This window comes from Myodes glareolus, chromosome 12, assembly GCF_982192425.1.
Source record: "Myodes glareolus chromosome 12, mMyoGla1.1, whole genome shotgun sequence".
NCBI lineage: Eukaryota > Metazoa > Chordata > Mammalia > Rodentia > Cricetidae > Myodes > Myodes glareolus.
The window spans coordinates 3259656-3324556 of NC_142037.1; the positions used below are offsets into that span (position 1 = coordinate 3259656).

Below are 64901 nucleotides of genomic sequence, written 5' to 3' on the forward strand. Positions count from 1 at the left end.
AGCCGTCTGTAACTCCGGTTGCAGGGGATCCTCTTCTGACCTCTGTTGGCAGCAGGGACTTACATGGCACACACACACAGGCAGGCAAGAGACTCACACATAAAAGAAAACAAATCATTCTAAGAAAAGAGACAATTATCCGAGAGAGAGAGAGAGAAAACAGTTCCAACTAAAAGACAAAATTTAACATAATTTATTATGCAAGTAGGCCACTCTGAAACAGCCTTTCTCTATTAAGAAATTATACCACACCATTGTCCTAGGAGACCCAAGACATAACCCTATTTAATGAAGGTGTACTGGTCTAGAGGAATCTGGCAAAGCCAGGGCCAGAGCAGCCAGAGGCTAGGGCTTTATTCGGGGAGTAAGAATGTCCTCTGGCAAGAGTGAGGGGCTCTGACAGTTTGCAGAGACCTCCTGAGACCATTTCATCCAACAGCTTAGTTAAAGGACTGAAGTTAGGAGACCACGGGCAGAAGAAGTTATGTGTTCCCCAGAAACAGAGACACATGGCCTTCCTAAGGGGAGCTGTCTTTCTCTGATGAAGTTTTTTGCTTTGGAGGTTTGAATTCTGTTGGTAAGAGATCCCAGAGTCTCTAGTGGATTACCTCTGTTTTTTAAATTTTTCAACTTGAAGTGGGTCAAAGACCTTAATTTAAGACTTACTGGGTATATAAACCACTCTTAAGGGGAGTCCCATGCCTAGAAATAGATGAGAAACATAAAACAAATGATGCTATTTTTGGAGATTTTCATAATGCTTTGTCAGAGTATTTTATATTTTATTTATTTGTTTTTGCCTTATATGCCCTTTGTGAATATGTTATGCTGTCTGTCTTTGTGTTTTATGTGTGTCCTGTGTATGTGAACGTGTGTGTTTCTACATCTGCATGCGTTTCTTGGGCTTTATCTTTGTCTACTTTTCTTCTGTTTGTTTTGTCCTATTATAGTTTGTTTTTGTTTTGTATTTTTATTTTATTATTGTTTTAGAGGCTGGTTTCTTTTCTAATGAGAATGAAGAAGAAAGGGTGTGGATTTGGGAGAGAGGAGAGATGGGGGAGGATATGGGAGAAACTGGAGGAGAGGAAATCATAGTCAAGATATACTGTGTGGGGGAAAAATCAGTTTTTCAGTAAGAGGAAAAAAAATGAAGTACTCGGGAGAGGTGGGATGTTGCAGGTCCAGAGGCTAATTATTTTATCTTGGGTAAGCTCTGGCCCTCCAGAACAGCTGTTCTTTGTCTCCCTCTGTTAGAACTAACACCTTGTGAAAATAGATAAAGCATTATCTGACTTAGCGAACTAGCTTCCACCAATCTAAAAGCTAAGAACACCAATCTAAAAGCTGGCATCTGGGGCGTATAGGAAACTCCCCCGCCCCCATCTCACTGCACTTCTTTCTGTGCTGGGTCTGAAACTGGCCCTGATTTATGACTTCTCCGTTCTGTAAAGCTAGAAAAACATTGTAAAACGTCTTCCACACTATAACATGAAATTTGGGGTGACCTAAATCTGGGCTCCCAGGCCATGGTCTCTTGAAATGACTCCAGAATAAACTATCTCCTATCCTCTTAAATTAAAAGCCTAAAATACTGAAACTTCTAGAGGAAAGAATAGGGAAAACTCTTCAGTGTTGGGGTTGGCACGAGTGTTCTCAACAGAACTTTGGTAGCACAGGGACCAGTCTCAAGGACCAAGAGATGAGACTGCATGGGGTTAGACAGCTGCACAGCAAAAGAAACCATCAGCAAAACAATCAGAGAGCCTATAGTCTGGAAGAAAATATTCACCAACTCTTCTTCAGACAGATGGCTAATATCCAGCATTTCAAAGAACTGCAGAAATGAAACACCAGAGAAATAAGATACTAATGAGCAAATGGGTGTATGAAACAGGCAGTTCTTCAAAGAAGAAACACAGAAGGCCAACAACTACTACTTTTTAAAGTGTTTAGCATCCCTGGTGGTCAGGAAAAGGCAAACTAAAATTACTTTGAAATAGTGCCTCACCCCAGTTAGAATGCTGTCACTGAGCTACCTGACCGTAAACACTGGAGAAGATGTGGGGAAAGAGGAATGCCTATCTACTGTTGATTGGGGAGCAAATTAATACAGTGGTTCTGGAAATCAGTCTGGATGCTCCTTAAAAAGTTCAAAGTATAATTACTCTATGGCTCAGCTATTCCATTCCGGGCATATACCCAGATAACTACAAAACTGACAACAAATATATTTGCATATCTTATATTATTTCTGCCTTACTTATGATATCAAGGAAATAGAACCAATTTAGTTGCCTTCAATAGATAAATAGATAATAAAGTACATATACAAAGTAGAATATTATTCATCTATAAAGAAATATGAAATCATGAAAATTTCAGGGAAATGTATAGACTTAGAAAGTATAAGATTAAATAAGGTGACTTTGTCTCACAAAGAATAATAACCTTATGTTTTCCCTTGTATGTGGATCCTAGCCTATAGTATATACTCTCTCTCTCTCTCTCTCTCTCTCTTCTATCTATCTATCTATCTATCTATCTATCTATCTATCTATCTCTCTATCTCTCTATCTCTCTATCTCTCTATCTCTCTATCTCTCTATCTCTCTATCTACTATCTATCTATCGATCTATCGATCTATCTATATCTATCTATCTATCTACCTATCTATCAATCATCTATCTATTATCTATCATCTATCTATCTATCTATCTATCTATCTATCTATCTATCTATCTATCAATCATCTATCTATCATCTATCTATCTATCTATCGATCTATCTATCTATCTATCTATCTATCTATCTATCATCTTCCTATATACCTACCTATCTGTAAGTGTGGGCAAAATATAACATTTAGAAGAAGAGTAAGAAAGGGTACTATTAGGTAATAAGGAAAAACACAAGAGCTGAGAAAGGATACGAAGCTAACTGTGTTTCTAGGTTCAATCTGCAATAGTTTTCCTTTCTTGTGGTGAATAATGTAATCGATAGTGAAAGTTGAAAGCCCTAGGTTTCATTGAAAACCCTAGTCCATGACTTCAAAATGGCCATTCCAAGTGTATAGAAGTTCGTTGTGCTGTACAGGATTTGCGGGTGAGTAAGAGTGCATTGGGGTGGCCACCTTAGTCTAGCCCTGTGATGTTTTCTTTTTGTTGGTCCATCACAATGAAGTGATTTTATTAAAAAAATTGTTCCATTAAGGATGATATGATAGTCATTTATTTATTTATACAGTATCCTGCCTGCAGGCCAGAAGAGGGCACCAGAGCTCATTATAGGTGGTTGTGAGTCACCGTGTGGTTGCTGGGAACTCAGGACCTCTGGAAGAGCAGTCAGGGCTCTTAACTGCTGAGCCATCTCTCCAGCCCCTGATATGATATTCTTTGTCCTTTGTGTGAACAAGAACTGAGTAAAGCAATGGTGTGACAGAGAGGCCAGGGAGGAACTGTGAAGAAGGAGGTCACACATTAGAGCCGAGCACTTGGAGAGAGGGAGAACCATGAGAGGTCTGGATCCTGTGGAGAGGGCCAGCCACACAACCCAGTTCCTAGCCTTAGAGGAGGCAGTAAGGACAGTTTGAGCCTGGGGCAACACGGACAACTTGAGACTCTCTAATTACCAGACTCCTTATCTTATGCTGGAAAAGGGAGTGGAAGAAATCTGCCTCTGATATGAGAGCTTACTGTTCTACCATGGACAGAAAAAGCTCTAAGCACTTGAATTCCATCTCAGCCCACCCAGGCCACCAAGAGAGTCTTGGCATGTATTTCCCTTCCCAGGGGAGAGTGCTCACAGAGAAGGGAGATCTTTACAGAAACTACTCGGGTGTGGGTCCTGCTGTAAGACCTTCGGGCATCCACCAAGAAGTAGTGCCAGCCAGGGTCTGTCAGTCTTGAGCATCCTTCCCAGTTGGAGATCAGTTAGATAGAGAACCATGTCTAGGAGGTTCGGAGATTGATCAGAGCCAGCCTCAAAGATCCATAAGATCAGTGTTAGGGTCAGCTGCCTCACTAGATGCTATTAAACACCCACGAGGCATTTGAGAGATTCATCACAGTCTACCAGGACAGAGGGGAAAGAACTGATTGACATCTCATACTCACAGTTTTTGGTGGTGTGTTTTGTGGAATTCTAAGTGAATAACCCAAATGGTTAGTATATTTCTTGAACTCAGGATTGTGTCCCACTAAGAAGAATGAAGCTTACAGACTCAAGAGAGAGAGCACTCATTCAACAAATCTATTAGAGAATAAAGGATGAGAACGATGTGCAGGTGAGAGAGGATGTGAGGTGAAAAAAACTGCTCAAGCTGCAGGGTCGTGGGGCTTTCACATCATCACAGATGAATGGTGCTGGAAAGGAGTAAGGTGCAAGATGACTCTCTTCTTCCAGCTTTCCAGGTTGGTTGCAGAGGATCGGTACATTTATCGAAGGTCACAGACTCAATAGAACCTGGGAACCATGCAGTAGGGTGATTTGGAGCTTTTGTGTCTCGATGGCCAGGATATTGTAACCTATATTCATCTTTGTAGTTTGTCTATTATTCCTATCTCAGAAGGACAGAGAAGGCAAAAAGGAAGAGGTTACATCAATGATATAGAACCACAATCAGTCCAAAGTCAGACAGGATTAGTTCCATCTGCTTTTAGAATAGTCAAGCCTTTCCTAATAGAACTTGTTTGACTCTCATAATGACCTTGCAAATATGTCAAAAGCAAGGAAATCAGGGTTAAACTCCTGTCTTTTTTCTTTATATATTTAGATTCCATGAACAGATCAGCAACACATGTTGTGACTGAGTTTGTTCTCCTGGGATTCCCGGGTTCCTGGAAGATACAAATTTTTCTCTTCGTGTTGTTTTTGGTGGTTTACGTCTTGACCTTGCTGGGAAATGGGGCCATCATCTGTGCAGTAAGATGTGACTCCCGTCTACACACCCCCATGTACTTCCTCCTGGGAAATTTTGCCTTTCTTGAAATCTGGTATGTTTCCTCCACTGTTCCTAACATACTAGCCAACGTTCTCTCTAAGACCAAGGCCATCTCATTTTCAGGATGCTTCCTCCAGTTCTATTTCTTCTTTTCACTGGGTACAACTGAATGTCTCTTCCTGGCAGTCATGGCTTATGATAGGTACCTGGCCATTTGCCGCCCATTACATTACCCTGCCATCATGACCAGAAGGCTGTGTGGCATACTAGTGTCTTCATGCTGGCTCATTGGATTCCTTGGGTACCCGATTCCTATCTTCTCCATCTCCCGACTCCCCTTCTGTGGTTCTAATATCATCGATCACTTCCTCTGTGACATGGACCCATTGATGGCATTGTCCTGTGCCCCAGCTCCTATTACTGAATTTATTTTTTATGCCCAAAGTTCCCTTGTCCTCTTTTCCACTGTTGCATACATCCTCCGATCCTATGTTTTATTGCTCAGGGCTGTTTTTCGGGTTCCTTCTGCAGCTGGTCGACTAAAGGCCTTCTCTACCTGTGGTTCTCATCTAGTTGTGGTATCACTCTTCTATGGGACAGTGATGGTAATGTATGTGAGTCCTACATATGGCATCTCAACTCTGATGCAGAAGATTCTTACACTTGTATATTCTGTAATGACTCCTCTCTTTAACCCTCTAATTTACAGTCTTCGTAACAAGGACATGAAACGTGCTCTGAAAAATGTTCTGTTAGGAATGAAAATTGTTAAAGCTGCGTGAGTCAATGATGTGACATGCTCACATGTTCTAATAAAGAGCAAACTGGAGCTGTATCAGTTCATTTGGTTGCCCCCCCCCCCCCCGCTCTTATGTAGCCCTGGTTGGCCTCCAACTCATTCTCTAGAGAAGTATGACCTTGAACATCTTACCCCTCCCCCCACATCCATATACTAAATGCCTGGGTTACAAATGTGTACCAATGTCCAGGTTTTGAACTTGCTTTTCAATCCTTGGTGTTGAAAAGCATATGTTTATTGAAAAAATAAAATGCGAGCCCTATGTGAGATAGTTTCCTACTCAGATACCCATGATTTTTCATTATACACCCCCTTCATCATTTTAACAAGACAATGAAGTCAACTTTGTTTGACTGTGGACATGTTAATACTAGTCTTCGCAAGATAAAAACTAAAATAGCGCTCTAGTTCCAACACAGTATTTATGCTTATTGGAAATGAAAGAGATTGGTTCAATTCCCAGAACCAGAAAAAGAGAAGTGATTTAGAACCTAGATGAAAAATAAGAAAGAAATAAAGCTTTTGTACAAGAACATGGACTTATCTTCACAGAAACTTTTCCTAGAACCAGTTCCTGGGCTTCTGAGGAGGCTCAGTGAGCAGAGAGCTGAAAAGTCCGATGACCTGACTTTAATCCACAGGACCCAAATGGAAAAGAGAAGAAATCTATTCTTACAAGTTGTCCTTTCTCCTCCACATGTGTTCAGTGGCATGTACTCCCCAACATAATAATTAATTAGTAAATATAATCTAGAAGTCCATTTCCAATATAGAAGACGTGCTTATTAACACAGTAAAAGAAAATTCTAAAATATCCAATGAGTCTGATATTAATAATGAGGCAAATGGCATGAAAATTTGCCCTTAACATGCTATTATGCAAACCAAAGCCCTCCCCATCCATTCTCACTCATTCTTTTGTGTCAACTGCTGATACCTAGAAACAACCTTCATCCAGTAACTGATGGAAGCAGATGCAGAGATCCATAGCTAAGCACTGGGCTGAACTTCTGGAGTCCAGTTGTAGAGAGGGAGGAGGGATATTATGAGCAAAGGGACCAAGACCATGATGGGGAAACCCACAGAAACTGCTGACCTGAGCAAGTAGTAGCTCATGGAATCCTAATTGACAGCTGGGGAATCTTCATAAGACTGAACGAGGCCCTCTGAATGCCGGTGACAGTTATGTGACCTGGGCAGTTTGTGGGGCCGCTGTCCGTGGAACCAGTATTTATCCATAGTGCATGAATTGGCTCTTTGGAGCCCGTTCCCCATGAAGGGATACCTTGTTCAGCCTAGATACTGGGCCCGGGGTAGAGGAGAGTCTTGGTCTTGCCTCAAATGATATGACAGACTTTGTTGACTCCCCACAGGAGGCCTTACTCTTTCTGAGGAATAAATGGGGTAAGGTGGGGCAAAGGTGGAGGAAGTGGGAGAGTGGAAGGGTAAGGGAACTGGGGCTGGTATGTAAAATAAGATTTTTTTTTAAAGAAGTGTCATACCAGGCAGTGGTGGTACACACCTTTAATCTCAGCAGGAGGCAGAGGCAGGCAAATCTTGGTGAATTTGAGGCCAGCCTGGTCTACAACAGCTAGCAAAGCTACAGAGAAACCCTGTCTTGAAAAACAAAACAACAACAAACAAACAAACAAACATATGTCATGCAGAAACAAAAACAAAAACAAAAACCACTTTCTGCCAGAGACCTCCTGCCTTGCCTGCCGCTCTTAGCAGCTTGCTTCCAGATGCCCCTCCTCCCAACCCAACTCAATTCACTGCAGAGTCCACCTCTGTGTACAGATCCAGGCCCCTGTCATTCCTGTCCTTCCAGACAGAGTCTTGGTCTTACTGCAGCCAGCTTTCAGGAGCCGCTCCTCCTACACATCTCTACTCTCCACGACCTGATCTACTGGGAGGCACTGGATACCCCAGGCTTTCCCCTCAACCGTGCTCAGCCTATTTCCCTAGCCTATTTGTATTTCTTTCTGTCACTGTGGACCTCTGTCTCCCAGAGATCTCATAGTTACCACACTCACTTAACATTTTGAGATGGTAATGGCAACCAAAGAATGAAACATCCCCCATAAATCAAGACCAGATATTAACACTTAGAAACACCTCATCACCCTACTCCAGAAATCTTGTCTCGAGATTGAGACAAGCAGAGAGAGAAATCAGAGAAACATCACCTTTCAAATATGTTTATCATCTTCAACTCAAATGATGCAACATTCCACAAGACACTCACAGATGCTTTCTCAGTCATGTTTACTGCTGCTCTATTTGTAATACTTAGGAAATGGAAACAGCCTAAATATCCTACCACTGTTGAATAGGTAATGAAAATGTGGTGCATCTACATTATGGAATGCTAGTCAGTTACAAAGAAAAATTAAATGATATACCTAACATGGATGGAATTAGAAAATACTATACTCAGATCCAGAAAGACAAAACATTAAATGTTTTCTCTTATTGGTGGTTTCTAGCTACCAGTGTTCAGATGTGCGTACATAACTTGTAGCAATTACAAAACACAGGAAAGTAAAGTGGGACCCAGGCCAGGAGTGAGGTTGGGGAGTAATAAAGAGGGGACTAGCAGGCGACAAATATTCTGATGCAGGAAAATGGGGAGGGGTGCCTCTTTTGGGTAGGAAAGTAAATACAGAAAAAGGTAGGAACAGGGTAAAAGGAGAATAGCAGGACACAAGTGATATGACCAGAGAAAATGGGGAGTAGGGATTCATTAGCAAGAAAGGTAAATACAAAATAAAGCGAGAACAGTGGGACACAAATGTTCTGATAGGGTCCTGAGCAAAAGAACCACGAGGGAGCAAAAAGGCAACCAACAAGTTGGGAGGAGGGTGTCTTAGTTACAGTTATTGTGTTACATAGAAATACCATTGACCAAGACAACTCTTATAAAAGAAAGTACTTAATTAATTGGGGGCTTGCTTACAGAATTAAAGGATTAGTTCATTATCATCATGGCACAGGAGTGGTAGCTGAGAGCTTTGCCTCATAATCTACAGACAGCAGGTGGAGGGGAAGCTGGCTTGTAGACTGGTCTTGGCATAGAATTTTAAAACCTCAGAGCCTGCCCTCAGGGATGTATCTCCTCCACACATAACTATAGGCAAAGAATTATGAGGAAAGCTGGGAGTGGGAGAGGTGGTCCTCCCCAGGAAAGAGCACACCAATTGATTGTCTGGGGCCAAATGTTCAGCCCTGAAAACATACATACAAATAACATTATATGGGTTCAAAAGATTATATTTATGATTCTACATATACATATACAAATATATATATATATATGTTTTAAATAAACACTGATTGGTTAGTAGCCCAGCAGGAAGTATAGGTGGGACAACCAGACAGGAAGTAGAGGTGGGGCAATGAGACCAGAAGTATTCTGGAAAGAAGGAAGCTCTCTCCTGAGTCCTGTCTAGATACTGAAGAAGCAGGATGTGACCTGCCCTACTGAAAAAGGTACTGAGCCATGCGGCTAACATAGATAAGAATAATGGCTTAATGTAAGTTCTAAGAGTTAATAAGAAGACTGAGCTAACGGGCCAATCAGTTTATAAGTAACGTAGACTCTCTGTGTGATTTTTCTTTGGGACATAATGACTGTGGGAACTGGGCAGCACAGAAACCCCAACAAGCAGGCCCTCATGTTACAACTAATGAGAAAAGAAGTCATGAATTTGAAGGAGAGTAGGAAGAAATATACAGTTGAGTTTTGGTTCAATAAAGGCAAGGGAGAAATGTAATTAAATTACAATCTCAAAAATAAACAAGGAAAGCATGGTTACCATGCTTTTTCCCAGTGTGTATTTCTGGATTCTTTATCAAAAGTTGTGTCCATAGGTGTGTGGATTTATGTCTGTGTCTTCATTTCAATTCTATTGATCAATGATCAATGTTTTTGTTTTTATGCTAAAACCACACCATGCTGCCTTTCTTCTTTCTTTCTTCCTTCCTTCCTTTCTTTCTTTCTTTCTTTCTTTCTTTCTTTCTTTCTTTCTTCCTTCTTTCCTCCCTTCCTCCTCCTCCTCCTCTTCTTCCATTTTCTGTGAATTTATTTTGTATCAAAGGTATGGCGTATACTTTTATTTTCAGTTTATAATGGTGACAAGAAATGCAACCAGGGTCTCATAAGTGAGGGAAAAGGAATTTAGATGTTAAGCACCTAGAGACCAATTTTACATTAATAAGATGATGGAGGAGGATCATCTGTCTATGTGTTACTTTCATTGATTAATAAAGAAACTGCCTTGGCTTTTGATAGGACATCAGCTTAGATAGGTGGAGTAAACAGAACAGAATGCTGGGAGAAAGAAGCAGAGTCAGGCTGAGGCAGAGAGCCACCGCCATGAAGCTGCCAGGTCAGACATGCTGAACCTCTCCCGGTAAGCCATGACCTCGTGGTGATATACAGATTATTAGAAATGGGTTGAGTCAATATGTAAGAGTTAGCTAATAAGGGGCTGAAGACAATGGGCCAAGCAGTGTTTAAAATGAATACAGTTTCTGTGTAATTATTTCAGGTAAAGCTAGCCGGGCAGGCGACTGGAAGCAGCCCACCGTTCCTTTTTCAGAGTGGCGCCCAGCGTGGTAATGAACTCCACATAAAACCTGAGAGGGCTTAAAAAAAAAAAAGGGAAAGTGAGTTTAACACAGCTTTTTGCTGTTTGCTAGGACTTGCCTTAGAGAGATTTCCTGTTTCAGCAATAGCTGCAGAAAAAAAGCCGAGTCGTTTTAAAACATGGCTTCCTGGGTCCTGCCTTGGGTGCAAACTCCGGCTATGGAACATTTCTGGGCCTGAACGTTTGTGTGCCCACTTGGGGCCGTGAACAAAGCAGCTGAGACCATATCCACAGCTCAGCTCTTCCTGTAAGCAGCGGAATCAGGTCTACTAGAACGTGGCGGTTTTGAAATACCAGTTTCTGGGCTGTGCTGCCATTGCGATCTCTGTCTGGCTCCTGCAGGAGACAGAGCTTTTGAATGGAACATTTGGAGTAAAGTGCTACGGTTTGTTTGATGGCAACTAGACTCGCTGTGTGCCTAAAAGGGGGTCATTGCATGCTGCAGCTCAGAGGCACAAGCAGCTCCGCCATGCTAGCAGTGCAATGTGTAAGGCTCAGAGGCACGAGTGGCTCCACCATGTTGGACAGGGCGCAGCAAGTAGGCAGTACCTGTTTTTGAAAACTGCAAAACAAAAATGCTCCTAGATAGTAAAAAATTACAGATTCACAATAGGACAAATTCAGACATAAAAGACCTCTAAATGGGTCACAGTGTTGGATGAGTGTACGTAGGCTTGGGAGAGAGAAGAAAAGGAATATAGAAAATAAAGTTAATGCCTTAAAAAAAGGGTAAAGTAAAATATTCATCAGTATGGTTATGGGCTAAGGTGGTTCAGGCACCCTCTCCTCTGTCCAGAGAACAATCTGGGGATCTCTCCTTGGACCTGGGATCCCATTTATAATCAAGTCTCTTGTAAACCCTAAAATGACTCCCTTAGTTGAGATATATTCTTCCCTGATCCCATATCCATCCTTCCTCCCTCCCCCCCATCCCAGTCCCCTGAGCTTTCCCCATTCCTCCCCTACTCCCTTCTCTCTAACCCTCTCCCCTTCCAACAACCCTCCCACCCCCCCCATGTACCCGAGGTTACCTGGGACTCTTGTCTATTTCCAATCTCCAGGAGGATAGCTACATGATTTTCTTCAGGTTCACCTTCTTATTTAGCTTCTCTAGGATCACGAATAATAGGCTCAAAGACCTTTAATTATGTCTAGAATCCACTTATGAGTGAATACATACCATATTCCTCTTTTTGGGTCTGGCTTACTTTACTCAGTAAAATGTTTTCTATTTCCATCCATTTGCATGCAAAATTCAAGATGTCATTGTTTTTTACCGCTGAGTAAAACTCTAATGTATATATGTTCCACACCTTCTTTAACCATTCTTCTATTGAGGGGCACTTATCACCATAGAACCTTCATCTGGCGATGAATGGAGATAGAGACAGAGACCCACATTGGAACACTGGACTTAACTCCCTAGGTCCAAACGAGAAGCAGAAGGAAAGAGAACGTGAGCAAGGAAGGCAAGACCAGAGGGAACCTTCATCCGACGATGGATGGCGATACAGACGGAGACCCACATTGGAGCACCGGACTGAGCCCCTCAAGGTCCAAATGAGGAGCAGAACGAGGAAGAACATGAAAAAGGAAATCAGGACCGCGAGGGGTGTGATCACCCACTGATACAAGGGGACTGATCTAATGAGAGTTCACCAAGACCAGTTGGACCAGGACTGAACGAGCATGTGATCCAACCAGATTCTCTGAATGTGGCCGGATTCTCTGAATGTGGTTGGCCCGGAGTCTTTCTGAAAAGCCATTGACAATGACACTGGGACTTGTTTCCTCTGCATATACTGGATTTTTTGGGATCCAGTCTGTTTGGATACTCACCTTCCTGGACCTGGAGGGAGGGGGGAGGAATTTGAACTACCCACAGGGCAGGAAACCCTGACTGCTCTTAGGGATGGAGAGGGAGGAAGAGAGGGAGTGGGGGGAGTGGGAGGGTGTTGGGAGGAGGGGCGGAAATGGAAACTTTTATAATTTAATAAACTTTGAAAAAAAAGGGTAAAGTCTTTAAAGAGACAGAGTACAGATAGTTATAGATTAAAAGAAATAAATAAAAATAAGCCACATAAAAATGGAAAATTCACAGAGTCTGGATTATGTACATTGTGTTTTCTTTAAAATTTTTGACTGTGAAGGAGCTAAGTACAGAAAAACATTTCATTGTATGGGCTGCCAAACTAAACCATATATGTTCTAACGGTATAATGACTTCAGAATTTGGGTCTAAGAATATGATGCTTTGGAAAGGAGGTTATTCTTTTGTTTTCAAAGAGGATGAGACCCTGTGGATTGCTTCTATCCCAATATGGTATGATAGACCATGTCCTCCTGAAAGGTTGCTATGAACACCCTCAAGAAATTACTTTGCTCAACTGCCGACTGAGATGAATCTAGCACACAGGTTATACCATGAAAGACCTGATTAACAGTGCCCCTATACAACAGGAAGAAGTTTGGAGAGAAATAACTATGTCCATATTTCCAGATATTGTTTATAAATGTTCTTTTACATTTAAAGGGGGATATGATATAGATATGAATAATTTGCTTTGATATGGATTTTAAGGTCAATTTTGTTATATGTGTATGTATTTCTGATCTTGATTAAGGTATTGTGATTGTGTAGTTATTTAAAAATGTAATGTATAATTAGGAAATATAGGTTGTTAATGATAATCATCAATAATAGTCAAGCTTTGTAGTCATGTTAGTCAGATTTTCTAGATGTGCATAGATATACTTTAGATAGGCATTCTTCATATCTTTCAAAGACTACAGAATATGACATTTAATGTTTTAATACCTTAGGGCTTTTCATGACAATGAGACATGTCTGCTCCTGGCAGCACCAATCTACTTCAAGAGGAAGATGGGCATCAAAGAGGATCCTTACGCAGTTTGATAGCCATGTGGGCAAGAAACTGCTTTTGCCTAGACTGATGCATAAACTGGACACAAAGAACCCACAGAGAGAGGACTGCTGAACTTGCTTAAAGGTGAGGTGGTCTTTTGGGGTTCCTGATTCATGAAAGAGTCTGCAAGACATTCTGCAGGACACAGCAGATAGTGACTGAACTATCTTTGAAATTTCCTGCTTCATGGAAATGTCTTTGGATAGTATGGGCCTGAAGGCCAAAGATGGATGCCCCAATGGACAGTCACACTTTGGGTGACTGTCCAGGCAGTGAGATGTCTCTGTCGTTTCTAGAGTTTGGAAGTTGCTTACTTAGATAGTATTATATCCTTCTGGAGTCTTTGATGGAATTGAAGAATGGATAGTTATAGTTTTCCTTAGTTATGATAAAAGATAAAATAGATATAAATATTGTGACTGTAATTCTTGCTTAATAATGGTTTTGCTATATGTAATTTTACTATGTTAAAATGAAAGCCTTTCTTTTTGTTTAAACAGAAAAAGGGGGAATGATGGAGGAAGGTCATCTGTCTATGTGTTACTTTCATTGGTTAATAAAGAAACTGCCTTGGCTTTTGATAGGACTTGGCTTAGATAGGTGGAGTAAACAGAACAGAATGCTGGGAGAAAGAAACAGAGTCAGGCTGAGGCAGAGAGCCACCGCCATGAAGCTGCCAGGTCAGACATGCTGAACCTCTCCCGGTAAGCCACGACCTTGTGGTGATAAACAGATTATTAGAAATGGGTTGAAACAATAAGAGTTAGCTAACAAGGGGCTGAAGACAATGGGCCAAGCAGTGTTTAAAATGAATACAGTTTCCGTGTAATTATTTCGGGTAAAGCTAGCCGGGCAGGCGGCTGGAAGCAGCCCGCCATTCTTTTTACAATAAGACATGGTTTTACTCACCATATTCATTCCTTTGGTAATGTTATGTTATTGATAAAAGTTATGGTAGAAGTCCTAAATGCTCCCCGAAGATTCATATGTTTGTTTTTATAGCTTTGTAGTACAACTTTAATTGGGAATGACTAAACCTCTAGCAGTTCTTCTGTTGCTCAGGATTGCTTTAGCTATTCTGGGTATTTGTGTTTTCATATGAAACTGAAAATTATCCTCTCAAGGCCTGTGAAGAATTGTGTTGGAATTTTGATGGAGGACTGAACTACATTTGTAGATCATTTTTGATAGGATGGCCATTTTACTATGTTAATCCTACTGATCCATGAACATGGGAGGTCTTTCATCTTCTGATATCTTCTTCAATTTCTTTCTTCACAGACTTGAAGACTTTTATCATACAAGTCTTTTACTTGCTTGGTTACAGTTAACACTGAAAAGCTTCTGTAAGGCAAAGGACAATATCATTTTAACAAATTTGCAGCCTACAGAATGGGAAATAATTTTCTTTGCCAACTCTACATCTGATAGAGGACTAATATAAAAAATATATAAAGAACTCAAGAAATTAGATATCACACAACAAATAATCTAATTAAAAATGGGTACAGATATAAACAAAAAATTCTCAACAGGGGAAACTTAAATGACCGAGAAACAAATATTCAACATCCTTAGCCACAAAGGAATTGCAAATCAAAACTGCTTTGGTATTTCATCTTAAACCTGTCAGAATGGCAGTGACAGCATATGCTGGAGAGAATGTGGAATGAGGAAAACACTCCTCCATTGCTGGTGGGAGTACAAACTTGTATAAACTCTATGGAAATCAGTATGGCAGGTCATCATAAAGATGAAAATTGGTTTACTTTAAGATCCAGCTATACCACTCTAGGACATAAATTCAAAGGATGCCCCATTCTACCACAAGGACACTTGATCAGTCATTGTTTTGTTCATAATAGCTGGAAACTGGAAACACCCTAGATATTCCTCAATAGAAGAATGGGTAAAGAAAATGTGGAACATTTGCACAATGCAGTATAAAAATGACATTCTGAAATTTGTAGGCAAATCGATGGGAACTATAAAAAATCATCTCGAGTGAGGTAACTCAGACCCAGAAAGATAAGTATTCTCTGTATTCACTTATATGTGGATATTAGTCATTAAATAAATGATAAAAAGTTATAATTTATAGACCCAGAGAGGTTAGGTATAGAGGAAGGGACTGGGCAGGAGACACATGAATCTATCTAAAAGGGGAATACAGAATAGATTTTGTAGGTGGACTGGAAAAAGGGGTGATGGGAAGTAAGTGGGGAGGTAGAGGGGAGATGAAGTTGAGGGAGGAAATTTAAAGAGACACAGCTAGAGTTGAGGGCTTATTAAGAGATGGTATTGAAACCCAGAGCAGTGGAAACTTCCCATAATACATTAAGGTGATCCTAATGAAGTCTCCAAATAATAAGGGACTCAGTTGATTGTCCTTGTCATCAAACTGATTGTCTCTTGTCATCAAACGAGGCTTCTAATATTGGGATCAGGTGACATAAATTGAGTTGTTGTCTAAAGGAAACCAAGGGAAATTCCCAAATAACCCAGGCTGCTGCCAAGACAATAGTCCACTTTCCAAAAACTGACATCAAGGTCCCATTTCTGAAGACAAGACCCACACAATTCACTGAACATACGTCTAGCTGGTGTCTGCTTAGAACCTTCACTCCCTGTGTTCTAGCATCTTTGCTATGGGAAGGTACTCTGTGAGCTACCAAAAGAGAAACATAGACAGCAACCCATACAAAAAACCTTTGATCTACAATGTTGCCATGCCTGAAAATATGCTGGGACAATAGTGGCACAAATCTTGTGGGAGTTATCAATGTCTGATTTGATTTAAGGCCCATTTCATGAAATGGAACCCACACCCATTGGAACACTGCTTGGGTGACCAAGAACCAGCGATTAGATATCTCAGAGACCTAGGGTAAAAACAAATACTACTAGTCTTAAAAAAGAAGTAGTGATTAATAACCCTAATTGATATTCTGTTATACTCATAGATCAATGTCTTATTCAGCCAACATCAGAGATGCTTCCTCCTACAACAGGTGAGAACAAATACAGACTCACAGGCAGATATTATGCAAAGGAACAGAGAAACCATGGTGCACACAGCTCTAAATGGAATGTCTTCATAAAGTCCCTCTCCCAGAGCTCAGGGAACCCTGTGGGAGAGGAGGCAGAAAGAGTACAAGAGCTGGAGGTGATGGAGGGTACCAGGAGAACAAGGTCCTCTAAATCAACTGGGCAAAGTTCATATGAGCTCACAGACAACAAAGCAGCAACCACAGGACCTGCATAGGTTTCCACCAGGTCCTCTCTATATATAAATAGCTTCTAATTTTATGGGACTCCTGAGTGTGTGAACATGTGGGCCTATTATTCTTGTGCCTTCTCTTGGGGCTCTTTTCATTCTGTTGGCTTGCCTTGTTCAACTTCAATGTGATGGGTTTTGTTTTATATATTCTATGAGAAAATAATCTATTTTCATGAAAAGGGAAAAGAGAACAACAACGACAACCTATCTATGACTGCCAAAACTTTTTTATGAGAGAATAATTTATTTTTATTTTTTCTAATAATTTTTTGTTAGTTTATAAATAATACCATTCAAAATTTCCACTTCCTCCCCTCTTCCCACTCCTCTCCTACTACCCCCCTCCCTTTCCCCTTCTCCCTCCACTCCTAAGAAAGAGCAGGGAACCCAAGGCCCTTCTCCTTCTATCCAGGCTTAGGAAGGTATGCATCCAAATAAAATAGGATCCCCAAAAACCAATACATGCAGTAGAGACAAATCCCAGTGTCATTATCATTGGCTTCTCAGTCTGCCCCAATTGTCAGTCACATTCAGAAGGTCCAGTCTGATCCCATGCTTGTTCAGTTCCAGTCTAGCTGGTTTTGATGAGCTCTCATTAGCTCAGGCACATTGTCTCAGTGGGTGAACCAACCCATCATGGTCCTGACTTCCTTGCTCATATTCTCCCTCCTTCTGCTCTTCAACTGCACCTTGGGAGCTCAGTTCAGTGCTCCTATGTGGGTCTATGTCTCTGTCTCCATCCGTCACCAGAGAAAGGTTTTATGGTGATATTCAAAATAGTCATCAGTCTGATTATGGGACAAGGTCAATTCAGGCACCCTCTCCTTCACTGTCCAGGGTCCTAGCTGGGGACACCCCCGTGGACACCTGGGAACCCCTCTAGAGTCAAGCCTCTTGCCAACTCCACAATGCCTGCCTTAATTAAGATATCTTCTTCTCTGATCCCATATCCATTCTTCCTCCATCTCAATCATCCCACTCCCCCAAGCTCTCCCTAACCCTCCCCCTCTCCCTTCTCTCTCCCCCTCTCCCCTTCTACACCCCCACCCCCACCCGCATGATCCCAACTTTTACCTGGTGATCTTGTCTGCTTTTAATTTTCAGGAGTATCTATATATGTTTTTCTTTGGGTTCACCTTATTACTTAGCTTCTCAGGATGGTGAACTATAGGCTCAATGTCCTTTGTTTATGGCTAGAGTTCACTAATGAGTGGGTGCATACCATATTCATATTTTTGGGTCTGGATTATCTCACCCAGGATAATGTTTTCCATTTCCATCCATTTGCATGCAAAATTCAAAATGTCATTTTTTTTAACCTCTGAGTAGTACTCTAATGTGTAGATGTGCCACACTTTTTTTTATACATTCTTTCATTGAGGACCACCTAGGTTGTTTCAAGGTTCTGGCTATACAAACAATGCTGCTATGAACATAGCTGAACAAATCCAAAGTGGTTGCACAAGTTTGCATTCCCACCAGCAATGGATGAATGTTCTTCTTATGCCACATCCTATCCAGCATAGGTTATCATTGGTTTTGGTATAGGAGGGTCTTCTTTCTATGTGTTGCTTTCATTGGTTGAATAAAGAAAACTGCCTTGGCTTTTGATAGGGCAGCCCTTAGATGGGTGGAGAATACAGAACAGAATTCTGGTAGGAAGATGGCAGTGTGGCAGATGCCATGGCTCTCCTCTCTGAGATGGATGCTGGTTAGACTCATGCTAGTAAGCCACAGTCAAGTGGCAATACACTTTAATAGAAATGGGTTAATTAAGATGTGAGAGTTAGCAGATATGAGGGAAGAAATAATGGGCCAGGCAGTGTTTAAATGAATATAATTTGTCTGTTGTTGTTTCTGGGTATAAGCTAGGCAGGCAGCCAGGAGCTGAGTGGCGGGAAGCGGCCTGCTGCTTCTCATTGCAACAGGTGTTTTTGATTTTAGCCATTCTGACAGATGTAAGATGGTGTCTCAAACTTGTTTTGATTTGCATTTCCTTATAGCTAAGGAAGTTGAACATGACCTTAAGTATCTTTTGGCCATTTGAAATTCTATTGAGAATTCTCTGTTCAGTTCAGTACCCCCATTTTTAATTGGGTTATTTAGAATTTTATTGTCTAGTTTATTGAGTTCTTTATATTTTTGGAGATCAGACCTTTGTCTGATTTGGGGTTGGTGAAGATCTTCTCCCATTCAGTAGGTTGCCTTTTTGTCTTAATGACAGTGTCCTTTGCTTTACAGAAGCTTCTCAGTTTCAGGAGGTCCCATTTATTTATTGTTGCTCTTATTGTCTGTGCTTCTGTGGTTATATGTAGAAAGTGGTCTCCTGTGCCCATGTGTTGCAGGCTACTTCCCATTTTCTCAGTGTGGTCAGATTTATATTGATGTCTTTAAACCATTTGGACTTGAGTTTTATGCATGGTGATAGATATGCATCTATTTTCATTCTTCTACAGGTTGACATCCAGTTATGCCAGCACCATTTGTTGAAGATGCTTTCTTTCTTCCATTGTATAATTTTAGCCTTTTTGTCGAAAATCAGGTGTTCATAGGTTTGTGAATTAATATCCGGGTCTTCAATTCTATTTCATTGGTCAGTGTCTCTGTTTTTATGCCAATACCAAGCTGCTTTCATTACTGTGACTCTGTAATATAGTTTGATGTCAGTAATGGTAATGCCTCTCTAAGTTTCTTTATTGTAAAGGATTATTTAGGCTATACTGGGTCTTTTGTTTTTGCATATAAAGTTGATTATATTCTCAAGGTCTGTGAAGAATTTTGTTGGGATTTTGATGGGGATTTTATTGAATCTATAGATTGCCTTTGGTAGAATTGCCATTTTTACAATGTTGATCCTACCAATCCAAGAGTATGGGAAATCTTTCAGTTTTTTGGTATCTTCTTCTATTTCTTTCTTCAAAGACTTAAAGTTATTTTCAAATAGACCTTTCACTTTCTTAGTTACTGTTACCCCCAAGATACTTTATGCTATTTGCGGCTATTATGAAAGGTGATGTTTTTCTGATTTCCCTCTCTGCTTCTTTGTTCCTTGTGTATAGGAGGGCAACTGATTTTTTTTAGTTGATCTTGTATCCTCCCACATCACTGAAGGTATTTATCAGCTGTAGAAGTTCTTTGGTAGAGTTTTTGGGGTCACTAGTGTACACTATCATATCATCTGCAAATAACGAAAGTTTGACTTCTTCCTTTCTGATTTGAATCCCCCTGATCTCCATATGTTGCCTTATTACTATTGCTAGAACTTCAAGCACTATATTGAAGAGATATGGAGAGTGGATGGCCTTGTCTGGTTCCTGATTTAAGTGGGATGGCTTTGAGTTTCTCTCCATTTAATTTGATATTAGCTGTTGGCTTGCTATATATTGCTTTTATTATATTTAGATATTATTCTTGTATCCCAAATCTCTCTAAGACCTTTATCATAAAGGGATATTGAATTTTGTCAAATGCTTTTTCAGCATCTAATGAAATGTTCATATGATTTTTTTCTTTCAGTTTATTTATATGATGGATCACATTGATAGATTTTTGTATGTTGAACCAGCCCTGCATTTCTGGGATGAAGTATCCTTGATCAAAATGGATGATTTTTGGATGTGTTCTTGGATTCGTTTTGCCAGTATTTTAATTTTTGCGTCGATGTTCATGAGTGAGACTGGTCTGTAGTTCTCTTTCTTGGTTGTGTCTTTGTGTGGTTTTTGTATCAGGGTGACTATAGCTTCATAAAAAGAATTTGGCAATTACTCTTCTGTTTCTATTATGTGAAACACATTAAGGAGTATAGGTATTAGCTCTTCTTGGAAGTTCTGGTACAATTCTGCATTGAAACCATCTGGTCCTGGACTTTTTTTGGTTGAAGGTTTTTTGACAACAGCTTCTATCTTCTTGAGACTTATAAGTCTATTTAAATTGTTCACCTGGACTTGATTTAATTTTTGTATATGGTATTTATCAAAAAATGTCCATTTCTTTTATATTTTCCAATTTTGTGGAGTACAGGCTTTTATGGTAAGACCTAATGATTCTCTGAATTTCCTCAGTGTCTGTTGTTATGTCCCCCTTTTCATTTCTGATCTTGTTAATTTGAATGTTCTCTCTCTGCCTTTTGATTAGTTTAGATAGGGGTTTGTCGAGCTTGTTGATTTTCTCCAAGAATCAGCTTTTTGTTTTATTGATTCTTTGGATTGTTTTCTGTGTTTCTATTTTGTTGATTTCAGCCCTCAGTTTGATTATTTCCGTTTTCTACTCCTCCTGGGTGAATCTGCTTCTTTTTATTTTCCCTGGAGCTTTCAGGTGTGCTGTTAAGTCTCTAATGTGAGCTTTCTTCGTTTTTTTTTTGTTTTTTTTTTTTTGTTTTTTTTAGTGTGGGCACTTAGTGCTGTGAACTTTCCTCTTAGCACTGCTTACATAGTGTCCCATAGATTTGAGTATGTTGTGTCTTCATTTTCATTGCATTTAGGGAAGACTTTAATTTCTTTCTTTATTTCTTCCTTGATTCAGGGATGTTTCAGTAGTTGACTGTTCAGTTTCCATGAGTTTGTAGGATTTCTGGGGGTGGAATTGTTGTTGAATTCTAACTTTACTCCATGGTGATCCAATTAGACACAGGTGGTGACTACAATTTTTTGTATTTGTGGATGTTTGCTTTGTTACTGAGTATGTGATCAATTTTCAAGAAGTTTCCATGAGATGCTGAAAAGAAGGTATATTCTTTCCTATTTGGGTAGAATGTTCTATAGATGTCTGTTAAGTCCATTTGATTCATTACATCTGTTAGTTCTCTTAATTCTCTGTTAAGTTTCTGTCTATTTTACCTGTCCATTGGTGAGAGAGGAGTGTTGAAATCTTCTATTAGTGTGCGGGGTTTGATTTGTGATTTGAGTTCTAGTAGTGGATCTTTTACATATGTGGGTGCTTTTATATTAGGGGCATAGATATTCAGGATTGAGACTTCATCTTGATGAATTGTTCCTGTTATGAGTATGAAGTGTCCTTCTCCATCTCTTCTGATTGATTTTAGTTTGAAATCAATTTTTTTAGATGTTAGGATAAGTACACCTGCTTGCTTCTTATGTCTGTTTAATTAGAAAACCTTTTCCCAACCCTTTACCCTGAAGTAAACATCTTTGAGGTTGAGGTGTTTCTTGTTTCAAAAATGACCGGTGTCCTCGTGTCTGTCTATGTGAGCATGTGTTTTTAAATCTCCAGCCTAATTCCAGTATTGTGAACTGCCATAGGGCAGGCACCACACTACAGGAATAGTACTGTAATACACTAAGTACAGACACTGCAGGACCATAGTACACGTACTAGTATGGACTTTAAAACAATTAATATAAATATCACAATATAAAACATTTTGCACACATTAAAAGTCCCACAGTCTTCATAAATTCAAACTCTTTAAAATACATTCTATTTAAAAATCCAAAGTCTCTTTTAAAATCTAAAATCTCCTTAAAAATTCAGTCTCTTAACTGTGGGATTCCATAAAATAAAAAAATAAGTGAATACTTTCTTCCTTCAAGAGGGAAGAACCAGGGCACAATCACAATCTGGACAAAGCAAAACCAAACTGCAACAGTGTTTATAACTCAATGTTCAAAGTCTGGGACTCACTCACGATCTTCTGGGCTCCTCCAAAGTGCTCGGGCCACTTCTCTGACTCCATCCTTTCTATCACATATTGATTTGTCTTTTAGACTTGCCCTGGCTCCACTCTGCACCCGCTGGGCTATCTCTTCAGTTTTGACATTTTTCTTGTTTTTTGAGACATGATTTCATCATCTATTTTCAGCTGGCCTCAAACTCATAGAGTTCTACCTCTCTCTGCCTCCCAGTTACTGAGATTAAAGGTATGTATTATTTTGCACTATCCAGAATAAAGAAACAAGATCCATTTTTATTTTGATTTATGTGTATCTGTGTTTGTGTGAGGTTGTGTCACATATGTGAAGATTCCTTTATAAGCATTTGCTTTCCCACAGTTTGGTGTAGAAACCCTATTTATGAGTTTTGCATAACCCTCTTCCCACAGAAGACCCTATGGAGAGCATATTTCATGTCCTTGTTACGGAGGCTATAGATAAAAGGATTTAAAGCTGGTGTCACCACAGAGTATATCAGTGTGATAATTTTATGCATAGCAACTGAGTTGCCAGATGTGGGACTCACATACATCACCATTATGGTTCCATAGAACAGAGACACTACCAGCAGGTGGGATCCACAGGTCGAGAAGGCCTTTTGTCGTCCATCTGAAGAGGGAACCTGAAGAACAGCTCTGAGCACCAGGGTATAGGATCCAAGGATGTACAAACTTGTGAGGACAATGATAAGAGTACTTATAGAATAGAAGATGTGCCTTATGACGGGTGTGGGTGTACAGGACAGTGCTATCAGTGGGTCCACATCACACAGAAAATGATCAATGATGTTGGGACCACAGAACGACAACTGAGAAATGAAAGAAATGGGAATCACATATCCAAAAAACCCAATGATCCAACAGAGGGAAACCAGGGTACTGCAGAATTTCCTAGTCATAATGCAAGGATAATGCAGTGGGTAGCAGATGGCTAGATACCGATCGTACGCCATGGCACAGAGGAAGAAACATTCTGTTGTGCCCAGGGAAAAGAAGAAGTAGAACTGTGTAAAGCAGCCAGAGAAGGACATAATCTTAGTTTTGGAAAGAAAGTTGACCAGCATGTTGGGGACTGTGCAGTTCACGTACCAGATTTCTAGGAAGGAGAAGTTGGCCAGGAACATATACATAGGGGTGTGGAGTTGGTGGTTCCACCTTACTGCACAAATGATGGCCATATTCCCAGTCAAAGTTATCATGTAGACCAGCAGGATCAGTGAGAAAAGTGTGATTTGAATCTTCCAGGGACCAGGAAAGCCCAGCAAGACAAAATATGTCACTGTGGATGCCTGTGACTGATTCATGAGCAGCAGCCTGTGGAGAGAAGACAGATAACAAGGAGTTTCTTTGTTGGTGAGACATCTTGAAGCTTCTCTGAGACTAAGGGTTTGACTCATGAAGGCAAATACATTGAATATTTAAAAATAAGCCTTGAACTTATCTTGTCCTATTTCTGGTGAGTCCTTCAGCTTCACAGATGAATTCTAAGCTTTGTGAGTTTTCTGTGGCAGTAGAGGAAGATCAATTAAATTTAATCTTTGTCAATTTAGTGATATATCATGTTCTTAGCAAAAACCCGGGGATTGATCCCCAGCTCCAAAGAAACAGGTACAAACGATCAAATAAGAATATTTAAACAGTGGTAAAAATGTTTGATTTATGCTGGCCTGGTTCTCACTGAATGCTCTTCAGAGACAACCAAAGTGCCATCGCCTTTCAATGTGAGGACTGTACGCCATTATTTTTAGTAGAGTTTGTATTATTTGCAGGCTTCATAATGACACTATTCAGTATTTTGAATCTCCTTCCATAGGAGACTTCATTTTTGAGTATGTTAAATAGTAACAGGAGAGATAGGCCAATAATCGTATTTTTTTATGCAGTTTGCCTTTTCTATTTAAAGATATTTGTATTATAATTAATTTATAATTTTATAAGTAATTCTTTGTTTTTAGCAATTAAACCTCTATTATTATTCCATTCTATTCCACATGGCAATTTATCATGCTTCAAATACATTTGAAAGTGTTGTATTGCTGGGTGGTGGTGGCACACACCTTTAATCTTAGCACTCAGGATGCGGAGGCAGGTGGATATCTGTGAGTTTGAAGCCAGCCTGGTCTACAGAATGAGTTCCAGGACAGATAAAGCTACACAGAGAAATCTTGTTTCAAAAAAACAACTAAAAAATATTTGTATTAAAAATGGACATAATGTATGAGCGTGTATGGGAACATTTATGAGATTTTCCCCTAAGGCACTTCTTATTAGTTTCAGAACTTCACCTAAGGTTTATTATTTAGAGCCTAACTTAGTTCACTTAAAATATGTTTAATATTAAAAAAGGTAGAAAAAGAAAAATAGTTATTTCTAAATAAATTTTACTCACATTTCAAAACTTCCCCCCTCTCTAGAACATAGTAATCACAGATACGTTTGCCTTCTTTTTTATAAGCACATGCTGATTGTACAGAACAAGAGGGTTATTATTCTCTGGCATATACTCAGGCTATTACAGCTCTGTGAATTTCACTTCTCTTTTCAGTTCATCCTCCCTCAAATTCTTTTAGTTTTCTTCCTCTTCTGTCATAGTTTCCAAGAAAAAATACTCTTAAGGCTCATGCTGAGGATGTAGGTAAATGTGGGGATGTAGCGAAGTATTTGTCTGCCCTGGCTTTCATTACCTGTGCTATACAAATAAAGAAAAGCAAAGAAAAAAACTGAAAAGAGGAAGAAAGAAAAAGCAAAAGAAGCAGAGCATGGAGAAAGAGCACAACCATAGCTGTAGGATATGAATAAAATCCTTTCAAATGACTTTCTACAGCTAGGGTTTTATTATGTACAGTGCTGGCTGGCCTGAACCTTGCTATGTAATCTCCTAGGCAATCTTTGGAACCTTCAGTCTTTTTGTCTTAGCGTTCTGAGTGGTAGATACACCCATGAGCATCATGTCTGTCTAAACAAGTGTTTTAAACTTTTTACTTAGTAAGAGCAGTGTTTGAGGTATAATTTTTTTTTTAATAGAACTGGTATATGTAGCATTTTTAGTACCCATTGACCGTAAAAAAGCAGAATCAGGCTATTGCAGAAACGCTGTTAGATGAGGTTAATATACCTGAGGTGGTGCAGCTGCCACAGGAGTGGCCCATTAGTGAGAACCCAAGCTAATGGTGCCAACTGCGCTTCCTTGGTGTGGACAAGAAGCCATGAAGAGAAGGAGAGAGTGATGAGGATGAAGAAGTTTTCAGCTTTTAAAACTAAAATTATTAAGAAGTAAACCAACCTATATTGAGGCTCATTTGGTAAGACAATAAGAAAGAATGCTCCCCACTGCAGAAGCAACCACACAATGTGCTGCTTTCCATGTAAGAAACCTCTTCTCAACAGAATTCCAATAGTCCCTTTACCTGGAATGAAGCAGCAACAACAATGGCTTTGAACTGAGGGTCATAGATTTTGATCCCAGGTCAAAATATATAAGTCTGAGCTGCATGTGTGTCAGTTATAGATTACTTTGTTGACATTAAAAATGAGTGTTGATGAGGATTAAGAATTCACGTAGAATGCAATGGAATGCATGCAAGGGAAAGCTTTAGTCACTGACACCAATTTGATGTTACAGCCACAAGTGCCTTCTCTTTCTTCTCCTCATCCTCACTTTCTTCCTGTTTTTCCGTCTCCCCTCAAGGAAGTGGTCTCTATTTCCAAGGCCTCCCTGTACAGCTCAGACTGGTGTCGAACTCAAAAACTCTTTTATTCCTTCAATGCTTGCTGTACCAGTGCATCATAGTGCATGCAGTGCATCATAGCGTATATAGTGCAACATATTGCATCCAGTGCATGCAGTGCATCGTAGCATATATAGTGCAACATACTACATCCAGTGCATGCAGTGCATTATAGGGCATCTGGTGTATCCTGTGCACACACCACCACACCCAGAGCCTTTCCTATTGGACAGTGCAGCAGATAAAGTTATAACTGAGAAAGAAAAACAATAGCATCAAATGCTGGTTTCTATTTCCCTCTCAGTGGGCAGAGTCATTCCCTCAGTATTCTGCACAATACTGTTGAAAGCCTTAGCTTCCGTTGCCTTAGCCACCTCCTTGAGGGGAATCCTGTGCATGACTTCGTTCATGTTTCGCACATTGGCTTTAGAGTTGGTAAATTCCATGGCGATCTAAACATTCTGAATAATTCTTGTCCTTCAGTTTTGAGCAGAAGGACAAACTGATATTCTTTGACAGCCCCTGGAGCATATTGCATGAAGAGATGTATTGGTAAGCAGGCTCACCTCCCATGCACAACAGCATCAATGCCTGTCAGGCATGAGGTCATCCTGGAGTCTGTATAAGGCCACAGAGCTTCCCTCCTTTCCCGGATCAAACACGGAGGCTGTGCTTAAGCACCTCATACATTACTGATCTGCTTCTTCTTCACTACGACAGTGTGGTGATGTTTCTCACTGTGTAAAGATCATGTGTTAGCCCCAGTTTGCTCCCTCTGTTGTCCACTGTTGATATTTCTCCACTTTCTGTTCAAATGAACCTATTATTTCTCATGTTGTCCTTGGGGACATCTTTGCTTCTTATCAAGGGGTTTCATTAATATTTTTGATAAATTGAACTACAGGGATTATTGAAGATAATATGCCACAGATCCCATAGCCTCTTGAAACCTGTCATGAGATACATAGATGCCCAATTAGACCACCTTCATTTTTAACCTTTCTTTATTGAATTTTATTTTAAAAATTTGTTTCTTTTATTTTTTAAGATTTCATCATTTGCTCCTTCCCTGTTCTCCCTTCAAACGGTTTATATCTACCCCTTCTTTATCCTTTCAAAAGACTTCATTTTCCATTAATTGTTGTTACACACATGAACACACACTACTATATACATAAACACAATCTGATAAGTCTGTATAGCTAACTTATGTGTGATTTTAGAGATAACCATTTGATTTTTTATAATTAACTGACATATTCTTCCTGGGGGAACACTGTTTCTTCTGCTCTGAGCTTAACTGCTTGTAGAACCAGAAGGTTTCATGGAAGCTTCCAAAAGAAGGAAACAACCAACAGTCTCTCTAGCTCTGATGCCCATGAACGGTGACCACCAACACGGTACAATTACTCAAAGGCTGCAGTAAGTGGCAGACATACCTTGTTGGTACTCAGCAGCTCTCTAATTGTGCTTCAGACCTGCTCAACAAGAGTAAAATCACACTTATATTGGAGACCTGGCCAACTCCCTGGGCTAGTGAAGTCATGGATATTAGAGAAGAGCCTGTAATCACCACTTTATTGAACCAGTATAATCCCTAACTACATTCTAAATTTCTGTTCTTATACAGACAGTTATGTTTAGCTCTTGATTCACCTCCTCAGTTCGGGTCAATCGCTGTGTACGGGGGACACGGGACACCCTGGTGCAGTTGACACAAAGCACAGGACTGGTCCTTTTGGTACAGCTGAAGGTACCTTTTGAGGAGAGGCAGAGATAGTGGTGGGAGGGGACTCTCTCAATAGTGACCCTCCAGCCTAGATCTCTTTGAAGATAGGATTATGTCATTGCTGTGACAGGGAATTTTGTTTTGAGACAGAATCTTGCTACCCCACATAGCTGGGGATCACTGAGTATCCGATGTTTTTGTCCGTGCCTCCCTGAGAGGCGCACAAGTGTGTGGCACCACACCTAGATTCTGTGGTGTTGGGTTTGAACCAGAACTGCATGCACGCTATGCAAGCGCTTACTAACTCAGCCACATCTTCAGCAACCCCAATATCTTAAAACTTTTATTTTAAAAATCAAATATGGAGGCTGAGCATGGTGGCTCACGCCTTTAATCCGCACTCTCGGAATGCAGATGCAGGTGGATCTGTGTGTGTGAGGCTAGCCTGGTCTACGCAGAGAGTTCCAGTGCGGTGAGGGTTGGAGATTTACTGAGACTTCCCTTTGCAACAGATGGAGACCATTATCATTCTTTTATTTTGTTTTTAAATAAGTTTAAAATTTTTTTTTGTTGAACACACACACACACACACATATATACACCCACATGTCAAGGTGTGTGATACAGAAATCAGATGACACTTGTGGGAGCTGATCCGCTCTTTTAACCATGTGGATCCCAGGGATCAATTGGGTTCAAATTCAGGTTGTCGGGTTTACCAGCAGGCGTCTTTTCCTACTGAGCCACTCCCTGACCCTTAGTGTTGTTCCGAAGGGCCTATTTTCCTCTTAAAGGCAAGCTTCAATCTGCTGGATTGCAAGTATAATTGCAGCAGCTGCAGTAGTTGGTGCTGTGGCAGCTAGACAGTGCAGCTCCGTGATGGTTCAGCATCTCCTGTGCCTCCCACCTTGCACCCTTCCACAATACCCGAGCAGGCCAGCGCTGATGGAGGCGAGAAGGCAGAGACCCAAGCACTGCTCTGCGAGGCGATCATTGGTGGCTAAGGGGGACACCAAGCCGAGAAAGGAAGGGCAAATAATCAGACAAAAAAGGGCAAACGAAAGGAAGAGAGGGGCCAAGGGCAAACGTCCTGAAATGGCTGACCAGCGAACTACAGATCCGCCTGCAGAAGATGGAGAGACGGAAAACCCGAGTGTTCAGCCTTTGAGGTAGAAGAGAAAGGAGCCAAGTTCGAGTAACGATTCATCATGTCTGTCAGCGGTCCCTGCCTCCCGACTTGTACAATTCAGGAGAGCATTTATCAACTGTTGTGTGAATGAGAGTTTTTAATAGCTCTAGAAACATTTTTTTAAAGGTTGGAAGAATCCCACTCACCCCCTTTTAAAAATGCATTTGAATTTCATTAGGAGGTAAAACGTTTGCTGCTTATTTATTTATTTATTTATTTATTTATTTATTTATTTATTTATTTATTTATTTATTTTTGGTAAACCAGAAAATAGCAGAATATGGAGTCAGGAGAGGTGTGACTATCTCTGAGTCATACTAAGGGTCAGGGAGTGGCTCAGTGTGAAAAGACGCCTGCTGGTAAACATTCTGAAGAGGAGGCTAGCTTTAGATCTTACAATACAAAGCAATTGGAGTTTCTGGCATGCTGGTCCTTGACGATTCAGAACTGTAAAGTCTTTTGTCGCTACAGTCCATTCTCCTAACAATTGTGTTAATGTGCGGCGAAAGATGTGTGTGAGTCAGTGGAATTGAGGATAGGAAGTGCTTGATTGTTATGTGAGGACTTAAGAAAAACTTGCCACGCTCCAGTCTGTTTGGACTCTCACCTTCCCTGGACCTGGAGGGAGGGGGGAGGAACTCGGGCTTCCCACAGGGCAGGAAACCCTGACTGCTCTGGGGGATGGAGAGGGAGGGGGAGAGGGAGTGGGCGGAGTGGGAAGGTGGTGGGAGGAGGGGCTGAAATGGAAACTTTTATAATTTAATAATAAAAAAATAAAAAAAAAGAAAAACTTGCCACGTTTGAGGCTGGAACATCACTGGAATATGTTCAAAGAGAAACAACACGTGGCTCTTCGTTGGGATACAGGCACACAATGTATGACTTCCAGAGCCTGGGCACCTCAATTAAGAACGAAAATGTCTGCGCTCTGTTCCTCGGCTAATAGAATCTCAGTTGTGAAAGAGAAAAAATGAGTATGGCTTTCAATTTTTAGTATAAAACTTGGAATTAAAAGAATATTATCCTCAATAACCATGCCGCTGAACACTGCTGCCAGATACGCTTTGATGGAAATGCCAGGTATCTCCTCACTCAGTGATGGAGGACCGTCTTTTGTTCTCCCGATTTTACCAGAACTTAAGTTCTACAGTCTGGTTTCAAGTAAACCACTTCAGCTGACTGCCTTCCTGCGTTAGCATAAGCTTTGAGTACAAAGCTGAAACCTGTCCTTGACCTAATTTTCTTTGAGTACTTTATCTGAGATTTTTCACTGTGGTTTCCTGAGAGGCACAGGCGTCTGTCCGTCTGATTTGGAAATTAAATGGAAGTCTTACAGCTACTTGTTATATTGGAATTGCCAGACAGACATGGAGAGGAAGCACTACAAATACAGATCTCTGATGCGGGAGTGGGGGGCTGCAGAGGTGGCTCGGCAGTTAAGAGTTCTTGATGTTCTTGTGGAGGACTTGGGTTTGGTTCCCAGCATCCACATGGCGGCTCATAACCATCTGCAATTCCAGTTTCATGGGATCCAATGCCCTCTTCTGTCCTCCTTGGACTTCAGTTCCTCATGTAGTATACATATATACATGCAGGCAAAACACCCAAACACATGGAATAAATTAATAAATCACAAACCACTCTGATTGGAAGCAAATGTGTTGAGATAAAATTATAAGATGAGCATGAAGTGCAAGGCTTCTGCAGTGAGCAGCAGAGGAGCTGAGCAGAGATGCAGGCTCACAGCTGTGGCAGGAAGAGAAGTTTTATCGTTAAGAGAAGGAGGTATAAAGAATAGAGGTGACTATCTTGTGACCTTGGTGAGAAAGACAGCCTCAAACTATGACACAGTATATACAGTACACAGGCATATCTATATAGCATGCCCCCCCACAAACACTATAGATATAGTGTTGCATGTGTGCACACATGTGGTGTTTTTACTCATCTAAAATTTTTACTTTCTGATTATGAAAGATCGCAGTAAAAAGTTTCAGATTAGCAATTGTTTTTTCCCCACCAACTAAGGTTCAAATATATACCACAGATCAAGAATATACACAAAAATACACATGTTGTTTATGTATAGGTTAGCATCATGTAATTACTCAGTTTGGCCACACATACAAAGTTTTATTATTGAACATTTATCATCAATGAGCTCACCTTGAACTGTTAAGGAACTATGAACGTTGAGTCTCTCCCTCTGTTTCAATGTTGGTTAGCATACACTTAAAGAAGTAATTCTTTATTGCCATTGCACATTTGGAAAGTGGTAGTGTAATTTCCAGAAAACAGTCTGAAAATTCTTAAAAACATTAGAATTACTATGTGACCCAGCTACACCACTACTAGATAAATATCCAAAGGAATTAAGAGAGCTACTAGGGGCACTATCTATGACAGCTAAGGTATGCAGTCAGTCTAGGTTTCTGCCAATGTCAATGGATGAACAGAAAAAATTATGCAAATGGACTTTTCCATGAAGAAGAATGAAATCTATTACTTGCAACAAATGGACAAAAATTGGGAAATATCATGCTAAGATATATGAGCCAAACGTAGAAAGTCAAGTTCATTCATTTATGTGAAAAACTAAAGTAAGAAAATGTGCTAGCCTGAAAGAAGAGGATTATTAAAAATCTGGAAACATGGGGCAAGAACAAAGATAAAACGCATATGGTCATGATGGATTCAGAGAAGACGGTGGCGGTATCACAGTAGATCACATTAATCTGTATAACAAAAATAATTTTAAACATGTTTAAAAAAGTAACCCATGACTTCTCCAAAACTGCCTCAGGTTTGGACAGTTGTCAGTCCTAGGACTTTCTTTAGGGCGTTTTTCATGTCTTTGTTTCGGAGACTATAGATGAGGGGGTTTAAGAGGGGAGTCAAGGCTGAGTAAATCAGAGTGACGATCTTCTGCATTCCTGCTGGGTTCCCTGAGGTTGGGCTCACATACATCACCATGAGAGTCCCATAGAATAGGGACACCACCACTAAGTGGGATCCACATGTGGAGAAAGCTTTAGTTCGACCAGCACCAGAAGGCACACGGAGCACAGCTCTGAGCACTAGAGTGTAGGATCCCAAGATAGAGAGGAAGGGCCCAAAGATGATCATTGAATTGAAGGTATAACAAAGAAGCTCAGTAGATGGAGCAGGGACACAAGCCAGTGCAAACAACGGTCCTGGGTCACAGACAAAGTGGTCAATGATGTTAGGTCCGCAGAAAGGAAGTTGGGAGATGAGGACAATTGGGACTGGATAGCAGAGGAATCCGCTCACCCAGCACACACAGATCAGGATTACACAGAACTTCCTAGTCATGATGGAGGGGTAATGCAAAGGTCGACAGATAGCCAGGTATCGATCATAAGCCATAACTGATAAGAAGAAACACTCTGTCGTACCAAGCGAAAAAAAGAAATAGAATTGGAGGAAGCAGGCAGAGAAGGAAATGGTCTTATTCTCAGAGAGGATATTGACCAGCATATTTGGGATTGTGGAAGAAACATACCATATCTCTAAAAAGGCAAAGTTTCCCAGGAAGATGTACATGGGCGTGTGGAGCCTCCGATCCCATTTCACAGCACAGACAATAGCTCCATTCCCCAGCAAGGTTAGGAGGTAGAGAACAAGGACTGAGGAGAAGAATAAACCTTGCATCTCCCCCTGGTTACTGAAACCCAGGAGGATAAACTCAGTCACAAAATGTGTTGTCTTGTTCTGGGATCCCAATGCTGTTAGAAAAACAGAAACAACCACGAAGTGAATGATCATGAATATTTTCAGGCTTCTCAGACACATTGCCAGAAAATGTACCAAGCCCCTTTCATTGCTTCATCGGTTCCTCCTGATGACGCTTTGAGCAGCAGGAGGAACTCTTGTCTTCTTGTTTACAGAGAAATTGGAAGAAGAACCCTGCAGGCTTGTGCAGAGACAGTGATTCCCACACACAGCAGCGTTGGGCTTTGGTCGTCTGTTGTGGTAAAACTCACTGTCCTTGGCAGGGTTTGCACATATCTTTTTCATGTTGAACAATTTGCTATGAATAGGAAGGAAATAGTGGTAATTGCCTTTGTACTCAGTTTAATATAGACAACCAATAAGAACAGATAAGAATGAAACTGTGGAGGAGACCTGAGCCCTGTGGCATCCCAGTCTTTGGGAACGGACTGCCTATTTTTTCTCTGATCACATCCTCTCTGGTAGCATCTGGATTTGCTCAACAATCCTATCCCTCTCTTGAGTTCCATTGTTTTTTTTTAAAGCACCTTTTCTTTCATGCTGAGCAAACTTTATCCCTTCTATCTGGCCTCCCCAAGTCAATTTTATCTTTGTTCAATCTACACAAAATAACTTGGTTATGTCTCCTATCACTATCATGGTAAAGTCTAAAATTCATTGCAGACAGGCATTTATTCCCTACACAACACTTTTCCTGCAGGGCCTGGCTTCCCCTGGATTTCCTCTCCATCCCCATCACCTAAGTTGTGCTGTTCATTAGTATGGTTTGACTTTTAAGGTACCTTGCAGCTTGACAAGCCAGATTCTCTACTATATAAAGCAAGTTCCTTCATTTTTGGCATGAATTCAGTTCTACACAATATTGTTCCCTCACAATATTGTTATAATAATATAAAATAATAATCACTATTATGTAAATTAAACCATAATTATTTGAAATAATGAACAGAAGGATTATCTCAGGATGTGCTGAGACTGGAAATTTCTTTCTGCTAGTGGCTGAATCAGTAGTTGATGTCAGACTAAACAGTTGAATATTTTGATGACAATCTTTTTGAAGATGTTGGTCAAGAGTATCTAAGTAAGACACCATCAATATTTTGTCTATTTATTTTTCTCTTTTTTCTTCCTTTTATTGAAAATATATTATTTTCCCATACCATATATCATGATTATAGTCTCCTGAACCGCTGTTCCTTCCGGTTTCTAACCACCCTCCCTCCTATCCAGATCCACCCCCCTTTCTGTCTCTCATTAGAGAATAACAGGCTTCTAAAAGATGACAGCCAAATATTACAAAATAAAATAAGATAAAACAAAAAAAAATCTCATTGAAGTCAGACAAGGCAAACCTACATAAGAGAGCTCCAGAAAAGGCACACATACCAGAGAGTCACTCATTCATACACTCAGAAGTTCCATAAAAGTCATACACTGAAAGCTATAAAATATACCCGGAGGATCTGGTGCAGACTAATACAAACCGCTGCTAGGATACTCACAGGATTCCATTATTGTGCCCAGTTACACACTTTGCAGAGGGCAAGAGGTCAGCTTCTTGATGCCAGTCCAACCTGGAGCAAACTCACAATAACAGATATTTTATTGCCAAGGTAAATTTGGATATCGGTAATGACAATATTTTTATAATGTAAACAATTCTTTTATTTTAATGATCCTTTTTAGAGATAGGGTCTCAAGTCGATCAGCTTGACCTCAAGCTCACTTTGCATACAAGGTTGACCTTGAGCCCCTGACCCTCCTCTAGTTTCCCCTCCTGATTAGGATATAAGGATTACACTATGCTCAGCTTTCTGCAGGGATGGGGCTCAAACCCATCAGCTTAGGCTAATTACGCTACTAACGGAGCTACATCTTCAGCCTAACTTACATGGTTTTTATGGAAATGTAAGTGATTCAGTCTTACGTAATCAATATGAAGTACATATATTAGAGTTTTTCTTTTAAAAAATTTATTTATTTTTTATGTACACTGGGGTTTTGCCCCCTGCATGTCTGTGTGAGGATGCTAGATCCCCTGGAACTGGAATCACAGACAGTTGTGAGCTGCCATGTGTGTGTAAGAATTGAACCCAGGTCCTTTGGAAGAACAACCAGTGCTCTTAACTGCTGAGCCATCACTCCAGCCCCCTCATAATTATTCTTATAGTTGTGAGATCACATGCTGTGTCATTCTTATCTGTAATAGTTAAATAACTATACTGTTATAGTTACTAGGTTTGAAATAAAAATGAAATAAAAATAAAAATGAAAACTTGCATACTGAATTTAAATTGGAGTACTCTGTCAGCTTGTTTATTTACTTGGTCATTTAACCATGTCCATCCTGTCAGAAGGCTAAGCTCTGGCCATCAGCACTGACATGAAAATAAAGCTTCTTTGCTTTATCAAACCATTTTATCTGTATTCTCATTGCACACAGTCCCCTCAGCTGTGCAGTCTAGCTCTCTGTATGCTTGGGCCAGAATTGGCATTTATTCAGGGAGGATTAGAATAAGTAAATCTGTGTGGTGTAAGCCACATGTTAAACTTAATTTGACACAAAAGAAATGCTTTGAACTTTTCTATATAGTTAACAGTTGTATGAGACAATCAACTGACCCAGTTCATAGTCCAGGGAATTCTTGGCACCAAAAAGAGAAATTCAAGTCATGGTGTGTGGTCTTGAAATAGACTTCTCATGTCTTAACTCTTTCCTTTGTAATGATTTCACTTTATAATGCACAGGACTTTGTCGACATTATTTTTGCTGCTGGGGAATTATAATTGTCTATGGAATTAGAGGATGATAAACCTCACAGAAATTTCAAGTGTCACTGTATTTTTTTTCCTGTTGATAAGATCTCAACAAAGGCTCCAGTCACCTCTTCCTTAAACCTCTTTGTGTAAACAGGCAGCTGTGGTGAGGAGAGGGGAACCTAGGACTCCTGAGGAGCTCAGAAGGGAGCCAGATTCCTGCTCTCACCCTAACCTCTTGTGATCATTTAAGCAACCTGTCCAGGGAGGTGATTAAAAAAATGAGAGCAAGGGCTCTTCTTTGAAAAAATTTTGTCTTACAATCTGTGATCAAATCTTAAGAAAAGGGGAGCCTACTGGGAGACCTCTTTCTCAGCTGGCCCTAATACTTGGCGACCTCTTTCTCAGCTGGCCCCAAGGAAGGGGAGTCCACTGGGTCACCTCTTTCTCAGCTGGTCCTCAGTCATTTGTCACTAGCTAACAACTCTGACAGAACAGCAGCCTGCCTTAGTTGCTCCTTTTGGAAAGATAACCCGTTAATCAAGACTTCACTATTTTACAAAACACAAGTCGGAGGTTATGCTTCACAGGGATTTAATGGCCTGTTTCCCAGTATCTGAACACCATTTTTTTCTCGTAAATTTTAGGGCAGGGAAGCGTTGTTGTGTTGGGATAAATGCACCCAGCATGTTTCGCTCCACAAAGAAGACAGAATTACAGCGTCCCCAGGATGTCATGCTCTGAGCAGCTGTCCACAGCAAAGCTACCGCAGCAGCAGGGCTGTGTGTGGGGCTTCTGTCCATACCTGCTGGCTCTTCTGGCTCCACGAGGAACATCTCAGAGAAACTGCTGCCGTAAGAATCTCTTCACACAGTCTAAAATCAGCGTTATGGACATAAATTATTATTTGTGGCTTCAGAGACTTACATCCTTTGGTACTCTGAACCAATTATTAATAGCTTGCAAATATCTTCTGGATAAGGTCCGTAGTTCTCCAGTGTGCTTGCTGGGAGGTACCTAATTCCTCCCCATACCTCTGTCTGTGCATGCAATTAAGTCTACCTATATCGCTTTATATTTTCCCCGGGTGTCACGAGGAAATGCTGTGCCAGGGCGCAGTGGGGAGGCTCACAAGGGAGGAAGGAGAAGAAATCCCACGTGTGTCTAAGTGTGTGAGCATGTGCTCATGTGTCTTTGTGATTGCTTAATTCAGATGCTTAAGAATAGACTTGCTTACTTCTTTACAAAAGTCACTGATTGACAAACATTTATTATGCACCCCTGTATATTAGACTGGCAGGTAAATCCTGGTGATGAGAAGAAGCAAGGCACACACTTTATGGAGATTACATAATGTTTTGGTCTTCAAATATAAAGATACTAAGGACTGCTAAAACTTAGACAAGTATGACTTGAAGTTTTATTTTCTTTCAGTCTGTTGTATCAACGTAAAAAATTCCAAAGTCATTGATAAATGTGTTAAAGTAAATAACACTCTTGGAAAGCTAATTCAGGTGATACTGTACTGGCCACTCACCTCAGGAAGGAAAAATGTTTTCACCAAAAGTAAGTCCTGTCACTGGATGGTTTGCCAAAGGGGAATGGGAAAATGAGTTTAGATTGACCTAAACAGGAGGTTGTGGCCAAAACATTTGTGTACATAAAAATGAAATACATAGATCAATAAATTATCTTCTTCTGAATTCCTTTAAAAGCATTTATATTTGAATAATATAAATTGACCATTGTTAAATTTTCTTTTTTAATTTTAAAAACTAATTTATTCTTCTGACATACGTATTTCCTGTAACACTCAACCTCTCACCCTCTTTTCTCCTTTTCACCATCCACTAATCCTCATCCTTCTAACAAGTCCCCCTTTTCTGTTTCTGTCTTTCTGTGTTTGCATTTGCTTCCTGATCCACTGAATTTAACTAGGACTGCTCACCTGGGCACAGGTATGAAGATGTCACAGGAGCATGGGCAACACACTAGTGGTGGTTGCATTATTGAAGGCAATGGCTTCTCCTTCAGAGGAGCTCAGGTGCCAACAGCCTAGTCTTAGGTTTAGAAGTATATTCAAAGAAATCAGAGAGGACACAAAGGAACTTCTAAATAAATTTCAAGAGAACACAAACAGCTGAATGAAATAAGGATATCAACACAAGATATAAAATGGACTATCTGAGTTTCAACAGGTAGAACATTGAGGCTACAGAAACCAAGACCTCCTATTCTCTCCATCACATGGGACCCATCAGGGAGAGTCCTGAGGACTCCACTTCTCAACTTAATGCAGCAGAGCCAACAATTCATTCCACAAGTATTCTTGTTATTTCTTATTTTTATTACAAAGTGCTGCACATATATTCAAGATAGTTTTGCTTTTGCCTGCATATTGCTCAGTTAGGCTTTAGGACTGTTGGCTAAGTTTTTTCATCCAATTTACTCTCAGGCATTTTAACTAGTTTATTTAATCACATACCATATGCTTCTCTTTCTGTCTTGTCTTCCTTGTCTTTTTCCCCTTTCTATTTTTACTTACTTTTTAAAATTGAAAATAGATTCTTCTCTTATACAATACATCCTAACCACAGTTTCCCCTCCCTCCACTCCTCTCAGCTACCCCCACTTCCTTTTGGCCCCAGATCCGCTCTCCCTTTGTTTCCTCTCTAGAAAAGAGCAGGTCTCCAAGAGAAGACAATTAAACAGGACAAAGCAAGGTACAATAAGAACAGACTAAAGGTCTCATATTGAGCTTGGGTTAGGCAAATCAATAGGAGGAAAAGTGTCCTGAGAGCAGGCTAAAGAGTAAGAGATACATGGGCTTCCACTGTTAGGAGTCCCTCAAAACAGCAAGCTAACAACCATAAGCACATATGCACAGAGGACCTGATACAGACTTGTGCAGACCCCATGCTTGGCCCTTGACTCTCTGTGAGCCCATGAGAGTCCTATTTAGAAGAGTTGGTGTCCTCCACCATCTCTGACTCGTGCAGTCTACCCTACCCTGATGGGGTCTGAGGGGAGGGACCTGAGACCTCCAATGTAGACTCTCTCTGTATAATGTCTGACGGTGGGTCTCTGCATCAGCCCCCATCTGCTGGCAGAGGAAGCCTCTCTGATGAGAACTGGACAAGGCGCCAATCTATGAGTATAGCAGAATATCATTAGGAATAATTTTATTTATTTATTTATTTATTTATTTATTTATTTATTTATTTTTCAATGGTGTTTTGTTCTACCCTAGGTCTCTGTGGTATACACTTCCTGGTTATCCAGGCAGTGTAGGACTTGGGCTTCTTGTGGTGTCAACCTTGAATTAAACCAAACACTGACTGGCCACTCCCACAAATTCTGAGCCACCGTTGCCTCGGTACATCTTACAGGAAGGACAAATTGTGGGTCAAGGGTTTTGTGGCTGGGTTGGTGTCCAGGTTTCTCATTCTGTAGCCTGCAGAATACCGTCCTGCACCAAAGGGACGAGAATTAGGAGTGGAGGCTCCATGCAGGTAGGCACCAGCTTGAATTATGTTCAGTGAGCTGTGTGGATGTTGTCCTAAGCAATGGGATCTTACTGTCAGTTTTCAAAGAGCAACCCTTTGTCCTAACACCAGTCTGGCCTGTTTAGAGATTTTCATAGGACCCCCCTCAGCTAACAACTTTACCGAATACAAGTCAGTCCCACCACTGGGAGCCTGGCCTAGCTACAAAAGCTGGCCCGTTCAGACTCTATATCCTATATTACTAGAAGTCCTCACCAGGCTCACTGTCTTAGGGTTTCTATTGCTGTGAAGAGACACCATGATTACAGCCACTCTCGTAAAGGAAAACATGTATTTTGGGGTAGTTTCAGAGGTTTAGTCTATTGTCATGGTGGGGCATGGTGACATGCAGGCGGACGTGGTGCTAGAGAAGGGATTGCAAGATCTGCAGGCAGCAGCAGGAGTCTGTTTCCCACTGGCCAAATTTGAGCTCATAAGATCTCAAAGTCCATCTCCACAGTGACACATGTCTACTCCACAAGGTCACTTGTCTTTTTTCTAACTACCACAGCCACCTTCCGAGATTCCAGCAACTTTCCGCTGCCCCAGTTGTCCACATTGCCCTCCAAATGCCCTCCAGTTCCAGCTGGTTCTCTCTGCTCTCTTCCATCCTTCTCCGCTAACACCTGATCTGCTGCCCCTACCTACCCCCCAGTCTACTTGCATAATCTATTTTCCCAGGAGAACCATGCTTGCCCTTGAGAGTCCCCGTTTTACCTAACCTCTCAGGGTTTGTGGATTGTAGCTTAATTATAATTTACTTAACAGCTAATATTCACTTATAAGTGAGTGCACACCATATTTATCTTTCTGGGCTTGGGCTACTTCACTCAGGATAATCATTTTTCTAGTTGCATTTTCTTTAAAGACTTCTATAATATTTATAAATGTTGTTCTAAGGTTTTTCATTTGCGCTTCAAATATGTTGGAATGTTTAGGGCCTGCTATTTGTAGGGTTGCAGTTGGAGATGTATTGATCTGGCTGACACTGGGCATTTTTGTGCTGGCATCTAGGAATCTGGGTTTGGGATGACTATAGGTATAGGTGCTGATATTTGGTCTTTGTTGGGTAGGTGTTTTGTCCCTTGGTTTCTGTTTCCTTTCTGGTTCTTATGAGAGTGTGGTGTCTGGGTGTTCCATGTAAGAAAATCTTCTGGGGTCTTGATAGGTGTGGCCCTTAGGAGTTCCTGGGTAAAATGTGTTTCTGGGTATTGAAACCTGAGCAGTGGAGGTGGGATAGGGGAGGTGGAAGGGCTTTACAAGAAGGAGGAAAGCTGAGTGTTGTCCCATAATCTTCTTAGTCTCCTGGTGATGGGGCAACCGGAGAGGGCACAGCAGAAAGTCGGCTAGAGAGCTGGGATGGGACTGGAAGACTGGACTTGGAGAAATGAAGGGAGGGATGAAGATTTGCCATTAGCCGACCTGACCTGCTTCCCTTCCTAGGGAATGCCTGCTGGAGTTGTGAACTAGGATAAAGCGAAGAGTGTGGGGGAGGAGAGGTTAGAAAGGGAAAAATTGTGGCATCCGCTGGAGGTGGGGGTTGGGGAAAAGGGAGGCTGCAGCAGGCATTTTGTTGCAGAGCTGAGGATGAGACTGGGGGATCTGATTTGGAACAACAGAAGGAGAGGTGAAAGTTGTCAGTGATGCCTGCTGGAGTTGGAGGTGTTGAAAAGCAGAGAGTCATGGGTTGGGGTCAGGAGGGAAGGTCTGTGGGATCCTCTAGAGATGGGGTGGGGATGCTGCTGAAGGGGTTCTGCAGCTTGAGGGAATGGAGAAGAGAGTGATGACCTGACTTCCAGGCAGGAGATGGGTTACTTCTTTTGGAGGCACTTTACGATACTGGGTGGTTCCACTCACTTTAGTAGGGGATCTGTTCTCTTCAATTCTACAAACTGCTTCCCATGACCATCTCAGAAGTGTCTTGGAGTTGATCCCAGATCTAAGAAGTTGATAACTAAGATTAATCACCACAAGTCTTCTATTTGTCAACCTGATACTTAATCACATCTCCTGATATCCTGTTTAATTTTCAAATGTCACAATCCTGCCTAATGTAATATGACTATCATACACACAATCAAAAAATGTTTTCTTCTTCCTTAAGAACAGACAACAAAATCACTTAGTGAATTCTGTCTTTTACTACCCCATCACCAAAATATTGCAATATAAATTTACAACACTGACAGGATCTCAGACAATATATTCTGATTATGGTTTCCCCCTTTCCAGCTCCCTCCAGTTCTTCTCCACTTTCCCACTCATCTGGATCCACACTCTTTATATCTCTCCTCAGAAAACAACCAGGCATATAAGGAATGGTAATAAAGTAAAATAGGATAAAACAAAAACAAATCAGAATAGGACAAAACAAACAAAAGAAAAAGATCTGAAGAAAAAGTACAAGAAATGCATAGAGACCTAGAGACACACATGTTTGTACACACAGGAATTACAAGAAATGCATAGAGACCCAGAGACACACATGTTTGTACACACAGGAATCACAAGAAATGCATAGAGACACAGAGACACATATGTTTGCATACACAGGAATCCAATAGAAACACAAAACTGGAAGCCATAATATATACGCAACGAACCAGAAAGGTTAAAAAAAAGAGCCCTGACACAACATTTACTAAACAAAGAACTTCCAAAGAAGCTACTGAGTTTGTCTTGTTTTGGCTATCTACAGCTAGGGATAGGTCCTACCCTAAAGTGGCTTACTTTCCCAGTGAGACACCCTTGGAGAAAACAAATTTTTCATTTGCAAGTGGTTAATCTATCACTTGGAGATAGTTTTGGGGTTAGGGATGGTGTGTGTCTGCTTCTCTTGGCTCTAGGACCCCATCTGATGCAGATCTGTGCAGGGTCTAGCATATTTTGTAGGCAGGACAGCTTGTAGACCAAGATTTTGTGGCTGGGTTAGCCTGTAGAGTACCTTTCTGTACCAAAGACACTAGATTGTAGGGGTGATGGTTCTGTATAAGCACCAGCTCAACCTTTCTATATTAATGAGTTGTATAGGATACTGAATATGTTACAGCTTTTAGCTAAGTATTTTTATGGGATTCTTGACTGTGAGAATGAATGGATCCCTGACTCTTGTGACTGTTCTTGGGACTCTTCTCCTCCTGTTGGGTTGCCATGTCCTACTTTGATATGTAATTTTTCCTTTATATTATTGTACTTTATTTTGTCATATTTGATTGTTATCTCTTAGAAGCTTATTCTTTTCTAATGAGAGACAGGGAGTGGCTCTAGGGGGGAGTGGAGGAGGGACTTAGAGATACAGAGCAAAGAGAAACTATAATTAGGATACATCACATGAGAAAACAATCTATTCTTAAATAACAGAACAAAAGTAAAACATCTGTGTTGGTTAGTGTTTTTTCTTACTAATTAAAAATTTAACTTAATTAAAATTAATTAATTTGTTCTTTGATATTTCATATAATGCATTTTGATTGTTTTCATCTTTATTCATCTTTTCTTTTTTCCATCTTTACATACTCCATTATTCCCTACTAATCACTTTCTCACATTCATGTATTTTTGCCTTGTTTGTGCCCCTCTGGGTTTAGTTGGGTTGTCTGTATAGCCTTGTGATGGGAACTATCTATTGGAGCCTGATGGGTACACTCCCTTTGCTTGAAATGGTATTTCTTTGGCTTTCCACCTGGCTCAGTTGCTCATCTCCTTCCTTCTGTGATCCTCTTACTAATTGTTCCAAATCTTTCTTTCATATTTCTTCTCTCGCTCTTTCTGCAGACTGTATGCCACGCTCTGACATTCCATATGTTTTACTTACTTTTTACTGCTTTTCTTTGCCCTCTAGAATGTCACTTCATGCAGAAAGTAGATGTCTCTTCCATGCTACGGACCGGCTCAAGGGAGCCAACTCAGACCGTAAGGGAATCAGGGCGAAGGCACAGGAGAAATCAGGATACGGCGAGGAAAGTGACACACAGACACTCTCAATATTGAGGCATGCTGTGGCGATTTACTTACTTCAGTGCAGAATTATATATTATTACAAAACAAAGGACTTGGCAAAGGCATACATCATCAGATCATAAAATAGAAAAGAATGGCATAAAACAGTTTTACAAAGAGAATCTTTAAAGATGCTTTGGCATGAGTACAAGGACTTTTGCTTCCGTACATTTGTAAAGTTACTCCTTCTTTTTTCTTGTTATTAGAGAGACCATTGTTCTTGAGTTAGCCCATCTTTATCAGCTTGTACCAGGTGACTGGCTGGGCTCAGCTAAGTGACCTTGTGTGTCTGGGTGAGAAAGAAGAAGAAGGCTACTATCTTCCTGGAAAAACTTTCTGAGACTCATTTTGTACCATTAGTCTCAACTCCTTTCCCTTCCCGACTCTCAGGGTCAGATGCTATAATTAGCCTAAGTTTTCTGGCCATAAGGAAGGTTGCATAGGCCTCCTGTTAAGTTGCACATAAATGCCTAATGCTGTTTCCCTGTAGAAGGCTTCTAAGGTTTTTTCTGCTAAGATTAACTCCTTTTATTCCACTTCATCAAGGAATTGTCCTAATGATGATTCTGGCAATTCCCAGAACTGGCTACTTTTTTAAGGCTTTGATTAATAGCGGAGCAGAATTCAAAAATGTCCTTAGCAGTCTTGTTTGTATCCGCAACTGCCTGGAATAGTCTGATCTGTTAGCAATATGCAAGAATCACAAAGAACACACAGACAAGGGAAAAGACACACATATGGCTCCAAGGACAGCCAGGTCGAGTCAATACTAATGGCAACTCAGGTATCATTACACCACAACTGGTTGCCAGGGACCCGCCTGGAACACACAGCTCCTAGAAGCACAAATCCCACTCCTACCGGCAATATTTGCCCATCCAGTCAGCATTTCTGCTACACTGGTGAGACAGCCGTGGATGTAGCACTTCCACAATAGAATGTTCCTCCTTGTGGACTGTGGATGCCTTTCTCCTGCTAAAATGTCCCTCCATGTGGATAGTGGATGACCCTGTCCCACTAAATTGTTACTCCATGATGATGATGGATTTTTTTTATTATTTTGGTAACAGCATAGTATTAATGCTGAAGAAAGCACCCCCATATCTAGTATATTATTAATTAGTATTTCTTGAATAAAATAATATTAATATTGTATGTGATGTTAAAAATCCTACCATTTATAGATGCCTGAAACTTTTAGTCTGACACTATTCTGATGGACTACCAACCATCCAGAGCCAGAAGGACTAGAAAACTTTTTCATTATTAAATCTTTTAGTTCTGCATCCACTAGAAATTTAAATTTGATTCTCTATTTTTAAAAATATTGGGCAGTTTTAAGAAAAAAAACCCTTAAATATACTAATAATGTTTCATCTTGAATTTACTGTCTTCTTCCTGCCCTTCCAAACTCTAAATAATTAAAACTAAAATAGTATAAAATAACACGGGTAAAATGCCTTCGTATATCATCACTGGAATCACCAAAGTTGAACATATGGTTGTAGACAGTAATTTCAATCAATTGTGGTGTACCTGGCTAGGTTAGTGATGAAATAAAGCAACAAAAACTTTACTGAGAAGATAATCTCCTTTAAAGTATATATTGAAAAATAGTAGAAAATCAAGTCTTTCTTAATTGAACATTTATGTCTAGACACTGGTTTTCTTGGTTTCATGCAGATCACTTTATGGCAAGACTTTTCCCAATGCTTTCTTCACCTTTTTGTTTTGTAAGAAGTAATTAAGGGGAATTTAGAAGGGAATAAACAGAATAAAACAAAGTCAATCTTTTGCATTGTGGCCGTGCTGTTAGCTGTGGGGGTTCACATATATTGACAGAAAAGCTCCCAAGAATAAACACACCACTCACAGGCAGAGAAGACTTTCTGTTATTTAGCTGCTGATGAACTTTCAACATAGCTATCAACAAAAGTTTCCAGAAGTCCAGAATATAGGAAAGAGAGTAGAGGTTAATGAGGGAACTGAGAATGTAGGTGACCATCTCAGTGATAGAAACCAGGACACATGACAGAGCTAACAGTGGACCCATGTTGCACATAAAGTGCCCAAGGATGCTGAACCTCAGAAAGGCAACCAAGAATGTTTCACAGTAGCAATAGTATAACTAAGAAACCCTGGTATCCAGCAAAGAGACAACAAGATAATGGTATGGATGTTGGGTGGCAAAGTACCAATCTATGGCATGGAGGAAAAATTAAACCCAAGGAAGCAAAACAAAAAACAAAACAAAACTGGAAGAAACAGCTAACAAAAGAGAAGGTTTTTAGTCTCTGAGAATTAGCTGGCATATTCAGTATGGTGGGGGTGAAATGCCAAATTCCCTAGAAGAGCAAACACTGGGTTAAGAGGCCATTCATCAGATGCGGCAGTTATTGTTTTAAGCAGACATGCATGAATGACAAGCACAATAAGTCTCTGTCACAAATGAGTACTCTCATAATAATTTCCCCTAGGAGAAGTAATGTAGATGATAATAGAGACAATGATTTCAAAGTAGCAATAATGAACAAGATTAAATAACTCTGAACAAATATGATCAAATGTTCAAATGGAGACCACAAAAGCACAAAATAATTGAATGAAATAATGAGAAAATTTAAGAATTTAATAGTCAGGATTCATGAAGAAGAACCAAAATGAAACAAACTTGAAATGAGAAAATTCAATATTTCAAACAAAAAATTCAGAGGAAAAACTCACCAGTAGATTGGATTACAGAGAAGACCACAGATGCATGTGAACTGGATTTAATGAAGAGAGAATCTTCACAGAAAGCTGAAATAAAAAAAAGTAAAAATGGAAAACTCAGTCAAGCAACAAGTCTAGAAGGGTTGTACCAACAAATTGGTTCATGTGGAAGAAAGAGTGTCAGGTCTCAAAGACAAGGAAGGAGAAATGGTTCACCACCAAATAAAATGTTGAGTTCAAAACTACTCAGGAGTAGAATTCATGTCATGTGGGGCACTATAAATACTCAGGAATAGAATTCACATGATGTGGGACACTATAAAAAGACTAAATCTACAAATAACAGTATCACAAGAAGGAGAAGAAGCCTAGGTCAAAAGCCCAGAAAATATTTCCAATAAAATTGTAAAAGAAAATGAAATCTACTTTAGATTTTTTCTTACTCCAGTCAGAGTGGCTAAGCTCAAAAACAAATACTGGTGTAGATGTGGGAAGGTTGAGCTTACTCGCTGCTGAAAGGAGCACAAACAGGTATAGTTCCACCATTTTCAGCATATATCCAAAGGACTACATAGTCTACCCTAGCTTACCTGTTTACCTGTGTTCATAGTTTCTTTATGCACAATAGCCAGAAAATACAAACAGCCTAGATGTCCACAAACTGATTAAGGCATAATGAACATGTGGCATATTTACACAATGGAATATTAGGTAGCTGTTAAGGAAACCCTGACTGCTCTTAGGACTGGAGAGGGAGGAGGAGAGGGAGTGGGGGGAGTGGGAGGGTATTGGGAGGAGGGGAGGAAGTGGAAATTTTTATAAATAAATAAATAAATAAATAAGTAAGTAAATTAAAAAAAAGAAAAGTGAAAGTATGTCGTTCAAACATAAATTGGTGGAGCTGAAAACAATTGGAATGAATCCAGACACAGAAAGACAAATATTATGTATTTTCATCATTTTATCATGTATTTTATCATTCATCATATGTGAATGATAGGTTTGAAAATTTAGGTAAGTGTGTTTCTTTTGGAATACCCACAGAGGTCTGGAAAATCGCTTAGGGGTCATAGGGAAGAGTTTTTAAAGTGAGAAGGATACAATGCACTGAGATAAATATTGAAGGAGTAATAACAGAGCAGGAAAGATTGAGCTGAGGTCTGGTAGGGGACGGTGGAGTGGAGGAGGGTATGCAGAAAAGATGACTAACACTAAACTTCTCTACATATGCATTTATCTATGTAAATAAATAGAGTTAGAATGGTATTAGTTTATAACAGGGAAGCATTGCTCCTAGTGTCCACTAACAAATAGAAAGCCCAGTGCCAGGAATGGGTTACTTCTTTTAGAGTTGTTGGCTAGTAAGGCCCCGTAGATGCCCTGAATATTGCAGGCTATAGCCGCCGCTCGTAGTTATCCTCTAGAACTTATGTTCACAGAGGTTTCTGTCTTGCTTGGTCTCACAGCCATTTAGTCCCAAAGAAACACACAGAGGTCTACATTAATTATAAACTTGTTGGCCCATTAGCTCAGGCTTCTTTTTTTATTAGATTTTTAAAAAAATGCCAATTCAAGTTCCCACTCACTTCCCTCCTCTCATTCCCTCCACACACCTTCTCACCCCACCCCATCTAATCCTCAGAAAGGGTAAGGCACGTTGCTTTGTGGAAAGTTCAAGGCCCTCCCTACTGTATTTAGGCTGAAGCTCAGGCTTCTTATTAACTCTTATAGCCTATATTAGCCCGTAATTCTTGTCTGTGTTAGCCATGTGGCTTGGTACCTTTTTCAGTGACACCGTCACATCTTGCTTCCTCTGTGTCTGAATGACAACTGCAGACTGACTCTTTCCTCTTCCCAGAATTCTCTTGTTCTGGTTGCTCCTCCTCTACTTCCTGCCTGGCTACTGGCCAATCAACATTTTATTAAACCAATACAAGTAACAAATTTTTACAGGGTACAAGACCATTGTCCCACGGCACTCCCCTTTTTTTCAAAACAAGAACTCTGTATCTAATTTCCTTTGTTTAGCTTTCTTCCAGACAATTATCCATAACAACCTGTAACTAACCTTCTAAATAAAGACAGACATCCATAATCTAATTTTTTGGGAAATGTTGGCATGGTTTTCTAGGCTACTTCCTGCTGTTTGGGGGTGCTGATAATCTTATGGGGACCTAAAGAAAATTTATGATTATGGTCAAGTCCTGACTGGAATATTCTGTGAGACTTGATCACCTCAACTAGCAGTCTTGAGGCTGTTCTGGATATAGAACTCAGAGGAAACTCCAACAGATGTCCTTTGAAATGTTGGATCATCTGGGCCATTTTCTTCTATTGGAGATTTCTCAGAGAGTCTTCCTAGGTCAAATCTGATTTTTCTTGGAATGAATCCACAGCCTTTTCACTTCCTGTGGAAACAAAAGCAAAACCTCTTCTCCAAAGTAACATGTCTTTTGACTTAAATTTTAAAGTCAAGGCATTTTCAAATATATATTTTGGATTAATCCAGCAGAATTTATAATCAAATGTCTTTTAGCAGCTGTTGCTTCTTCCTCAGCCATCAAACAATTTAAAGACAACACAACATACAGTATCTAGATTCTCTGTGTGTTTCCATCTTTATGTGACTTTATTTTAAACTCTATTTTTTTCTTTTTCTTTTTAATTATTTTTGAGACAGGGTTTCTCTGTGTATCTTTGTTTGTCCTGGAACCAACTCTGTAGATTAGGCTGTTCTTGAACTCACAGAGATCCATCTATCTCTCCCTCTCAAGTGCTGGGATTAAAGGTGTGTGCACCTGTATCCAAATACTCTCTTCCTTTTTTCTTCTTTCCTTCCTTCCTTTCCTTCTTTCCTTTTTTTCCTTTTTAAGGACTTTATCCTTTTTCTTTTCTCTCCCAAGCCTACATATATTTTTAAACACACTGTAAACCATTTAGAGGTTTTTTTTCCATCTGAATCTATCTTTACTGTATAACTCTCTTTTTCTGACCACATGAGTCTTTAATTTGCTAAGTGATATGGCTAGGATTAAAATCTTGGCTTTGATGGCTAGATCCACCTCATTCCTTAGCTTTCTGAGAGTCTAGCTTCATGATGGAGGTACTGGTGGGAGCCATGTTTATTGCCCCAACTATATGGAATGTCAAGGTTCATGTCATCAACAAGAATCTTGCTATCAGCTATTCATGAGCACCATTTAAGTGTTTGGTGGTGGGACCTCTTAAAAAGGCTATAAGGTTTTTGCAGCTAAAGCTGAGTCAGGAAGCCTCTCTTAAATGAGACACTTTTGCCTCTAGCAAAAAGAGCCCACCTGAGAAAATGCTGCTACCATGAAGCCATGCTTAACTCTGCTTTTTTGTGCATGTCTAGAATTACTTCCCAAGCTCTCTCAGGTTTTATGTGGATGTAGTTGTTCATGTTGGCACCACTTTGTTGATAGAGGTTTCTGTTCCGCCAGGTCCTGCAGCTGTTTTCAGTCCCAAAGAAACACACAGAGGTCTGTATTAATTATAAACGGGTTGACCTATTAGCTCAGGCTTCTTATTAACTCTTACATGTTAAATTAACCCATAATTCTTGTCTGTGTTAGCTACGTGGCTTGGTGCCTTTTATCAGTGAGGCATTCTTATCTTGCTTCCTCTGTATCTGGGTGACGACTGCAGACTGAGTCTTTTGTCTTCCCAGAATTCTCCTGTTCTGGTCGCCCCACCTACACTTCCTGCCTGGCTACTGGCCAATTGGCATTTTATTAAACCAATACAAGTGACAAATTCTTTACAGGGTACAAGACCATTGTCCCACAGCAGCTAGATGGTAAGACCCTCTTATCGCTGGATACATCATGTACATCAGTTATATAATATAGAGAAATCAAGCCAGAACTCATCAGGAAGCCTCACCACCAACTGAATAGCTTTCACGGTGCTGGAAGGAGCAATGCATGACACAGGAGTAGGGAAGCAGACATTAATCTTACTAATCTGTGAGTGCTGTGAGCTACAATTACCAGCCTGGTGAGAAATGCTACTGGAACAGTAGTGACATGAACCACTTTCCGATTGCATTTAATCTTTACTACATGGTATGAAATCCATGCTTTCCATCACTATCAGGCCAAGAACCTGTGCTTACTGTGATAGATCACAGGCATCAGGTAAGAACCTATCATGATTATTTAGCTAGATGGACACAGTATTAAATTGACTTCTAATTAGATTAGTAGATTAATGCATCTCTCAGCCATCATCAGAGATGATGGTTAACACAGAGACTTGCATGTTTGGAGTTAGGCTGATCAAAGGCTTTTCCCAAGGAAAAAGAATGTAGAAAGAAAGTCCTGGAGAAAGAATGTAGTGCCTTGTCTAAAACTAGGAACATGCTTGACAAAGCCAGTAATAGTCTGGAGTTAGGGTCTTGGGGAGCTGTGACTTTAGATTCTGAGAACCCAATTTGTTTCCCTTGAACAGCTATTGTTATCAGTCCCAAGGTGGTGTGGGAGAATTATCTGTATTCTGTCAATCATGTATTTTAATAAAATGCTGATTGGCCAGGCAGGAAATATAGGCGGGTCAACCAGACAGGAAGTAGAGGTGGGGCAATGAGAACAGGAGTATTCCAGGAAGGAGGAAGCCATTCCGCCACTCCTGCCCAGATCACCAAAGAAGCAACATGTAAGCTGACAGCTGGAAAAGGTACTGAGCCACATGGCTAACACAGACAAGAATTATGGGTTACTGTAAGATGTAAGAATTAGTTAACAAGAAGCCTGAGCTAATGGCCAATCAGTTTATAATCTTATGGAGTCCTGTGTGTGATTTTCTTTGGGGTATGCCAGCTGTGGGGTACTGGGCGAGACAGATACCCCAACAAGCTGGCTGTCATGCTACGCCAAGGCTTCTGTGTGCTTGATCAGTGATACACTTGAGGTATCTTGTGTTCCCTGTATGAAACACTGCTTGATTAGCTTCCTGCTGACTTCATCCTATTGTGTGATAGCTTTCTTCTGATTTTCTCATTTCCCTCCTGAAAGTTATATATAAAATAATATACTTCTTACTAAAGTTAGTAAAGTTTCTTGACATAAGACATAGCTTGTACAAGACTACCTGATCCCAAACTTCCTATCTTCTTTGTTTTCTGATCTTCTGGTCCTTTCTCTCAGGGTCCTGCCAGTGAAGAATGACCTGTTGGTCTAGGTGCCCACAGCTGGCCAAGGTGCAGAAAATAAAAAATCGCAGAAGCTTATCTTGTGTTGGCCATTTACTTCTGGACATAGGACATATGCTTAAGTGTGTTTAATATACCCAGTGAGATTTTTTTTGTGTTTCCATATAAAACTGAGAGTTATCCTTTAAAGATCTGTGAAGAATTTTAATAAGGATCACATTGAATCTTTCAGGTGTGCCATTAAGTTTCAAGTATGAGATTTATCCATTTTTTTTGTAGTCATGAACTTGCCTCTCAGAACAGCTTCCATTGTGCCCCACAAGTTAGGACACACTGTGCATTCATTTTCACTGAATTCTAGGAAGTCTTTAATTTCTTTCATTATTCCTATCTGATAAGTTTTGAATCCCCAGTTATTGAATAGCTGTCAATCAAACCAAATTAATAAATCCAGGTTTAATCTGAGCAAAGCATTCCCAGGTGGCCCCAGGGAAATGGCAGAAAACTAAAAAGGAAAACCACTAGCAGGGGTTTTTAAATGCCCTCCAGGGATGGAGCCACCAATGGTGCCTTCTCATGTGTGGAGTCTGGAATGAGGCAACTCCGGGGGGGGACCACCCCTTGGTACCATGAGAGTGAGGTTTGGAATGATGGGGCCTTGGACTGGAGATTCCAAACATCCCAACCTTTTTGGGTATATATGGATGCTGGTAGGGCTTTCACCTAAGCATTCCAGACTCTTTGGGCAAGGGGTGCCAGTTCAAGGCTGACTACTTCCTGCAAGCATGGGGTGACATGAGGAAGGGGAATTGGGAGTTGGTGGGTGAAGAAACATTCAGTTAGCTGCCATCCTGTAGACCTCAGGCATCTGTTCCTTGAAGGAGGTGAGAAGTGAGGTTGCTTGGAGAAAAAAATCGATTGTTGTCATTGGTCCTATGAAAGGGGCTAGTTATGGGAAGGGTGAAAACTGCCAGAATGAATGGAATGGAGAAGTACCCTAGTTGTACAAAAGAGGCAGGTGTAAATGAGTGAGACAGGAGAGCAGAGATGCCCTTTATTGGGACATCAAGAAAAACCAGGTTCCAGTTGCTCGGCTTGAGCCTGGAGAGGTGGTACCATGGTGAAGCCCTAGGAGCTAGCAGTTTTTGAGGGCCCTCTGTGGTTTGGTCTTGGCCCAGGCAGGAGGAGTGAACTTGCAAAATATGCTGAAAGTGAGTGAGGTCAAGATGGTCTCTGGAGACTGTTTGTTTTCATCAGGACGTATTTCTTGATACAGTAGCAGAACTTCTCCCAGTGATCTGTAGGTGTCTGTAAAACAACTGAACACATTTCCATCCTGGTGTCATAGCAAAAGACTACATCTTTGGGTTAAAAGGCATGAGCATTTTAGAAGACAGCCAGAGGGAACTTAAAACTCTGAATCTCTGAAGTTGTTTATCCTGTACTATGAAGCCTGTGAAAGAGGCACACCTATCTTTACTTTTAGCAGGAAGCTTAACTAATGAACAAATCAGTTCCCAGGTCTGTTCTCATCAACTGCTATCATATAACCTCACATCACAGGTTCACACATACAAAATGAACAGAAAGACAAAGAGGACTTCCCCCCTCCCCCAGACAACTGTGTAAGATGATCAATTTAAAGATCCTAAAGTAAGAGTGTACAGTGTAAAGCATTGGTACAGGAGTATTGTCTGTATTCTGTCAATCATATTTTAAATAAATGCTGATTGGCCAGGCAGGAAGTATAGGTGGGAAAACCAGACAGGAAGTAGAGATGGAGCAAAGAGAATGGGAATATTCTGGGAAACAGGAAGTTCCCTCCACAGTTCTGCCCAGACCACCGGAGAGGCAAGGTGTAAGCTGCTCTGCTGAGAAAGGTACTGAGCTGTGTGGCTAACATAGGTAAAAATAATGGGCTAACATAAGCTATAAGAGCTAATAAGTAGCCTGAGCTAATGGTCCAATCAGTTTATATTCTTATGGAGTCCTCTGTGTGATTTTCTTTGGGGCTTGCAGGATGTGGGGTATAGGGCAGGACAGAAACCCCAACAAGCCGGTCCCCTTCATTTCACAAAGCTTGAATTGCAGTGCTGCAGGGAGAGGTTGAGAGACAGCAAGATGAGAGAAAGCCAGAAAGTGGAAGAAGACAGGGGAGGCATTCAGCGGACCAGAGCCCAAGCCATGGGTCTCCCATGCTGCTGGAGAGTGAGCAGGAGAAATATCCATGTGGGTGCAGTTGACTGTAGGAGCCAGATGAGCTCACGGGTATATGGGAAACAGAAATGCAAGGGCAGAAGAAAATTTATTCAGCTTAGAGTGGGAGAGCAGGCAGAATGGATCCGTTAGAGCCAGCACCCAAGAAAGCAACAAATTGGGGAACCTGGGAGGGCAACCAGATGAAAGCAAGAAATACAGGCAGGCAGAGAAGCAAGAAGGGAGGGGCATCAAATCATTAGCATTCTGTTGTTTAAGCAGTGAACCCACCCTAGACCAAGCATCCTGAATGGACTGAGAGGGGCTGTGGGAAAGAAAGAACTAGGAGATGCTGGCCACACAAAGAGGAGGGGCTGCAGGGAGTTGGATGCACGGTGGGAGGAAGGGTTCCTGCAAATAGACTGTAGTAAGAGAAGAATAATCTGGAGAGATAGTGATGAAAAGGTTAGGGTCTTCTTTGGTATGTACTAAGAGTTGGAGTCTCCAGAGAATGGTGTTGAGGTGGGTGAGAGAACCTGCAGGCAGGTTGTTACAGGGATGAGGACAAGACAGGTGGGATCATAATGGAAAACAGGTAGGATAATGTATATCATGCAAGTCTCAGCCTAGTGTAGCCACTCAGGGTCCCATGCAGACCCTGAGTTCAAAGAGATGGGAATGGGTTAGAAGAAAGGGTTGAGTGAAGGGGTAAAGCTGGGTCTGTGCCAAGGATCAGTGGAGCTCCCAAGACATGGAGGTATGGTGGGAGGAGACTGCTACAGGACTGTGGGCTAGACAAGCTACATTGTAATGGAGGGCAGGAAGAAGAATAAAAACCCTTTCTTCCCTTTTCACTTGAAGTGCCAAACTTTAGCACTTTGGCTCAAGTATTTTCTTACAGAATTATCCAATGTGATGCTAGGATTACAGAGTAGTTCAACAAAACTGCTGTCTCCTGTTTTAAATAGTGCATATTAATTGTAAGAGTGAAAGGTTTCATGGATGTATTTAAGGTGACGTGATCACATTGTTCTCCCACAACGATAATGCTTATCTTTCCTTCTTGCTGCCACTGCTGTCCTTTGTACCCTCCGACAATATCTTTTATCCTTTCATTTTAAAAATAAGGTTCCGTAAAGGACAAATGAGGTGCAGATCTCAAAAGAGAATTCTCAAAGGAGGAAGTACAAAAGAAAAGAACTTAAAGAAATGTTCAACATTCTCAATCATTGTTGCCGCACAAAAGAATTTCACATTAGCCCAGAATGGAGTATAACAAAGGTTTATTTATTAGGGGGTAAACTCATAGGAAGAGTAGTGATCCACAGTCCTTTGCATGTGCTGGGGACTGGAACTGAATCCAGCAGCCAAAAGGGGCCTGCACACGCTTTGTCTGCATTTATAGTACTTGAGACCACACCTAAAGTAGACCAGTATCTTAAAGGTTGACGGCTGAAGGAGTTCCCACAGTTCCCCCTTTGGTCTAAGTAAGAGAGTTCTAAACCCAATACAAAACAATATACAATAAGAACAAATATCAAGTATAAAATTAGAATTACAACCAGCATAAGCAACATTAAGCAAGAAACATATGCTAAATGTTTTAATAGTTATCCTATCCTAAGGAGTCTAAGTCTTGTATTAGAATTGGCATGAATAAACAGGAAGTGCAATAAAGTGATTTCTAAAATGTGCAATAAATGACAGAGACAATTGACTACCTGGGCAATCACCCAAAGTCTCTCATTTGCAATTTGGAGTAACCAACTCTAGCTAAGGCCTAGAGTAACTTACAGACCATTTTCAGAGGCAGGAAAAATTTTAAAACCATCTTACCCTGTCTTGGCAAGGTTTGGCAGTCTTTTTTCTTGTATCTTGCTTGTTCTGTCTGGAAACTGTGCATTTTGTTAGTGGTCAAGGCATGGTCAGTACTTTGCTGAAAGGCCAATTTTGTCGAGAAGAAAATACACTCCAAGTGGAGCATCTTCGGTGCCCAACATTTTCTCAGGAATAGATTAGTGCTGCCAGGAGCAATTGTGTCTCATGTCAACAGATTCCTAAGTTATTTAAATGCCATATTCTACTGTTTTTTTTGAAGTGGTTTTAGATTACCTACCTATGCAGAATACTATCTCTATGCATCTAAAAATCCTGATTTGTCTAACTATAAGAATAACAAACATGAATAACTTTTGATGTATATACCTATATAGCTTAATACCTATAGAGCTTAAAGACTTAATAACTATATAGCGTAAAGACTAAAGCTTCATATTAAAAAATTAAATAATCTTTAAACAAATTTGCAGCAAATGAGAACAATGACCTCAAAATGTAAATAATATATATCTTTGATCAGAGGTAGAAATATATAATGCAATATGATAAATATATCCTAAAATTGCATCAATACACAAAATATCTTAAAGAGAGATAGAAACATGAATGCATACAACATAACAAAATAACTTTGCATAGGTATGCAAGTATCATACATAGAAATAGAAGCATATTCAATATAACAAATACAATTTGAATTTGTATCAATATACAAGAATCTATGCCAATGTAAATTGCCTATAAATAATAGCTCACAAGTAGTTTCACTAATTACACATTATTATTAGTCTGAGTAAGCTCCCACTAATCTACCTATTAACCCATTCAATCTTTTTTTGTTCAGAAGAGGTCCCTGAACCTACTTCATTTCCACCCCCAATTCTGTACCACTTGTAACCAACCCCCCTTAATAGATGTCCCTAATCATGAGGACAAACTTTGTCGGGAGAAGGGACATTGTCGTCTAGAATTACTTTTAGCTGTCATGGGGGTAATGTTACTTTTATGTGATCCTGTAAAAACTAAAATGATGGTTAAGTTTTAAGATTACTGTCTGGTACAATTGTAGATAGTGTCTGAGTAGTCGGTTGAGTTTATATAACATTCTTATTTGAAGTTCTGGCAAGAATGTTGTAAGAAGGTGCACTATCTCAGCTAGCCAGGTTGGAATCATCTTGAGCAGTTGGTAACTCAAAACTGATCTTGAAATAGTGCTATCAGCATAATGACATCATGTCAACCAGGTGGAATCACTGTTGTGGGGCCCCATCTTCTTCCTGCAAACTAGCTCAGTTAGTAGAGCATGTACTCTTAATTCATGGGTTTAATCCAGAGTTGTGGGTTTGAGCCCCACGTTGGGCATCAAACTGTTGCTGTACAAAAGAGTTTCACACTAGCCCAGAGTGGAGTATAGCAAAGGTTTATTTATTAGGGGGTAAACTAACAGAAAGAGCAGTGATCTGCAGTCCTCTGTGTGCACTGGAAACTGAACAGAATCCAGCAGCCAAAAGGGGCCCATGTATGCTTTATGTTTGCACTTATAGTACAATAGACCAGGCCCAAAGTGGGCCAGTATATTAAAGGCTATTGGCTGAAGTAGTTCCTATAGCATATCATAAAAAAGCAAATCAAAGCGCTTTGAGATTTCATCTTACACCATTTAGAATGACCAAGATAAATAAAACCAATAACAGCTCAGACTTGCAAAGCTGAGGAGAAAGACGAGCACTCAACCATTGCTAGTGGGAGTGCAAACTTGTTCAGTCACTGTGGAAAGTAGTGTCGTATTTTCTCATGAAGTATTGAACAGATCTACCTCAGCACCCAGGTATACTGTTTTTGGGCATACACACAAAGGATGCTTTATCCTAATACAAAGACACTTGCTCAGCCATGTTTGTTACTGCTCTATTCATAATGGCTTCTAATAGAAACAGCCTCTATGCCCATCAACAGATGACTAGATAAAGAAAATGTGGCACATTTACACAATAGAGCATTGCTCAGTCATTAAAAAAAAAACAAAACTGTGAAATGTGAAAGTAAATGGATATAGCTAGAAAAAGTCATCCTTAGTTTGGTGACTTAGACCCAGAAAGACAAATATGGTGCATATTTGTTTATGTGTAGATGCTAGCTGTTGATAACCAAGCTACAACCTGTGTAACCACATAGAACAAGAATGCAGTAAGAGAACAAAGGACAGTGATGCATCTCCCTAGTAAGGAGAAACAGAACAGAAGGTTCTGGATGGATGGGGGTGGGCAGGAAAAGACAAACAAACGGAAGGGGGAAGAGGTAAAGAGGGTAAGGGAGGGAATGTGGGGAGGAACAGCTAATACCAAGGGTCATTTGGGGCATCATATGGAAAACCAATACAGAAGAACCTTCCTAAAATATATACATGTATGAAGGTCATTAAAGTGAAATTGCCAAGTAATTGGGAAGCAGGGCCTCAAGTGAATATCTCTGATGACTAAATTTATCTCCAGTTCCAGAAATGGGTTACATATAATCTAATTGTTGGTCCAAGGGACACCATGAGAACCTGCAAACAACCCATGGTGCTATCAAGACTCTTTGATACTGAAGCCAACACCCATACAACCCATTAACATGAAGAAGTCAGTGGATGCTTGCCTAGAGCCTTCACCCCTATAGACCAGTGCTCACAGTACTGGAAGATACTCTGGATGCTAGTAAAGGAGAAAGGAAAGCACCAACATGGTTACTAGGTCATCAGTCTATAATGATGACCCACATGCTAGATGTTCTACTGCAATTGTGGCCCAAAGCTTGTGGGTGTAACCAACCAGTACCCGATTGGATTTAAGGCCCACTTAATGAGATGGAATGCATCTCTCGCAGACTTACTTGAAGGGCAAGAACCTGAGAGCAGCTAGACCAGAGACTAGAGGGAAAACCAAACACTACTGTTCTGCTAAGGGAGTGTAGCTGGAAGATGACTCCTAATGCCACTTAGCTATACTTATAGATCAGTTTTTGTCCAGCAATTATGAGAGACACTTCCTCCTGCAGTACATGGGAACAAATACAGTAAACCACAAGTGGACAATGTTGTGGAACACTCAGCCCTAAACCAGATGTCTCCATCAAATTTCTCCCCTCATGGCTCAGGGAACTCTGTGGGAGAGGAGGCAGAAATAATTTAAGAACCAAAGGGGATGCAGGATACCAATGAAACAAGGCTTTCACTTTCTTTCTCTTTCTGTCCCTCTAACTACTACTGCCCCCCTCTTACTCCCCCTTCCTCCCCCCTTTCCCCTTCCTTTTCCCTTCCATAATCCACTAAATTAAACTCTCTATCCCCCCAAAGAAACAAGGCTTTCTAAACACAGTAGGGCCGACACACAAGAACTCACAGAGACTGTGGCAGCAGGCACAGGGCCTGTACAAGTTTGTGGGCAGATGGGGTCTTAGCACTGAGAGGGGAAGTGAACACAAACCCACATCCCTAACCCAGAATCTATCTCCAATTGATAATCACTTGCAAATGAAAGATTAGTTTTATCCAGAGGAGTCACCTGGCTCCATGCCCAGCAGTAAATGGACAGCACAACACAAAGCCACTGGGATCTTTGCCTCATAATGTTTGGTCAGGGCATTTCATCCTTATAGGTCATTCACGTTTATATTATGGCTTTTGGTTTTGTATTTTAGGGAATTCTTTTGTGTAAGAACACATGTTTCTCTGCATCGGTGTTTTTCTTGTGCTTTTTCCTTGGTTCCTTTTCTTCTGTTTGTTTTGTCCTATTCTTATTTGCTTGTTTTTATCTTATTATTATTATTTGTATGCTTATTTGTTTTCTAACATGGGACAGAATGGGTGTGCATTCTGATGGAGGGGGTGATGGGAGCAGCTTTAGAGGAGTTGGAGGAGGAGAGGAAACAGTAATAAGAATATATTGCAGGGAAAAATTACTTTCAATGAAAGAAAAGATTCTGCATAGTAGAAAAAACATGCAGTAGCTGATTTCTGAGTCCAGTTTAATTTACTTGACACAATGACTTTTAATTTCATCCACTGTCCTACAATGATATGATTTTGTTTTTCTTTATGACAGCAATAATGCTTTAGCGTACATATTTCTTGGTTCCTTTTCTGTTCTTTTTTTTTATTAAAAATTTCTGCCTCCTCCCATACCACTCCCCTCTCTCCCCCTCCCCTTCCCTCTCCAGTCCTAAGAGAAGTCAGGGTGCCCTGCCCTGTGGGAAGTCCAAGGCCCTCCCCACTCCACCCAGGTCTAGGAAGGTGAGCATCCAAACAGACTAGGCTCCCAAAAAGCCAGTACATGCAGTAGAATCAAAACCCGGTGTCATTATCGTTGGCTTCTCAGTCTGCCCTCATTGTCAGCCACATTCAGAGAGTCCGGTTTGATCACATGCTCCATCAGTCCCAGTCCACCTGGCCTTGGTGAGCTCCCATTAGATCAGTCACACCGTCTCTGTGGGTGGGTGCACCCCTTGCGGTCCTGACTTCCTTGTTCATGTTCTCCCTCCTTCTGCTCCTCATTTGGACCTTGGGAGCTCAGTCCAGTGCTCCAATGTGGGTCTCTGTCTCTATCTCCATCCATCGCCAGATGAAGGTTCTATAGTGATATACAAGATATTCATCAGTGTGGCGGGAGAAGGCCAGTTCAGGCACCCTCTCCTCTGTTGCCCATGGACCTAGCTGGGGAAATCCCCTCGGACACCGGGGAGCCCCTCTAGAGCCAAGTCTCTTGCCAACCCTAAAATGGCTCCCTAAGTTAAGATATCGTCTTCCCTGCTCCCATATCCACCCTTCCTCCTTTCCAACCATCCTATTCCCCTAAGTTCTCCTGAATCCTCCCCTTCTCTTTCTCTCTCCCCATCTCTCATTCCCTCCAACCCCCCACCCCCATGCTCCCAACTTTTGCTCGGTGATCTTGTCTACTTCCAATATCCAGGAGAATAACAGTATATTTTCCTTTGGGTTTACCTTCTTATTTAGCTTCTCTATGATCACGAACTATAGGCTCAATGTCCTTTTGTTTATGGCTAGAATCCACTTAAGAGTGAGTACATACTATATTCATCTTTTTGGGTTTGGGTTATCTCACTCAGTAAAGTGTTTTCTATTTCCATTCATTTGCATGCAAAATTCAAGATGTCATTGTGTTTTACCACTGAATAGAACTCTAAAGTGTATATGTGCCACACCTCCTTTACCCATTCTTCTATGGAGGGGCACCTAGGTTGTTTCCAGGTTCTGGCTATTACAAATAGTGCTGCTATGAACATAGTTGAACAAATGCTTTTGTAGTCTGACTGGGCATCTCTTGGTTATATTCCCAAGAGTGGAATTGCTGGATCCCGAGGTAGATTGACTTCCAGTTTCCTGAGAAACTGCCACATTGATGTCCACAGTGACTGTACAAGTTTGCATTCCCACCAACAATGGATGAGTGTTCCCCTCACTCCACATCCTTTCCAGCATAGGCTATCATTGGTGTTTTTGACTAGCTATTCTGACAGGTGTAAGATGGTATCTCAAAGTTGTTTTGATTTGCATTTCCCTGATCGCTAAGGAGGTTGAGCATCAAGTTAAGTGTCTTTTGGCCATTTGAAGTTCATCTGTTGTGAATTCTCTGTTCAGTTCAGTACCCCCATTTTTAATTGGGTTAATTAGAATTTTAATGTCTAGTTTCTTGAGTTCTTTATATATTTTGGAGATCAGACCTTTGTCTGATGCAGGGTTGGTGAAGATCTTCTCCCAATCAGTAGGTTGCCTTTTTGTCTTAATGACAGTGTCCTTTGCATTACAGAAGCTTCTCAGTTTCAGGAGGTCCCATTTATTCATTGTTGCTCTTATTGTCTGTGCTCCTGTGGTTATATGTAGGAAGTAGTCTCCTGTGCCTATGTGTTGCAGACTACTTCCCACTTTCTCTTCTATCAGGTACAGTGTGGTCAGATTAATATTGAGGTCTTTAATCCATTTGAATTTGAGTTTTGTGCATGGTGATAGATATGAATTTATTTTCATTCTTCTACAGGTTGACATCCAGTTATGCCAGCACCATTTGTTAAAGAGGCTTTTTTTTCTTCTATTGTATAATTTTTAGCTCCTTTGTCGAAAATCAGGTGTTCATAGGTTTGTGGGTTAATATTCGGGTCTTCTATGCAATTCCATTTGTCAACATCTCTGTTTTTGTGTCAATACCAAGCTGTTTTCATTACTGTAGCTCTGTTTGAAGTCAGGGATGGTAATGCCTCCAGAAGTACTTTTATTGTATAGGATTGTTTTGGCTATCCTGGGTTTTTTGTTTTTCCATAGAAAGTTGATTATTGTTCTCTCATGGTCTGTGAAGAATTTTGTTGGGATTTTGATGGGGATTACGTTGAATTTATAGATTGCCTTTGGTAGAATTGCCATTTTTACTATGTTGATCCTACCCATCCAAGAGCGTCCTTCCATTTTCTGGTATCCTCTTCAATTTCTTTCTTCAAAGCCTTAAAGTTCTTGTCAAATAGATCTTTCACTTCCTTGGTTAGAGTTACCCCAAGATACTTTATGCTATTTGTGGCTATCGTGAAAGGTGATGTTTCTCTGATTTCCCTCTCTGCTTCTTTGTTCTTTGTGCATAGGAGGACTACTGATTTTTTTGGAGTTGCTCTTGTTTCCTGCCACATTACTAAAGGTGTTTATCAGCTGTAGGAGTTCTTTGGTAGAGATTTTGGGGTCACTTATATACACTATTATATCATTTGCAAATAACAAAAGTTTGACTTCTTCTTTTCCAGTTCGATCTCCTTATGCTGTCTTATTGCTATTGCTAGAACTTCAAGCATTATATTGAAGAGATATGGAGAGAATGGACAGCCTTGTCTTGTTCCTGATTTTAATGGAATGGCTTTGAGTTTCTCTCCATTTATTTTAATGTTAGCTGTCAGCTTGCTGTATATCTCTTTTATTATATTTAGATATGATTCTTGTATCCCCAATCTCTCCAACACCTTTATCATAAAGGGGTGTTGAATTTTGTCAAATGCTTTTTCAGCATCTAATGAAATGATCATGTGGTTTTTTTCTTTCAGTTTATTTATATGATGGATTGCATTGATAGATTTTTGTATATTGAAGCAGCCCTGCCTCTCTGGGATGAAGCCTACTTGATCATAATGTATAATTTTCTGGATGTGTTCTTGAATTCGGTTTGCCAGTATTTTATTGAGAACTTTTACATCGATATTCATGAGTGAGATTGGTCAGGTTTTCTTTCAGGTTGTTGGAGGAATTCTTGCATTGGCACCTGTCCATCTCTTCCTTCAAGTGCAGCCAGGAGAGTCTTGGCATCTTGGTCCAATCTTTGCTGTGACTGACTCTCTGGGTGGATCTCCTCAGTGCAGGAGCAGGAACTGTTCTTGTCCAAGGACCTTGCAGATGATAGGACAGGCTTGGAGAGGCTGGGTCGTGTGTAACAAAGAAGCCCCTGCATCAGGAGCTGTGTTCCTTTCCCAGACATCTTCCCCCCTGCCCCGGGGGGATGGCACACACTCACCCATCTAAATGGAACTCCCTAAAACCTTTTTTTTTTTTTAAAAAAAAAAACAAGATATCACTCTGTATCCTTGATTGGCCTGGTTTGAAACATACTATGTAGACTAGGCTGATCTTGAACTCACAGAATTTTGAGTCTAAAGGTGTGTGATAACTAGCTTGGCAAATTAAAACTGACTGCTTTATATCTATCTATCTGTCTGTCTGTCTATCTATCTATCTATCTATCTATCTATCTATCTATCTATCTATCTATCTACCTACCTATCATCTACCTACCTATCTATAGGCAGAGACTGCTCATTTGTTTCCTGGTGTCCAGACCCACAATAATCACACAGAAACTGTATTAATTATAATACTGCTTGGCCAATCACTTAGGCATATTGCTAGCTAGTTAGCTCTTATATTTTAAATAACCTATTTCTATTATTTTATATTTTACTATGAGACTCATGGTTTACCGGTAAGGTTCTGCTGGTGGCTCATGTCTGTCTCCTTTGGTGGCTACATGGCATCGCTCTGACTCCACCTTCTCTCTCTTTACATCTCTGTTCAGATTTTTCACCTGGGTTTACTCTGTTAAGCTACTGGCCAAAAGCAGATTCTTTATTCATTAACCAATAAAAGCAATACATATACAGAAGGACTTCCCATCTATCTATCTATCTATCTATCTATCTATCTATCTATCTATCTATTATCTATCTATCTATCTATCTGCATGTGTGTCCAAGCATCTGTCGGGAGGTCAGAGGAAAACCTTTGGGGGTTTGTTCTCCTTTTATGTAGGTTAGATATTCAGGCTTGCAACAAGTACCTTTATTTGCTGGGCCATCTAATCAGCCCAGGATGTAGTTTTGATTTATTTTTGATTGACTTGGTGGTTGAAGATGCTTAACATCTTTTCTTGATTTTATTAGCCACTTTTATCTCTTCATTTAAATTATGATGTTTCTTTGTTGACTTTTAGATTAGATTCCCTGTCTATTGGAAAAGCAGGGTATTGGAATCATCTAGTATTATTGAGTTGTAGTTAATATGTGCTTTTAATTTGGGTAGAACACTTTCAGTGACATGGTGTGAATGTTTGTTGTTTAGGATTGTAATTTCTCCTTGACCAGTTATTTCATTATTTAGAATGAAGTATCCTTCTTTATCTCCTTGGATTAGTTTTTGTTCAATGTCTATTTTGTTAAGAGTTAAGAAAACAAAACCTTCTTTCTCTGTGTACTTACTTGTTTGGAGAACTTTTTTGCATTTGGACTTTAAAGTCTTTTTATCTTTAAATGTAGGAAGATTTTCTTTTAGACAACAGAAAGATGAATATATCTACGCAGCTAGTTTGTCTTTTAATGGGGGAGTTGAAGTTATTAGTATGTAAAGTTGCTACTGAAAGATGTATACTTATGACCAGCATTGAGCAATGATCAAAAGGATGCAGTAGTAGTACATATATCTTGGTAGTAATTAACATCTCTTCAGTTGAATTTAAATTCATCCCAAGAAGAGGAAAATAGTACCTGGCACCGGAAACCTAGATAACTAGCAGAAATTTTAAATCACCCCCAATAAAACTTAAATAGGATCAAAATAATCTGCCTTTATCTGTGTTCTGGAAGAACATTCAACTTGATCCATCATCTTACAACTTTTAAAATACGATTAACATTAAATTAAACATTAGTTAAATTAACATTAAACTAAAACATAAAAGTAAGCAGATAGATGTTCAACCCCCCCCTCCAACAATAAATAATAGTGTAGCCAATTTACTACTTCAGATTTTGGTCATTTAAACCAGTTAAAAACTGAACATAAGTTAAATATAAATTTAATTGCCCAGAATCTTTTTTGACAACCAAATTTTTATCTCCCCCAAAATTTTCTTCAGGGCTGTCTTCATATGCTTGTTCCTAAGACTATAAATCACAGGATTAAGAAGTGGGGTCAAGACAGAATAAAACAGAGTCACAAGCTTTTGCATTCCAGCTTCATGCTCAGATGTTGGACTCCCATACATGACCAATACTGAGCCATAGAATAACGCAACCACAGCCAGATGGGACCCACAGGTTGAGAAAGCCTTTCTCTTTCCAGAGGCTGAAGGGACCTTCAGTACAGCTATCAGGACCAGAGCATAAGACCCCATGATAAAGAGAAAAGGAATAATGAGAGGCAGAGGACTTAAGATAGAGAAGATCAGCTCTACCATGGTGTCTTTTTGGCAAGTCAGTGATAACAGAGGACCAGGGTCACATAGGAAATGGTCTATGATCCTGGACCCACAGAAGGACATCTGGGAGATGATGATGATGGGAACAGGGAACCAGAGGAAACCAAGCACCCAGCAAGTGATCACCAGGATGTTACAGAGGCGCCCAGTCATAAGCGCAGGATAGTGAAGAGGCCTGCAGATGGCAAGGTAGCGATCAAAGGCCATAACTGCCAGGAAAAAGCATTCTGTAGAACCCAAGG

At 40.4% G+C, this 64901-nt stretch overlaps 4 protein-coding genes across 4 annotated transcripts in view; 1 reads left to right on the forward strand and 3 right to left on the reverse strand.

Annotated features, from left to right (window-relative positions):
- The first annotated feature begins 4738 nt into the window (after positions 1-4738).
- LOC125401326 (olfactory receptor 11H4) lies at positions 4739-5722 on the forward strand. Its single transcript, XM_048435564.3, has one exon. It carries the CDS (start codon positions 4778-4780, stop codon positions 5720-5722), a length of 945 nt encoding a protein of 314 aa, XP_048291521.2. The 5' UTR covers positions 4739-4777.
- Positions 5723-22625: 16903 nt separating this feature from the next.
- On the reverse strand, positions 22626-26680 carry LOC125401325 (olfactory receptor 11H7-like). Its single transcript, XM_048435563.2, has 2 exons — positions 26586-26680; positions 22626-23580 (listed from the first exon to the last, which is right to left on the reverse strand). Exons 1-2 carry the CDS (start codon positions 26678-26680, stop codon positions 22626-22628), a joined length of 1050 nt encoding a protein of 349 aa, XP_048291520.2.
- A 4284-nt stretch (positions 26681-30964) lies between these two features.
- On the reverse strand, positions 30965-32915 carry LOC125401324 (olfactory receptor 11H6). The gene has a single exon (XM_048435562.3). The coding sequence runs from the start codon at positions 32723-32725 to the stop codon at positions 31712-31714; it is 1014 nt and encodes a 337-aa protein (XP_048291519.3). The 5' UTR covers positions 32726-32915; the 3' UTR covers positions 30965-31711.
- Positions 32916-64257: 31342 nt separating this feature from the next.
- LOC125401323 (olfactory receptor 11G2) overlaps positions 64258-64901 on the reverse strand; it is a 972-nt gene continuing 328 nt past the window's right edge. Inside the window, exon 1 of the mRNA XM_048435561.3 lies at positions 64258-64901. This exon is cut by the window's right edge and continues 328 nt beyond it. Coding sequence (XP_048291518.3) covers positions 64258-64901 — 644 coding nt within the window.

Bases quoted from the DNA above. Each gene is read 5' to 3' on its own strand.
- LOC125401326 (XM_048435564.3), top strand. From the start codon at position 4,778: ATGAACAGATCAGCAACACATGTTGTGACTGAGTTTGTTCTCCTGGGA.
- LOC125401325 (XM_048435563.2), bottom strand. From the start codon at position 26,680: ATGAGGTGCTTAAGCACAGCCTCCGTGTTTGATCCGGGAAAGGAGGGA. The intron at 23,581-26,585 runs GCATTGATGCTG...TTCTCTCCACAG, and splicing joins GATGACCTCATGCCTGACAG to GCTGCTGCTCATGAATCAGT.
- LOC125401324 (XM_048435562.3), bottom strand. From the start codon at position 32,725: ATGTGTCTGAGAAGCCTGAAAATATTCATGATCATTCACTTCGTGGTT.